Below are 61,809 nucleotides of genomic sequence, written 5' to 3'. Positions count from 1 at the left end.
CTACTACCATCGCCACCTCTGTCACCATCACCACCTCTACCTCGACAACCACCGCCACTACCACCACCATCAGTGCTAACAGAACCACTACATTCGCAACCTTCATCGCCGCCGGCACCGCCTTTCACCCCACCACCACCACCTTTTTCATCTCACTGCTGGTGGTGGCGGCAGAGGAAGTGGAGGTGATGGTGGTGAAAACAACGACAGAGGCGATGGCGGCGATTGTGGAGGCAATGACAATGATCATGGTAGCGGTGACGACGATTGTGGCGATAAGGACATAGGTTGTGGTAACGGTGAAGATGGTGGTGGCAGTGGCAGGATAGTGGCGGTGGTAATGATGATGACAACTCATTTTCATTTTCACTGAAAAATGAAAACTTCTTTTCTATTTTCCTGTTTTAATCATATGTTCTAAATATCAAGCAAACATGTTTTCAACTTTACTTTCTATTTTTTTAAATGAGAGTAGTAAACAGGTAAAGCAAATGGGCCCTAAAATTTCGTTTGTATTTCAGAAATTCCTTATTTCAAAAATGAAAGTTGTGGTATAGAGAAAAATATAATTCAAGTAGAAAATTTTCAGTTACCTGAAACTATTCTCAACTATGTGAAAAATAGCACATTCCTTAAAACTAATTTCAGGAATGTAAAAAATTACATTTATGAAATTAGTTGAGAAATGCAACTTTCTTCTGAGATAAAATTTATAGAATTCAAAATTGCATGCAATTTTGTTTTTTTGCTAAAACCAAGGTATCAACTGCTGATAGTAGTGACTAACTTTCTTGTTTCATATGCTTGCACTTAGTGGTAAACGTATCCCCGCTTCATTCTAATGGCCAAAAAATTTACATTTCTGAAATTAGTTTTCCAAATGTATTACTAGTTTCTGAAACCTTGTAAAGTTTACACGTCTTAAAAATATTTTAGGGATATTAAAAAAAGATGGGCTAGTGACATTATGACATTCTCTTCATTGATCCAATGTCTCAAGTTTCAATATTTTCCATAGCTAAATCTGAGCGACAAGTTTTTTAATATCCATCAGTGTCCATATGAGTTTCACTGCCTGCAGTATCGATCAAGTCCCATCTTTCATCTAAAAATTCAAAATATACCAAAACTATATGGACCAGTTAGGGAATTGAAAACAGACGATCCTCAAAGATTACAGGGTACAATAAAATGCCAAAGGGTACTGGTTGGCATGAAAGAAATGCAAATGTTGGCTGTTTGAAAATCATTTCAGATAAGCACTTGATGATTTGATGGGCAAAATTGATTTGAGAGCCTAAACAACATTAAAAGTTTACTCTGTAAAGGAAATTACTTACATTAAATATCATTTCGGTTTGATTTCAAGGACCAAAAGGCTTTATATAGTTGATAAGCTCCCATAAGCTCTTTCACCCTGTATTCAGCCCTAAATATATGGAATCAGTCCATTTTTCAAGTGGCTCAGTTTTATGATCACCGTAATATTAGTTTGAGTTTTTTAATTTTGGGAATGCCAAATTTATATATATATATATATATATATATATATATATATATATAATAAAGAAATGGAAAGCACCAGTGGTGCTAGAAAAAAGATACAAGAAAACAGGGGAAAATAAAAAGCACTAAAAAAGAGTAATGCGAGCTGCTAGAGGCATTATATATGCCATGCTCTTGACAGATCCACTAAACTAGAGAAGCCAAAGCAAGACTGCAGAGAGCCTTCCCTATCAGACCAACAATAACAGATAAAATGATCCCACCCTTCAATCCTCCAAATGAAAGCCACGCCTTCTTACTTCACAACAATAAGATTTGAGACAGAACCAATCTGAGAGGTATACTGAGCTGTCCAGAGCAATTGGCCCAGCCTTTCCTTAGATAATTCAGTTGATGCAGGGGTACAGTCCTGGCCTGAAAACAAAGCTACCAGGTTGTTCCCACCCCCAAGCACATTCTCGGATTTGCATACCAATCATATGAGGAGCAGCTAAATCCCTTTCTTTTGCATCTTCGCCATTTCCACGAACGGAATTTGATTAATTCTACCACCTTCTCTTCACTGATTGACCCTGAATTAAAAAGAATATCATTCCTATATATAGGATCTAATTTATGGATGTAAATTAAAAAGAATTAACATCTTCACACTAATTTACATTTGTCCTCTCAACAAAGCCCTAGCTGATTAAAAACTAATTAAGTTCATGTAAGACAACTATCATTATGTTTTTTTTAAGCAAAAGATATATATTATTGGATAGGTAAGTTTCATGACAAAAACTCTCTCACAAAAAGGACAAATAAAAAAACTCAACCAACAAAACCACCCAAAAAACCACACACCAAGTGAACGTGCCTCATTAAAACCTTCATAGGAAAAACCATTGGGATAAAAACCTAATGAAGGAAAAAGAGTACAAAATCCCCAAGAAGTGTCTTTGAAACCCTCTAAGCAAAAACCAATACAATAAATCATAAAAACTCAAATCTAACCAAATAAGTGTAAGTCATCACAACCAACAACCTGAAACCTTTGATTTTTCCTTCTCCTCTTAGTGACTTTCTTAGGCCGACCTCTTTTTCTCCCAACAAAAAAACCTGGACCCTTAGAGGCTCCTTCTCCACAGAAAGAAAACGGGAAAGAGACTCAAACCTTGAGAAAATCACAACAAGGAGTATCATTGAAACCCCAACAAAAAGAAAACCAAATGATACGCAAATCAATCAGGATTTTCAGCCAAACCACATGAGAACCTTAGTTACTCATATATGATCCTTAGCACCACGAACCTCATTATCAAATGGCTGATATCGAGTCTCCGTTAACAAAGAGAAGACCTTCAACTTTGCTGCATCCATCATCCCCTTCTACTTATGACATAGCAAGGTAACCTCAGTTTGAAAAATTGCGCAAAACCAAGAGTGTTATCTATCAGCCGGTGTGTTAACTGGTTAAGCATTCAGCAGATGCAACAAGCTTCTCCTTATACATCACGAATTCCATAGAAACATGGATAAAAAGAGAAAAAATTCAGTCAGACATTTCAACAAGCAGTCAGTGTGCAAAAAGAAAAAGAACAGAATTAAGGAAAGCAAAAAAGACTGAAATGGAAACGAAGGCAGAATAAATAAGGAAGATGGATTGAATCAGATATCGTCTCGCACGTTCCATCAAGAAACAAAGTGGAAGAACCACGACGACCAACATCTTGCCTATGTTGCTTTGCTCCACACCACCACGCTCAAAACTCGTCGTAACCATTCCATCAGCCCCCTCATCGACCTCACCGCCAGCCTCGTCACGCAATAGCACTTCCTCAAGCCCAAACACAGAACCATTGTTGCACCCCACCAACCCATCACAACCAGCGGACTCCATCTCAGCAGAACAAGAAACCGACAGACTACGGTAGGAGACCAAAGGCGAACAAGTCCAGAGACACCCCAAGAGAAGAACCACGTCCGAGAACGAAAATCGTACCGAGAATGAAGATCGCACGCCGCCACAAACAGCAAACACAACAGTGACGAGAGCGAAACAGAGACGAAGCAGCTAGACTTAGAGATGAGATATGGGCGAACACGGCGGCAAACGCCAAAACAGAATCGTTGATGTCAAAAATAATACAGAACAAGGGCAAAACAGAGTCGACGAAACGCAAGAGAGACTTGGCTTGTGGCTTTAGGGTCGAGCCCAACCTGGCCCGGTTCATAAAAAGGGACAAAAAGAAATGTCCTATTCTTAGAGTAGGGACAGGTTCGGGTTGACTCTAGAGTCACCCGGCTTGGATACAAAATATGACATTACTATTATTGTGCAGTTCACCATACTGCACTCTTCTTCTGCTACGTCACACCATCTTTCTTGGTGGTGTTCCTCTGCATCCCCGGAAGTTGACACCCATTGTTCCCTCCACACTTTAATTAGCTCTATCGCTTACTTTCTAATGCACATTTCAGTTTCCCCTCCATACTTTATTTGCTATCTGTCTGTTCAGTTGCTAAATGCAGATTACTCAAGTGCTAACTGTATTTCATTTTTCAGCTTATTATTATGCTCAGGTTGCTGGTTTATATTCTCGCAAAAAAGGGAACAAGTGCTACTGTCCCTCCAGAAAACAAGTTTTATAACTCATATGACACCACTTTACTTGAACTTCAACCTTTCTTTCCCAATGTTTCACTTCAGAAGAAAAATACAAGTGAAGATAAACAGTGGAACTCATCCATGTTCTTCCCTATCTCTCTTCCTACTTCATCTTCAGAAAAGCCTACAACTAATAACCCAAGGAGAACCTGGGAAACAATTGTAAAGTGAACTTCAGGTCTACTCTATGAGACCACAAATTCCTCAACAAAAAAACCAGCAGAAACCGTGTCAAACCTAATGGAAGACACACAGATTGATCGAGCTAATTGTTAATCATTTAAGTGCTACTATTGATGACCTTGATGTTCCAATTGCCATAGGAAAAGGTGTTAGATCTTGAACTCAACATCCCATAACAAATTATCGCAGATGGAGGTTCCTCAAAATGTCCATGGTGATCTTCAACACCTAAATTAGTGATGTGCTGTAATAGAGGAAATAATTGTTTAAAACGAACGCAAAGAATTGGATGTAGTAGACCTTCCTAATGGAAAAAATTTGATGGCATGCAAATGGATCTTTACCAATAGAGATAGGAGCGTAATATTGTTGCTCTAATACATGTAGTGGCAGTAATATTGTTGCTCTAATACAGCATGCTTCTTACCTCCATTGTCTAGCCACCTCATCTCAGAAACAGCTACAATCTCAGCAAGCTAGTCACTTCTGATTCAGAAATACAGTTGAGAAAATTACAAAATGGGGTAGCAATATATTAAAATAGTCATTCAATCTCATTTTCAGCATTTTGTAAGACTTTATTGGTTAAGTGCTGAGAACTTTGCCAAATTTCATTCCAAGCAATAGTTAAACAAGTTGTTCATTATAAGAGTGCAGCAACTCTATTATTAAGAGATGGTATTCTGTATTTTTACTGATATAAAAAGATGTAACCCAAGCAAATATAGATGCAAATGACCGAGATTTCAGAACATTAAAAAATAAGGACACCATGTAATGGAAGCTGACCAAACATAAAATTCAAGGATATGCATCGCTAAGATTTGGAACTTCTATGAATTAAACTAAGAAAAAACGATTACATGAACAATGTGATAGCATAGGAAGAACAAAATTCCTTGGACCAGATGAGCGAAAATAAAGCTAGTGGCTATCCTCAACTATAAAAATCAATTTTATCTCTGGAATCGATAACCTACCATGATCTGAAACAAATAAAAGAAAAACTAACATCTAAAAGCTTTGGGTACCTAGCATAAAAATCATGAGTGTGGATTTTTGTATCGGTTAATATTTCATTTTGACGCATCAGAACTAGAGCTGTAATCTTCCAATTATAAACAAAAAAAGTCACATCAAATACATTTGATATGACTACTTAAGTTTTAACAGTGGTGAAGTAAGACTAAAAGATAAAAGAAGGAAAGGAAGATGTAAAATTAATTCCGCTCTCTTGCTTCAGAAGAGTGACTAAAAATATATACTTCTCCATAATTAAACTTGCACATGCCAAATATAAGGTCCACACATTAATCTATTTGGTCTAACATGTTCACTTTGATTTTGACTTAGGATAGGATATAGTCACCAGAATTGACATATCTATTTCAATAAAATGCATTGATTTATGCTTCTATTTTCGCCTTTACAAAGCATGCACAAAAAAAAAGGAATAAAAAACTAAGAGATGATTCAAGTTTTAACTAAAATATATGCATAAATTTGAGCCTCCGAACTCTAAAGGTCATGTATGTCAAAGATAGTTGATTATGTACAGCCATCTTACTATAAAGTTAAATTAGCCTACAGTGCTACCTCACTGTTAGGTACTAAGCAGTTTGTGATATTCTGTTGTAAATAGTAACTGTTAGAGATAACTTATAGATATCTACTTGTCTATTTGGTTTGGCATTAGCATCAACGCAAAACGATAAAACACACATCTCACACATCAATGGAGAAGCAAGATTTGCCATGTTGACTCAAATGTGGATTGGCGTTGATTCAAACGCCAAACCAGAAAGACACTACAGCTTCTGCCATAAGCTTCCGCCATCAATGGAAGCATGGACTGTAATCAGAGAACAAATGGTGCACAATATAGAAATGAAAAAACTAAATCAGTGCTAAATATGATAAAGAAGAAAGACTATGACCAAAAACCAAATCAGAAAACAATATCTAAAACCAAAAGATAAAAGAAGAAGCAGAAATCTTTACCTCCAATTCAAACTAAATAAATGTAAGTTGAAGAAGCATAACGAGTGGGGTATGGGGGGAATCACAAGTGAGAAACTATCAATATCTTACAATGATTAAATACAAAAATATAACCAATTTTAATGGTACTTCTCATTTGTTTCATATCAAACCAGATCTACAAGTGTGTCAAATATTTTCTTCACAGGAAAAAGTAACATGAGCAATACGACTTTTCAGTTAAACAGAAATTGATAAAGAACAAAGAATGTCAATAGGGCAGAAATGACAAATGTGAATACCATGATGCAGGAGTGTGATAGATAGAAGCTGAATTACCAAAGCATGAGCCAAGCATGCCACTCTTAATTACACCTGGATTAAGAGTGACATTCAACTACTATTCCTTGAGTTGGAAGGGCCACAAAGGTAAGAGTTGGAAGGGCCATTTATAAAGAACTAATGTAAGAGTTGGAAGGGCCACAAAGGTGTTTATCAGCTTCCCATTTTACTTATGAAGTGCATATATATATATATATATATATATATATATCTATAGCAGAGCTTCTGAAATTCAAACCAATACCTTAGGTAAGAAATAGAGTCCAGGTATATTGTTATAGTAATCTGAAATTATTAGAATAGTTATCAATGACAATGGATTTAAGAGCATATTGTTGGCAGGCCTTTCTTTTCAGAACAAGTACTGCCAACCACGCAATAATAATCTGTCTGGGCACAAAGCATCGACCAATATATTATAAGTATAAACATTTGGGTCGATGTTTTTTGTTGTCATTTCATCTAGCAACCCAATTGCTTGTTTCAATTGACCAACAATGCAAAAGCCATATATTAAAGCACTGTACGTGACAACATCAGGAGATATTCCCTTGACAATCATTTCAGAATATAAATTGCAAGCATCACTTACAAGTTTATCTTTACACAGGCTATCGATGATTGTGCTGTACATTACCACATCAGGTTTAATCCCTCGCCCTTGAATCCGCCTAAGCAACTCCAAAGCAGCTCTTGTTTCCCCCATTTTACATAGCCCATTGATCAAGGTTCCATAACTGACTTGGTTCAACCGAAATCCCTGAGCTAGCACGTCATCATGAAATTGCAGTGCTTTGGGGACCTTGCCGTGAAGACAGAGACCTTTGATGAGAGTATTGAAGGTGATGGTAGTTGGCTGATAACCCCTCTTGAGAATGTTGGCCAATACAGAAAATGCACAAGTAATCTTACCTAGATGGCAGTGGCAATTGATGAGGATGTTGAGAGTAACAATGTCTGGTGTAATTCCCCGAGATTCCATCTGGTGAGAAAGGGATATAGCGCTGGGGTAATGCTTCTTGGTCTTAACAAGGGAAGTTAAAATCTTGTTAAATTCGATGATGGAAGGGGTAGGTTGCATTTGGAGTAAGCGATTGAAGAAGGAAACAACATCACCAACATTGTGAAAGGAAGAATGAAAGCGAGAGTGAGAGTGAGAAAGAAAGGGAAAGCTCCTGAACCTTAAAAATGGTGACATTGAAGGAGTGGACGCTGCTATGAGTTTCGTCGATGCCGCGACGGAGGTTACTTTGTAGGTTTTGTGGATACTTTTCGGTTAGAGAGAACCAAAAAAAGTAGAAAAAGAATTAGAGCCTAAGAGAGTACTCCATATAGGGTAAATGGTCACTTTCGTCCCTAAAGTTACAAGCGTCGGGAAATTTAGTCCTTATTCTTTTGAAATGTCACACGTGTGGATTTTCCACGTGGCATGTTATGTGTCAATGTGGATTTTCCACGTGGATTTAAATATTGGGGGAAACTTAAAAGCTTCAATTTAGTCCCTGGAAGTAAGAACCCTAGAATACTTCAATTTGTGCATTGGCTTCTCTTGCTTCCTTCCTCCCCTCATCTCCATTCACCAATCAAACACACCCTTCCCATTGCCATCAAAAAATTCAAGCCAAACTTCAGAAAAATTACAAATTAGAAAAGTGGGATTTTTCATTTTTGTGAAGGACTAAGCAAATTTGGTAGGACATCGACCAAATCCGTCCAAATCCTCAATACAATCCTCGAAGATTCTTCTCCCCTGATTCCTCTGTTTCTCTCATTATGACATCACCTCCCTCTTCTTCTTCTTCTTTTTTTTCTTCTTCTTCTTCCTGAACTGATGAAGGGTTTTGCAGATTTGTCTATATCCATTCAGATCTGTCCCTGACCTCTTGCAACCCATGGGGGTTGGGTTGCATTTGGGCGGTGTGGGGCAGTGGTGCTTATTCGCCAGAGGGGGTTGTGGCTTGGGCGATGGGATGGCGGATGGTGGTGGTTGTTCTCCAACAACTGACTATGGGTGGGGGGGGACGAGTGGTGGTTGTCCTCAATCCAAAACGACAGACAATTTTTCTAGAGGGCATAGAGTTTTTTAGTTGTAAATATTACCATTTATTTTTCAAATTTCCATTTAGATCTAACTTTTAGAGATGAAGACACTTGATCATGAAATTCATTACTAAGGGTATTGCTTAGTACTGAAAAGTGTGTATTTTTCAGTTTTGTGATGTATGGTTTTGTGAAATCATGGAATGTAAATAGGGGAAGTGCATTGGTTAAATCTGGGAGATCGCAGATAGTATCACCTGGCTTTTGTTTGAATGCATTGGACTGAATATAGTATAATAGGGACCAAAAGTGGGAACTGAATTAAGAGCAATGTTCTTCAATCTGGTTTTTGCCCTGTTGTTTCATTGTTTGCCTTTATCCGTTGTGAAGAACAGTCTTTCTGGATTTTGGATTCTTTCTGGTGAAAATGAAAAATGATTGGGGATGAAGATGATATATAATGAAATTAAAGATTGGAGTTTTTCTGATTTAGGATTTTGGCCTGGGACTAAATTGAAGTTTCTAAGTTTCTCAAAAAAAAATCAATATTCAAATCCACGTGGAAAGTCCACATTGACACCTAACGTGCCAAATCACCTTGGCCGTTACCGTTCACTGACGGGATCCAACTCAGGGACGAACGTGATCGACGTTTTTAAACATTAGGGACTACGAGTGACATTTCAAAAGAATATGGACTAAATTGCCAAACGCCTGTAACTTTAGGGACGAAAGTGACCCTTCACCCACTCCATATATGAGAAACGAGTTTTTTATGATTCTGGTTTGTTTAAAATCTTTCTTGATACATAGTGCTCAATGATTAATTTCTGGGATTAGATGTTTAAAAAGTCCAACTATCCTTTTCTATACATTGGCGGTTGCCTTCGCAACAATACTCCTTCCGTTCCTTTTTAATTGTCCACTTTGAATAAAAAAAATTGTTCTTATATATCTGTCCACTTAGAGTTTCAAGAGAGCATTAAATGATGTTTTTCCGAGAAATGTCCTTGCAGGAACAATAAATGAGGAAAGATAATATACATTTTAAAGGGTGAAATAGGAAATCAAATCTTTTATGAAAAGTAACAAAATTAATTGCACTCCTTAATATGTGTGTTTCTTCTCTTCTTGAACAGTTAAATAGGAACGGAGGGAGTATTAAGGAGTGGTATTTTGGCTTTATGGGAGCTGGTGCAGAGGATGATATTCTTCATATGAAGCTTTGTGCTATTTTCCATGGCTTGCACGAGGCTTGAGATCGGGGAAACATAAGGGTCATTTAATACTCATATTCCCTTTTTGTTGTGTCTTTGATCGAAACTCCACCTGCGGGCTTTCATGTGTGTGCAGTCCTCATTGCTAATATTAGGGACCTGCTTGACAGACAGTGGGAGGTTCGGGTTGCCCATCTGCAAGAAAGCAATGCGTGATTTTTTGGCCAAGGTCAGGGCTCGTCAAGATGTTGGCTTTACTTTTGTGGATACCCATTTTTGTCCGGGTTAATAGTTTGAATTTAAAAATTATCAATAACTTAATTAGGGATATAAGATTAGAGTGAACCCTTTAGTGTTAGTGATCAAGTGAGTTAATTTATCTTTGATTTCTTAACCATGTAACAACATTAAAAGAAAAAGGGGCTTTGCCAAGTTAAAAAAGAGTGTCTGGTTAATGGGCTTTGGCCCATTTTTCGACCAAAAATGCTAAAAAAGAAAGTGGGTTTACCAAGTTAAAAAAAAGGGGAGTATGTTTAATTAGTGGGCTTTGGCCCATTTTATGCAATCAGCCATGAGAAGGAAAGGATAAAACTGACCAAAAAAAGAAGAAAAATGATAAAAAAGAAAAAATGATAGAGATAATCAGCAAGTGGGTGTGTCCCGATCCTTCTGAGGTAAGTAGTCACCCCTATAAATAGAAACTTTTTTACTTTACCAGGACCAAGAATCGAGAACCAAAAAAAAAAAAACGTAAGAAGAGGGTCTGAAACTTTCTGAAAGAGAACAAAGCTTTTGAATTTGTCTGTTTGTTTCACTAAGGTATTTCTTTTTCTTTCTTCCTTAAGGCTTCACACAATCAAATACATGTGAATTTGTTTCTCTGTAAATTCATTTCCTTTTCACCTTTGTATTGTTCCTGTTACATCTTTACATCCTAAGGTAATAAAGAAACTCAGACTAAAATAGATACATGAGGGATTGAAAAAACTAAGTAATACTTAAACCAACAAAACAAAAAAAAGGTAAAATACAGTGATAAACAACAACAGTGCAGGAAAGGGGGAGGCCAATCCCTTCACGCCCTCACTGAGCCACCGCCGGAGGATGGTGGCTCGGAGTTGTGGCGGTGTGTTTTCGGATCACCTTCACTAACCCTCGCCGGAGCATCGCCGAAAGGTGGTGGCTTTTGCGTTGTGGTTGTGTTGCTGCTCTGATTCTCCTCTTTCCCCACTCAATCAGTTCCACTTCCACATAAATCATCACCAACACATGACGAATCTGAGTATTTTGACCCCTCTCTCAGATTTGAGTTGCTCTCGCCTTACCGCCGCCGAAAGGCGGCGACTTTGGTGTTGCGGTGGCCCTAATCGGCCTCGTCGAACCCTACCATGGCTGCGGCCACCATGGCCACGCGCGCACAAGAGAAGGCCGGCGGCGTAGGCTAGGGTTTCAAAAAAAAGAGAAAGGAAGAAGAAGAGAAACAGGAACCAGAACAGAGGAAGAAGCAAAAAAAGAGACAGTAGCAGAGAAAGAGAGAGATAACGTAAAAACTAAAAAAGGGATGAAAAAGGAACCGTTTGGAAAGGCATGGGATTTATTCCCTTTTATCTCTCAATCGGTTTTCTTACTTTCTTTTGTTTTTTTTTACCAAACAGAACCTATCTGATTGCATCATTGGCCAAAGGCCCGTTCTTTTCTTTCTCTAGTTTGTTTCTAACTTATTTTCTCCCTTTTTTTTATATCTTTTTTGTTGGATCTGCCATTTGTTTTGTTGGTTCCTTCATAGCACCATGAACCATATATGGGCCGTTTTTTCTAATTAATCATTTTGGTACCATAGTGTGATCTAATTGCTAGTAGTATGTGAATACTTAGAGTTAAAATTATTATTTGTCCTAACTAATTGTTTTTCTTAAGAAAATTAAAAAATGTATTTTTCTTCAATGTTATTATAAATCTGTCATAAAATGATAGGATGAAACCCCTTTTTGCAAATAAAACAAAAAATAAATAAATCTTTTCTCAAAAAGATCAATCTTTTAAAAACTAAAAAATATCACAACCAACTCATGTTTTTCTACCAAGAACTACGTAGCCTTGATTTTCTCTGTTGATAGAGAATACGTAGGCCCGGGGTCACTCTCGCCAGGCACTCCAAACACAAAATCTAAATTTTGTTCTTCTTTGTAAAATAATCTTTTCATTACACTAGCAACTTGTAAATAGTCTTTTTTTTAAAAATAAAATACAACACATTTTCTTAAGGGTAAATTAAATGGTTTAGAAAGCTAAGAAATTTTGCATAATTAACCATAAGTAACCGTTTCTTAACGGACGTTGTAGGGCGCTAACACCTCCTTATACGTAACCGACTCCCGAATCTAGATTTGGTTCTTTCATCTTTTGGGTTCTCTGATGTTCTCCCTAAAAACATTAGTGGCGACTCTTCTGATACTTGATTTAGTTTTAGCGCGCCGTCCCGCTGCGACCCCCGGTTGCGACAACTTTCACGACCCTTTGGCGGATCTTACTCTTCATCTCTTGGCGGATGATATAGGGACTAGTTTTTCTCGTGCTTAGTAGTTTCGGGTGTTTTATGTTTGTTTTTTTTTTCTTGTACCAAAAATACAAGTTGTCTCTTAATTGTTTTCATAAATTTTATGTTGTTTTTATTTTTCCTGATATTTCAAATTTATCTCTTTAACTTTCTCTATTCGCCTCATTTTCTTCTCCAAAACTTTCAATTATATTATTTATTGGGTTAAGGGTCATACCTGTGTTTGTAAAAGTGTTTGATTTTGGTCTCTTAGCCAAAAAATGACGACTAGTGGCGGTTTTTTTGACTGAGGGACCAAAATCAAACGTTTTTACAAACACATGGACTAATATGACCCTTAACCCTTATTTATTTGAAGGACCGAAAACAACTCTCTTTTACTCGGTACCCAGTAAAGTAACTCTCTCACTAATTATCTTAAAATATTTTTGAATGATCTCTTCTATTTGAATAAGTTTTATTTGATGAACTTCTTTTTCCATTCTTCTTAAAAAAATAAATTACACATTAAAAATCTATTGAAGTCCATTGTGATTACTAATTGATTGTTTACTCTTATATTTTAATTTTGAGACAAAAATATTCCAATTCAATTGTTGTTGTTAATTTGTTCATTTGCTCCTTAAAAACAGAATGAATGAAAAGGTTATTTCATTATTTGTATTAAGGTGACACTTGTGTTTCTTTCTTAACAGAATCAAGAGTTTAGTTCACTGACTAAAAGTTGGGAGCAAGAGTTCTCAAAAAGATTAATTATTTTGTGTGTCAAGATTACACTTGGAGATTTATTATCATTTCTTGAGCAATGGATCATCAAGTTGTAGACAGGAGGGCTTGTTGCTATTCTCACCGCAATATCTAAAAGATGGTCGTTTATTTCTCAAATTGGTGCTTCACTTAAGTGCTTGTTTCAAGGCTCATATCTGGTTATCACCCTTGAAATATCTGTGATAGATAATAAGCCTTGTAATTAGTTTTACTATTCTTAGCTTAAGAGTTAGTTAAGCATAGAGTTAGTTACCATTTTTTCTGTTATACTTGCTCTCCTTTTCTGTTAGCTTCACTTCAAGTTTTCTTAGTCTATATAAGTGAAAATTGTACTCAAGCTTCAGTTAATATATATTCACTCTTTTCATTCGCTTTGATACTCTGAGTTTCTGCTTTTCATATGGTATCACAGCTCCAAATTGGAACTCTATTGCGCACTCACCATTCAAATTTCCTCTTATCAAAGCTAATTTCGGTTTGTTCTTGTGGAAATTCTTCATTCACTTGATCAATTCTTGCTTCGATTCATCATTTTCTGTTCAACATTGGAGATAATTCTTCATGTTGTTACTTGATCTTCTATGGAGAATGCAATCATGCACCATTCTATCTTCAAATCAATAAAAATCCTGGAGCAATTCTAGTCTAGGTTCCTCTTACTTGTGCCAATTACCACTCTTGGTCAAGTGCGACGACCATGGCTTTGAAGACAAAAAACAAGCTTCAGTTCATTGATGGCACCTTACCACGGCCAGAACCTAGATGTTCCATTGGTTGCATTGTGGGACAGATGCAATACCTTAGTTCTTTCCGGGATCAATCAGACCTTACATCCATCAATTGCATGCTCATAGTGTATTGTGGAATGAAAATGATTGAAGAGGCGTGGAAGGATTTGAAGGATCGTTATTACCAAGGTGAAATTTTTTGAATTTATGAGCTTAAAGAAGAGACTTATATGCTCATGTAAGGTGAGAAACCTTTTACTGCCCACTTTACTCAGTCAAAAAGTTTATGGCAAGAAAGATAAGATTACAAACCTTTGCGGATTTATTCTTGTGAGGTAAAATGCACATGTGATGTGATTCCTACTATCAAGCTTTAGTTTATTCTCATAGAAGTAGGATTGAGAATCCAGGCAGAGTTGAGAATGCTGGAAACTTGTCTTTTACACCTGATCAACAGAAGGCATGCCTTATTGAGCTAGGGACAAGGATCACATATGGCACATCAGATCACAACAGAACCTCAAGTGAGACAGGTATGGCTTGCACTGTTTTTTTTAATTCAAAATATTAATCCTGGATTTTTGATATAGGGGCTACAGATCATATATGTCATTCTTTTAAATGCTTTCAGTAAGTGGAAACAATAAAACCAATTAGGATCAAATTGCCAATAGCAAATATGTCATCACACATATTGCTGGCACTATAATGACTTGTGGCATGCAAGTCCTGGACATCCATCTCATGACGAGATGCAAATCATGAAGACGATGTTTTCTTTTATTGATTGTATACACAAATCAATGATCCTTGCAATAGCCATTTGGGAAAACAGAAGAAGTCTTTTCCTTTAAGTGACACAGAGTCTGAAATTCTCTTTTCCTTTAAGTTTCTACACAAGAAGTCTGATATATGGGGACCAGTTTCGATTCCAACTATTTTAAGTCATAGGTCTTTTCTTACTGTTGTAGAAGACAAGTCCAGATTTACTTGCCTTTACTTCATGAAAAATAAAACAATAGTTGCCTCTAATATCAGGTCTTTTGTCTCTTTTATTCATACACAGTTTAACCGAAAGGTGAAATGTATAAGATCTGATAATGGTCTAGAGTTTCTTTTGAAGGATTTTTACAGTGATAAAGGAATCATCCACCAGACTTCTTGTGTAGAAACTCCCCAATAAAATGGAGTGGTGAAAAGGAAATATCAACACATATTAGCTATTACTAGAGCATTGCTATTTCAGTCCTTCATTCTAGAGTCATTTTGGTCGTTTGCAGCCAGTCATGACGTTGACCTGATCAACAGGCAACCTAGTTTTGTTTTTTCTCAAGGTTTTATATGGGACAGTTCCTATCATACAAGATCTGAAGGTATTTGAATGTTTGGCTTATGCCACTCCTTTGGTTGCTCACAGACAAAAGCTAGGCCCTAGAGCAAGACAGCGTGTTTTCTTGGGATATAAGCCAAGAAACAAAGGTTATGTTTTGTTTGATAAAATCTCAAAAGCTATCTGCACTTCCAGACATGTCTTCTCATATGAACATAAGTTTCCTTCCAAGCCTCCACAACCAGAATCCACTGACATTTCTGCTACACTCAATTCCTTTCCTTTACCTATCCTTTCTTTACATGGTGAAGGTCTTTTTCCCATTGAGCCACCTATTCAACCCACAACTAATAATGATGCCTCCTTAGATTCATCCATTCCCATACCACCTGCACACATCACACCTAGAATATCACAAAGAATAAGGAAACCACCTCCTTATCTTAGTGCTTAGCATCATTCTCTTTAAACATCTACACACCTATCACCTTATACGACTCCTATTCATTCCATTATTGATCAGGTAACCTATGACCACTTATCCAAATCTCACTAAAAAAATTCTCTTACCATTTCCAAAGACTTGTGCTGAAGCAATATCACCTCCACATTGTCAGCAGGATATAGATTCAGAGTTGAGAGCATTAGAAGCCAACAAAACCTGGATTTTAACAACACTACCCCCTGGAAAACAAGCTATAGGTTGCAAGTGGGTTATTAAGGTTAAAAATCATATTGATAGCTCCATTGAAAAGCACAAAGCCTGGTCGGGTAGCCAAAGGGTCTACTCAAACTGAAGGACTAGTTTACCTAGAAACCTTAAGTCCAGTGGAGAAGATTACTCCAACCAGAGTTTTGCTGGCTCTTGCATCTGCGAAAGGTTGGTTTCTGGAACAATTATATGTCAATACTACCTTCTTTCATGTTGATCTACCATAGGAAGTATACATGAGGCCTCCCCCAGGCTTGGCAAACTCCTCCAGTCAGAGGTCAGCAAGTTGGCCAAATCACTATATGGCTTGAAGCAATATTCCAGCAGACAATGGAATGCTAAGCTAACTAGTGTCCTACTTGATTCAGGTTACAAGCAATCTATTGCAGATTTTTCATTGTTTACTAAGAGTTTCTCTTGTTGATCCAATGGATTCGAATGCCAAATTTCAGAAAACTCAGGCTGATTGATGCTCTTGTTGATCCAACTGTGTATAGAAAGCTACTAGGTCGATTTATTTACACAACACATACAGTAAAAATCAGTTACTAAACACACAAAAATCAATGGTGAGGTGATGAAACTCAAGAGACATCATGGTCACTTTTTTTTTTTTACAATTGAGACAATCTTTATCAACCCACCTACATAAAATACAAAGAAGATAAGGTTGCATTTGAATTTAGATTTAGAAAGCTAAGCTTCTAGTACTTTGCAATGGATGTCGCCGAAGCCGGTAAATCTCTCGCAGGAAGTTCCACAACCGACGACCGTTTGCCGGAACTCAAGTCCTTCGATGACTCCAAAGCAGGTGTCAAAGGTCTTGTTGACTCCGGCATCACCAGACTCCCGCGAATTTTCATCATGCCGCCAGAGGACCTCACCGCCGCCGGCGAGCCACCGCAGATCCAGTTCAGGATCCCCGTGATCGACCTCGAAGGCGTCGCTCGACAACGCGCTGACGTTATTGCCGGAGTCCGGGATGCGGCGGAAACGGTAGGGTTTTTCCAGGTGGTGAATCATGGAATACCCGTGAAACTGTTGGAGGAGATGGTTGCGGCGGCGCGTGAGTTCCACGAGCTGCCACAAGAGTTGAAGGCTGAGTATTACACTAGGGAGCTGATGAAGAAGGTGAAGTATGTGAGCAACTTTGATTTGTATCAATCAAAACATGCTAACTGGAGGGATACACTGTTCTGTGTGATGGGTCCTGAACCTCTTGATCCTCAAGAATTGCCTCCTGTATGCAGGTAAATTTTGAAGATTGGAAAATTGCAAAGAAGCTACATTGAATAATTTAAATTTCTTTGTTAACAAATATGAATTCATTGTAAAGAAAATATTTTGCTACCTTATAATTTCATTGTAATTTGTAGGGATGTAACAGTGGAATACTCTAGGGAAGTTCAGGCATTGGGGAAGCTTTTATTTGAATTATTGTCAGAAGCACTAGCACTCAAGCCTGAGCATCTTGAAAGGATGGATTGTGCAAAAGGCCACACAATTCTTAGTCACTATTATCCAGCATGTCCTGAACCTGAACTGACTATGGGCACTACCAGACATTGTGATCCTGATTTCCTTACAATTCTGCTTCAAGATCACATTGGTGGGCTCCAAGTTTTGAGCTATGGGCAGTGGGTTGATGTTCCTCCTGTTCCTGGAGCTCTAGTAGTGAACATTGGAGATCTACTACAAGTATGTCCATTCTTTTCCCCCATTTTTACTAGTTAAAAAGTTTGGTACTAGAAATGCTCATCTTTCTAAAATGTTGTAGCTGTGTGTGACCTAATTCAAAGGGAAAAAGAAGAAGAGTAAAAAATAAAGATGGTTAAGAAAATGCATTACATTTGCACCCTAATGAAGTCCAATATGATTTGCATGTGTGACAAGTAGAAAGTTTTCCATTTCTTTCTTTAATTGAGCACACCATACCACATTGCTGGAGTTGATTCTTTGATTATTGTAAATCTCAAGAGGGAACACTATAGATGTTAGTTAAATTGCATTATATTATATTGTCTAATTAAAAGTTCTTTAAATATTCAAACTACATCTTTCAATCTTTTTAACCAAGTTCAGTAGTAAATATTCAGCATTAAGCATATGATTGTCCTCTAAGACCCTCAACTTAGTCAATCAAAATTTTGAGCATATTACATCATAATTTTTTTTTCTTTTTCCTAAGAATCAATATTATGCTATTGCCAGGATTAGGAAATAAGGCTCAAAGGGGTTACATGGCAATGATATATATTGGCCGCGTTTGGAATACCAGCTTAATTAAGCGCTTATGGGATAAGCGCTTAGGCCCAGTTTGGAAGAGCTTATTTGAGCTTATCTGACAGCATAAGCTCTTTTGCAAGTGTTTGGGAGAGCTTATGCAAACAGTTTATGGTCTGCCATAAGCTATTTTCAGCTTATTTTCATAAGCTACTCAGGATAGCTTATGAAAAACAGCTTATGCTTATACACAGCTTATTTTTAATTTATTTCAATAAATTTTTAAAAATAGCTTATGAATAAGCGCTTATGTCATAAGCGCTTATGTCATAAGCGCTTATGACCATAAGCGCTTAATTAAGCTGTTTATCCAAACGGGGCCTTATTGTATAAGAGCTTATGTCATAAGCGCTTAAATTTAATAAGCTGTTTGCGTTTGGATGCGCGCATTTGAGAACAGCTTATATCAAATAGAAGCGTTTGGATGTATTTTTACATAAGCACTTATCCGTAGTTGAGATTAAAAAATTAAAAATTAAAAATAGTAGAACTAAAATTATTATAAATGAATTTAATATTTTAAATTAAAAATAGTAGAACTAAAATTATTAAAATTTAAAGATCAAACCATGATAAAAAAAACACAAGTTAATAGTAACTAAAATCATTACAAACAAAATAAACTACCAATCACTACAGTACACCAAAATAAGTTTATAGTAACTACGTTCAAAAAGTTCATAGTAATAAATGCATAAATTTGAAAAGTGCAACAATCATAAAAATAAAACTAAATAAAACTGATAGCATCTCTAACTCGCTCCATTTGCCTAACACTTTGTTGAGTTGGTTCCTCCCATGTCACATCTTCGGGGGTAGTGTTATGAGCATCAACATTGTACTCTAAATCAACATTCTCATCAAACAAAAGAAACTCTCTATCACCCGTGCCAGTCCTTCTTATGAAATTGTGTAAAGCCATACAAGCAACAATGATGTGAGTTGTGGTTTTCAATGGAAAAGAAGGCATGTTGTTGAGTATTTTCCATCTAGCTTTGCAACACCCAAATGTTCGTTCAATTGTGCTTCGGAGGCTAGAGTGCAAAAAATTAAACACTTCATTTCTTCCTCTAGCTCTGGGCCCTAATCTAAAATGGGGGAGATGATATCTGGTGGTTTTGTAGGGTCCTAAGTAGCCCATAAAGTTGGGATAGCCAACATCAACAAGATAATATTTACCTGTGAATAAAGTGTACAATGATTTAAATATACATGTTGGTGATAAAATTTAAAGAAAAAAAATACAAGTAACTAACCATGAGGAGGATGTGGAAAATGCAATCTAGGCGTGCGCAAAGCATCCATAAAGATCCTAGTGTCATGTGCAGATCCTTCCCATCCTGCTAACACAAATGTGAAGCACATATTGAAATCGCAAACAGCCATTACATTAGTTGTTGTATAGCCCTTTCTAGAAGTGTCAGGAATCTGATGTTCAACCGGGACTATCAACTTCACATGAGTGCCATCTATAGCACCAATACAATCCTTAAAGTGAGGATGATATCTTCTATCACTTCTAATTTGATGAGGTGTATCCATAAAGGTAGGGTCAACAAGCTTAATAATATCACCAGAAAGTGCAAGTACAACCTCTAAAACCCTGTGGAATTGTCTAGAAATTGTCTCTCCAGAATGCTGGAATCTCTCCTCTGCATTACGAATGGAGCATGGTTGTCCTAAAATGTATAAGAAAATCCCAACCTGCTCATGAATCCCCATGCCTCTAGTTGGCTTCAGACCATAATGACACTCCAAAACATTACATAATTGTAAAAACACATTTTTTCTCATCCTAAATTGTTGATAGCAACGAGTATCATGTCCGTTGATAATCTCTTGAACCCATCCATATCCTTGTAATTCAGAATCCCTGCATGGACTTTTGTCCACATGACTTAAGAAATAGTTTGTAGCATGCATCATCATCATCGTCAATAATACCTTTTTCTTCCTTCTACGTTGTGATAAATGACTATTATCACATGAACTATCACTATCTGACCCAGAAGTAGTGTCATTTGTACTACTAGTAGTAGACATCCTGTGCAATTTTCAAATATGAAAAAAATAACATTACTATTATAAGCATAAGAAGAAATGATGAACAATATTTTCATAAACTGGTAGCTCAAGTTTACAAACACAAGTTCAAGTAACAACACATAATGAAATACAAACTTAACAAAATGGAAAGCATAACCAATAACATGTCAAAGCTACAAAACATATGATAAATCAGTGATGAGAAACATCAGCCATAGTGTGGCTACTGATCCAACTAAGCTGAAGAACTGAGTCATCCAATAGAACAAAAGTCTCCCTATTTGTTTTTGATTTCATCAAGCGGATACCAAGTATGTGAGTCTCACTACCGTACTCCAATCCCGGCAATTTTTTAAGCATGTCCAAGCAATCAGCAAGTGTAGGGACATTAGTTGTTTTATCAGCAGTAACAGAATTATCACTATTCAAGCTTTCAATTACACGATCAAACTGCTCGCAGATTCGGTGACCAATACCCCCTCTCCTATTATCATTACCTCCCCTCTTCCTTTTTGGCCCCTGACTAGATTGACTTGGTTCTCCAATCTCTTCACATTCTTCAGTTTCAACTCCTAAACCGTGAATGTCATGCTCATCTGTCATTTGTGTATCAAATGTACTATTTACTTCAACTCTTCCCCCATCATCTCTTAGGTCCTCAGATGGTGCCCATGCATTATGGCCAGTTGCCACAGTATCCTTAAAAAGGATCTCCATTTCAGACAAATTTCTTAGACCCTTATTTTTGAACTTTGCAACCTCAGGGCACTCCTGAAATAAAAAAAATCATTACATATGTTAAACTTCAAAGAAGATATAAGATAAAGATATAATTACATTATTAGATATGAATTCACCTTAATCTTGGCTGCCCACCACTCGTCACTTGCTGCAATTGTTTGCCTAGTGTTGTCCCATCCAAGACCTGTCTCTTTTTCAATAAGTTTTGTCCAAGCTCTCCATTCTCCTCTCAAAATATCCCATTTATTTTTCAATTGCTTGTATTCATAAGATAACTCAGTTTGTCTGTTAAAATCTGCTATCAAATTTGCCCAACCCGGTTTATTAAAATGAGTATGTGGCCTATTCCCAGCGCGTACTTGCGCAACACAAGCCTTCAAAAATATGTCCAAGTTTGTATCATTCCAATCAGCCTTTAATCGTTTGACACTACCATCTTTGTTTCCATTCTTTTGACATTGGGTTGAGTCCATTTTTAGAGCTACTCAAACACAGCAAGATACAAACAAGATTCAAATATCATTTGACATTTGACATTGCAGGGCAGCAACATTTGACACAAATCAAGGCCAACATATATACAAATTAACAGCACAATAATTGAATCACAACCTAATCTAGAACCCAAGGCATAAGCACACCATCACAACCATATGACACTCAAAAGTAAAATCTAGAACCCACCCTGATACAGAACCATACGAGAAGAAAAAAAACCCATGGCCACCAATGACAATAAAGCTCAAAGATGCAAAACAGAGGCACAAATCAGACATAGTATTATATCATCAAAACATGTCAATCTCCATTAGGGTTCCACTCAGAGATTTGAGCCAAACCAGATAAAGCAACAAGATGCTTACCTTTTATGAAACGAGAGGCTCGGCCAGAGAGATGGAGGGGCGCGCGACCGGAGGAGAGGAAGGAGGCGCGCCGCCGAAGGAGAGGAAGGAGGTGCGCAACTGTTGTGGATGAACGATGTCTGTGGAGAGGAGAAGAACGTATGCTAGGGTTTCTAAGTATAGAGGAAAAAAATAATAAAAGTGTGAAAAAACTGGGGTCACTAGGATTCGAAGTGGGGATCTCATTAAGGCCCAGTTTGGAAGAGCTTATTTGAGCTTATCTGACAGCATAAGCTCTTATGCCAATGTTTGGGAGAGCTTATGCAAACAGCTTATGGCCTGCCATAAGCTATTTTTAGCTTATTTTCATAAGCTAATCAGGACAGCTTATGAAAAACAGCTTATGCTTATATACAGCTTATTTTTAATTTATTTCAATAAATTTTTAAAAATAGCTTATGAATAAGCGCTTATGTCATAAGCGCTTATGACCATAAGCGCTTAATTAAGTTGTTTTTCCAAACGGGGCCTAAAAGGTTTTCATAAGCTCCGTATAAGCTCCGTATAAGCTGTTTCTATCAGCTTATGAAAATAAGCTAAAAAGAGCTTATAGAGGGCTCATAAGCTATTTTGACAAGCACTTCCAAACGCGCCAAAAAGAGCTTATTTTATAGCATAAGCTCAAATAAGTTGTGCAAAAGCTCTTCCAAATTGTCTGTCAACATAATTTGCAGTACTAAAGTTGATTCTGCCTTCTCTTGTTGGTTTATCATGTACATTTGTGTGGATTTAGTTATTGGTATGAAGAAATATTAGGCTGAAAGTTGATTTTATGCTGCAATGTTGCAGCTAATATCCAATGACAGATTCTTAAGCGTGGAGCACCGTGTTCTTGCAAACCATAGAGGGCCTAGAGTATCAGTGGCATGCTTTTTCACTCTCCATCTGTATCCAACAACAAGAATGTATGGCCCCATCAAGGAATTATGGTCAGAAGAGAACCCCCCAGTTTATAGGGAAACATTGCTGAAAGATTTCATTGCTTACTATGATAACAAAGGACTCGATGGGAAATCAGCTCTTGCTCATTTTCGGTTACAGCAGTGAATATTGAACTGTAAGATATTTTATTACCAGTTCTTAGTTTATCATAAATCGTAATTATCCTGCAAACTCTGTATACAGGGGTGTTCATGGTAATAACTAAACCATATCCATTTCATAACCAGTATTTAGGATTTGGTTTTAAGAACTAAACTACTTCTAGAAAGTGGTTATGATTAAAATCCAGTTTGGTTAAGGACGACAGACTGTATATGCTTTCATAGCCATTGCTAAGCCTAGGTGAAGGAGAAATGGTGCGTTAGGCCTTTGGCAGCCAACTAAAACTAACCAGTATCTTTAATATGGATCAAACACGACAGACATTGGGTGATTCATATAGCCGATCTCACTTAATGGGATCTAGCTTTGTTGTTGTTTTGTAATGGTCCTCCATCTGATTAGTGGGGGGAACTAGTTATAGACAAAAAAATTGCTGCATTTTAACATACAAAATATATTGTTTATAAGAAAAATCAGCTGAAACTTGTTGGTTCTCAACTTCAAATTCTTTTGCTGACATTTATTGATTTTTATGTACTTCCTCTGTTTCAAAATAAGTGTCCAGAAACAGAAGATGCACACATATAAATAAATGTAATTAATATCGTTAACTTTTTAAAACATATCATTTGTTTCCCTATTTTACCCTTTATATTGTACTTTTATCTCTCCCCATTTATTCTTCTCATAGGGGCAATCTATGTAAACATCAATTAATGCTTCATTAGAATTCTAAGTGGACAATTATAGTGAAACAAACTTTTTCTCTCTAAGTGGACAGTTATTATGAAACAGATGGAGTAACTTTGTCATCGAAAGATAATATAGTAACTACCAATTAGTGCTTCGTCTAGGTTTTAGCTCTTGGTTACTCTTTTTCCTTACTAGGTTTTCTCAAGGGAGTTTTTCCTAGTAAGATTTTAATGAGACTTGAGTGGTCTATGGGAGTGGTGTTGAAGTTTTTGGGGATTAATTGACTTGACGGTGTTTTGTTGCCGCTACGGTTTGACTGAAAGGGGTAGCGGGGTCCTTTTGGTGCAGATTTTCCATCCGGTTGTGTGGAAGTATACACATTTCAATGTTTTCTGGTGCTTGCTTTTGGTGATTCTACTTGCGGACAGATCTGATCTGGCTTGGTGGTGGAGTGGTAGAATTTGGCATTTGTCTTTCTTGGTTTATTTGTAACTTTTCTTAGTGGTTTTTTCCGATTTTAGAAATTTATCCTCTTTTTCCTTCACTAGGTTTTCCCGAATGAGTTTTTTCTAATAAGGGTTTAATGAGGTTTTTTTCTAAAATCCTTCCTCCAAGAAGTGATGGGATAATGTTACCATCTCACTCTTTCCTTCTTTATATCTCTATTGTATTGGGTTGAATTACCCTTATACTTCATTTCAATATATATTCGTGCTTATAAAAAAATAGGCTTGGTTCTAAAGTCTTTTCCCTTTTTGTGAAGAAAATGTGTCTCGAGATATGTTATTGGTTTTATACTTTTCTATTGGTAACCAAACTGAATAAGTCAATCCGAGAATATGCCATAATGCCATCAGCCCAACTTATTTCCCATTTGTTTTAGAGATTAATTTATATGCACCGACAGTGTAAAAGATTTTACACCATCATTCAATCACAACCTTCCATTTCCTATTTTTAGATATTCTTAAATTCAAAATTAATTGTGAGCTAACAAAATGGAAGAATGTGATTGAATGATGGTGTAAAACTTATTTACACCGTCGGTGCATAGAAATTAATCTCATCTCTTTTTTTTATACATAACTTTAGTTCCCATATAAAAGTCTATAGCAATAAAATTACAAACAGAAAAATTTTCCCTAGGAGTATGAGGTCTACTAAAATAACCATCATATCTAAATTATAACTACTTCCATAAAATTTGGGGAATTGTTATTCAGACCCCCCCTCCCCCCCAAAATCTATTCAGACCGAAGGAAATTTGTGAAATCCGAAATTACCTCTTTTGAACGCACCCTCAAATTGCGTCTCTGTCGCTCTTTAAGCCTCGTATCAGTGACGCTTCTGGAGCGTGCGTCATTGACGCATCTTGAGAGTGCGATTAGAACGCACCGGTCATTGACCATAACTCAACAACCGGTAAAAGCCATTAATTGCATCTGTTAATTCCTATGTTTTTCATTACAACCTATGCTAGTCGAGCACTATAAATAGGGTCTCTTCCTTCTTCATTTTCACACAATTCTCTCTCTTCTTCCTCTTATACTCTTTCTTTTTCATACCTCTTATGGTTTAGAGTTGTCAATGGTTGGGGTGATGCAGATATTATCCCCTGCATTAGCAAGTTTGTGTACTTTGAGAGTGATATTTCAAATTCAGAGTGCCAAACTTGCTAATGTAGGGGTGACCATCCTTGGTTATTCAAAGTACCCAAACTTTCTAAATAGAATGAGACCATGCTCATGTAGAGAATGCTATCTGGAGTCTGTTTGTGATGATGGAAACATCTAGGCTCAGTTGGCTGCACTGCTAAATTCCCCAACATGGCAGAAGAGGAGCCGGACCGGAAGAAAGAGAAGGAGCAGAAGACAAGGAAGACGACCGGAAGAAGAGGAAGATTGGAATCTTTCTGATTGTATCCCATAGGGGTCATTGTACTTGTATGTTAGGAAATTTTCAAGTACTAAGTTTAGGCCTTAGGTTTAGTGGTCATTGTACTTGTATGTTAGGAAATTTTCATGTATCATGTATCATCAAACACCATTAATAATAAATATGTTTTGTATCATGTCGCATTTCTTCATGTTTATGTTTCTGTTTCTGTTTCTGCTCCTGTTACTGTTTCTGTTTCTAAAAACTCGCACCTTAAGGGCGCGTCTACACCGCATGATCAATAAGCGACAGGGACGCATGTCTTATGTGCGTGACACTACAAGTCTTGTCATTCAAAAAGCTGAAATCACTACAAGTTTATGGAATCCTAAAATAAGTTGCACGTCCAACGTGCGTCTCAGACGCACTATGTATGTGCGCCTCAGACGCATGTTGAATGAGTGAGAGTTATGTCGCACGTTCAACGTGCGTCTTAGACGCACATCCAATGTGCGTCTTAGACGCACCTCCAACGTGCATCTAAGACGCACCTGAATGGTGCGGGAAATAAGAAACCTACAACAGTAACTTGGCAGAGCAAAACATAAACCAGAACAGAAGAAAATAGAAACATTGCAGAATTAAACACATCCTAATTAACATACCATAGGTCATATAGAACACACCATAACATAGGTACTTAAAATTCAAGCTACATGGCTAATTGGTCTTAAACACAAACTAAGTTACAACTACTTGTACTTATATTACATTCATCCTGAAATCAATCCTAGGTCTCTACTCCTAACTACTCTTGGAGGTAGAGATATCAGACACTTTTCCTTTCTTCTTCTTGTTAGGGCCACCTCCACCATGAATTGCATCTCCACTGCCACTGCCATCATCATCATCAGCCCTTTGCTCCAAACTCTGCAGTATGATAGCCCGCATACGCTGGTTTGAATTGAGGATCCACTCTGGCGTCTCACTGGGGCCTACTGTGATAGCACTCAACTCGTTTAATTGCTCGAGAACACCCTAAAGACCCAGCCATCACTTAAGAAACAAGAGCACATATATAATAATAAACAAGCAAGCAAGCAGTCACCACTACAATCAGAAGCGGAAGAGGAACATCAAAGGAGAAACGGGAAGCAACGAAGAGACCAAATCAACACCTACCATCTCTGTCAGCCTAATCCACCACCCACATTATCAATTGCCACCCAAGCCCAAACCAGTAGCAACCATAGATCAAAGTCACAACTTGTTTTTGACAGTACCCCATCTATGACATGGCATCTAATTGAAGATCAACATCCAAATTACATTACGGAGCATGCTTTGACAAGTTAAAACATTCAGGTAGGATCATAAAGAACATGGTTCAAGCATTTGAAAATATTTTCTGTTGCAAAAGGTTACCGGACTTAAGCACATATGGTGGTCCATTGAAGTCCTCCGGTGGAGCAAATATAAAAAAGTAAGGGAGGTTTTTTTTTCGGCTACAGGTATGAAAGCTTTCTTTTCCTCTAAAGCAAAGAACTATCATTCATAAAAAACAGAGGATAAAAAATGTTATTCAGAAGGCATTTATATTCCTATTAAATTTGAACGAAAAACCAGAGCTGTATAAGTGTTCTTAGCATACCATTGTTATGTTTCCATTCATTAAGAAGAGCAATGCAGTATGTCTCAAAGGAGCTTAAAATTGCCTCTTAATATTTTTTTTTAGTGCAAATAACATTCTTCAATGTATCAACTCAAACTTCAGTAGTCTCAGCAACAGCATAAAACGATATCAAATCGGCCAAGCTACACCATACAGTCACAACAACAATATCAAATCAGCCAATCTTCTCCTCTAACTCTAACGAAGACATCCTATAAGATTTCCTTTTTTGTTGTCTTGGTACCTAACAATCACAACTCAAGTTAAAGCCACAACCCATAATATCAAACTAAAACAGTACAAGTAAAGGCCAGGTAAATATCAAGAGACATTACCATACCACGAGTGAGACACAAAACAGAGCCTTAAAACAATTTTACCATTGAAGAAACAAAAAGCACAAATGTAATAACAAACAAGCAAGCAAGCAGCCACCACTATAATGAGACGCAGCAAAGGAACATCAAAGGAGAAACGGGAAGCAATGAAGTGACCAAACTAACACCTACCATCTCTGTCAGCCAAATCCACCACCCACACTATCAATAGCCACCCAAGCCTAAACTAGTAGCAGCCATAGATCAAAGTCACAACTTGCTTTTGACAGTATCTCATCTATGACATGACGTCTAATTGAAGATCAACATCCAAATTACATTACGGAGCATGCTTTGAAAAGTTAAAATATTCAGGTAGGATCATAAAGAACATGTTTCAGACATTTGAAAACCTTTTCTGTTGCAAAGGTTATCCCCCACCCCCAAAAAAGAAAAAGAAACTAAAAACACTCCAAATTTCTTATATCTAAATTAACTTTGCATGAAGACAGGGTCATGTCATTAAGAATGAAACTACTATCATGACCATCAAATGATTTTATCACTCATACAAATCAGGTAAAAGGTCTTGCTCTAGACCAATCAAAACTTTTTCTTGCATGAGAGAACATAACCATGAATATAAATACTGCTCTAAAAAATGAATCACACTATCTCTTGGGTCAAATTTTATTGTTATATCACCTTATTTCATTACCCTTGTAGATCAAAATAATTTATTGATCCTATCACAATGAATAGTTACCCAAGATGCTCCTAGATTAACTTTCCCTACCAACTTTCCAATTTCATATCCTATACATCACTTACTTTCTTCATCCAATATATGTGGTGGTATAGTTTATAAAAAAACAAGCAGCTTATTTAGTTGAACTCCTCTTACATGTTATAAGCAACAAGATACATCTTATCACAAAAAGAGACATGTAAGATTACAGTAGAAGTGTCAAATGTGGTCAATTGTGAAATATTCATCATTCATTGAAACTCTGTCAATTTCAAGGCCCAGCTTCAAGCTTAAAGTAAATGCTAGAAGTAAAATAAATGCACAAAAAATGTGCCCAGAAAGGAGAGAATAGCAGTTGTATGTATCAATATGAAACTATGCATTTGAAATCACATAAGAGGCACTATGACTAAGTTAAAGAGTAAAACCTTAGATGGTCTCTCTTGCAAATGAAGAAGAAAAAAACTATTATAATGTCCTGACATAAAAAAGTTCTATCAGAACACAAGATTCATATTTACTCAAAACCTCTACACCTACACAATTTAACAGGGGCTTCTATAATCAACTCAAAGAAGAAGAAAAACACTGAAATCGAATAGAGCATAATAGAATATTAAACGGTTCAGGTCAATAATCAAATCTAAGAGCTAACCGGAATGATGTTTGGCATGTGCCCTAGTTTTGGAACAAGCTCTTACCTATTCAATATACCAAATCTCTCATTTATAATGCGAATAAACTCATCCGCCCTAACTTTCTCTCCTTTATCTAGTAGGGTGCGATTAATAATATCGAATGTTATAGCATCGAGAAGGCAATCCCTGACTTCCATTTCTAAAAATAATCCCAATGCTTCGTCGAGCAAATCCTCTTTACAAAAGGCATGGATCATGGTATTGTATGAAGGAACAGTTAGAGGATACCCTTTGGTTTGAAGCATCTGAAATATTTCTATTGCATCCACGAATCTACCAGATTTGGTCATTCTGTCCATAAGCACATTATACGCATCAACATCAAGCAGAACACCTTAGTCTTTCATTGCATTAATTAGAGCGAGAGACTTGTCAATAATATTCGTTTTGCATAAAAGCATGCACTAAGGAAGTGTAGGAGATCAAATCTGGGGGTTGACAAGTAAAATACATCTCATCAATTATATTGTAAGCGTAGGAGATCCGGCCTGACTTGCATAAACCATCAACAAGAGTGTTGTAGATTATACGTTTTGGAATAATGTTATTAAAAGGAATTTGGTATAAGAGATGCAATGCATCATTGACCTTTTGAATCTTACAGTACCCATGGATAATGATACTATAGCTCCGTACATTTGGAGTGACTAATCTTTGAGGCAAAGTGTCAAATATATACCTAGCCTTGCTTACTCCATTCACCAAGCAATGTCCATCCATTAGATAATTGTAAACCACAATTGTTGGTTTCATTAACTTCAGGATGAAGGAAAACATATTCCTTCTGAATTCGACATTTCCCTCCTTCCTTAATGCATCAACCAATATGCCTATTAAATTTGAACAAAAAACCAGAGTTGTATAAGTGTTCTTAGCATACCATTGTTATTTTTCCATTCATTAAGAAGAGCAATGCAGTATGTCTTAAAGGAGCTTAAAATTGCCTCTTAATATTTTTTTTAGTTGCAAAGAACATTCTTCAATGTACCAACTCAAACTCCAGTAGTTTCAGCAACAGCATTAAACGATATCAAATCGGCCAAGCTACACCATACAGTCACAACAACAATATCAAATCGGCCAATCTTCTCCTCTAACTCTAACGAAGACATCTTGTAAGATTTCATTTTCTGTTGTCTTGGTACCTAACAATCACAACTCAAGTTAAAGCTACAACCCATAATATCAAACTAAAACAGTACAAGTAAAGGCCAGGTAAATATAAAGCGACATTACCATACCACGAGTGAGACACAAAACAGAGCCTTAAAACAATTTTACCATAGAAGAAACAAGAGAACAAATGTAATAACAAACAAGCAAAGCAAGTAGCCACCATTATAATCAGAAGCAGCAGAGGAACATCAAAGGAGAAACGGGAAGCAATGAAGTGACCAAACTAACACCTACAATCTCTGTCAGCCAAATCCACCACCCACACTATCAATAGCCACCCAAGCCTAAACTAGTAGCAGCCATAGATCGAAGTCACAACTTGCTTTTGACAGTACCTCATATATGACATGACATCTAATTGAAGATCAACATCCAAATTACATTACAGAGCATGCTTTGAAAAGTTAAAGTATTCATGTAGGATTATAAAGAACATTTCTCAATGACATTCATCTTAATACTATCACGATCACTCCCATAAGACTTTTCATTCCCAACTCCAGTAAGAATTCCAAGAACATCTGAATAGTGAAAGATTAGCACAACACAGTAGGCCTAACATTATGCAGTTAATACAACAGACAAATGGCAAAGAAAAATCTCAAACATACCCACTAAATAATTGACATCAATAGCGTGATTCAAAATGGAACGGACATGAACAAATAAGAAAGGACTAAAATTGATAGGGTTCTGGTTCATGGGATGAACTTCAGTGTTGTAGAGAAAATTAACTTTGTACTGGTACTTTGTAGTCTTATAGTCATCACTATTAACCACAGGAGACAAGAAAGACATGGAGTAAACACCACCTTCCTTAATCAAATGTTGGAACTTATAGACCAAAGTCTTCCGAATCGTAGCGTGAATCTTAGCTCCATGTAAACAGTAACACAAAGATCCTCTTAGATACATCAATGAGAAAGATGATACAAAATAATAATATTGAATCAAAAAAAAAATAACAACCTTCGAAACCATAAGAACTAGCTCAATAGCATGGGGGATCTTACAACCATTGAAACGCCTTGTAGACCATAAACGAACTACTTTAACCAATATCTTCCATGAAACTTTAGAACTATCAATGTTAGCAAGATCATTGAACACAGAAGCCATAACAAACACTAAATAACCTCAGATAACCTTTAAGATGCAAACGAAGATGACTGATGAGAAGAACCACTCAATACAACAATTTATAGCCAAGATGACAGACGGATTCAAAACAACATTACAAAAGAACTTTCAAATTCAAAATCAACCGAAATAAGGAGGGAAAACGAAAAAGATAGTTGGTGAAAACCAATGGTAAACTGGTAGCAAAGGAGTAAGTCATCACCAACTGAAAAAATGCATGCAGAAGTCCAAGCTATAGACAGAGTGCAGACAGAAAAAAATAAATAAGAAGAACCAAGAACGTATGACACTTACTAATAAAAAATGCATGTAAAGTGAATAACGTCAAAAACATAGAGGACCAAGAGAATTGTCGGGTGCAGAAAAGCAGAATAAAGATCGGTTGCAACATATGGTCTAGTAACAATAACACGTGACCTCAAGACCATTGCTCTTGAAACCAATATAGATTGAATAAAATATAGCGGAAATTTGAGAGTATGCCACATAAGCTCGTCTTCCGTGGATCTTCCGTGGACAGGCTCAAAAACAGACACGTCTACAATGGCTTCTCTCAGCGTTTCCCGTATTGTATCTTATAGAGATGTCAAGGAGAAAGTTGAGTCACTCATTCCACTTGAACTTTTAAAGTATTATGGCAGAGTGGGGCCCACTTAATTTTTAATACACCTGGATGACACATGAGAGGTACATGGTTCAATTTAGGGTTCACAAAATTCCCAAAATCAAATCTTCTGCCTCTTTCACACTCTCGCTCACTTCTCTCAAACGCTCTCGTTCGTCCTCCTTCTTTTGCGTTCGTTTCTATTCCTTTTGTGTGCCATTGTTTCCTTCCTCCATCTTCAGTTCTCTATGTGACTAAAAAAGGAACTTATTCTAGGCGTCTTGGATTGGAGGCTAAGATCCCCTCCTCCCCCCCCCCCATTTTGCTTCCTCAATTTCTTTGCTTGCAAGTTAGTTTCAACTGGAACTTTTGCGTTAGTTGAAGATGTTCATCCAGACACTCATTTGATATCAACTCTCGTCGAACGGTAGGGGGAGACTCACGCGTTCTACATGTCGTTTGGTGAATGCACCATCACTCTCCAAGATGTTGCATTACATCTTGGCCTGAAGATTGATGGAGAACTTGTCAACGAGGCAACGTCTTATAAATGGTATGCCGTCGTACAACACTTGTTGATAGTGGCTCCACCAGTCAATGTTATTAAATGGGGTTTATTGAGAATGAACTGGTTAAATCCTAACTTTAATAATGTAGAAGCATTGGCTCATTTGGCACGAGCATATATTATGTGCAAGATTGGAGGTTGCTTGTTAGGTGACCACACTGATTGTCATATTACGTTGAGATATCTTCCCCATCTAGAAGAACTTGAGGAGTCTGGAACATACAGTTGGGGTTCAATAGTACTTGCCAATTTATATTGGAAAATGTGCAAGGCAATCAACAGCACCCGCATATAGATCGGCGGTTGTGTACAAGTGATCGATCCAATTCTAGGCTTGGGCTAGAATTCCTGGAATTGGCCCACAAGTTGTCTTGCCTATCATTCCCGGACACCCTATTCAAGCTTGGTATGAACATAATTACTACTTAAAATTTGAAGACTTGTGTCATTTACATGAATCTTACGTGTACACTTTATTCTTTTATTTTCCGTTGGTGGAATGGACAGGCTGAATGGAAAAAGTAAATGATACCTTGGTACCAGCGCAAATTAGAAATATTTAGTACTGAAGAAGTGGGTTAATATCATTAGAGTAATATTTTTTTTATTGACAAATGTTAGTGATTAGTTATTACTAAGTTAGAAAATCTCTTCAAATTTTCCTATCAGGATTCGAACCCTGGACCTTCCCCTCCCTAACTCTTAACTCTTATGTCAACTAGCTCTTATCATTAGAGTAATACTAATATAAAAGACGTTTATCAACTTAACCTCCTTGTTCTGGTTTCATCTACCGTGCGTCAGTTTTAAACTGACGCAAACTGACGCACGGTACCTCAGTTTTTTCCTGGCCGTCAGATCGCAATTAAAATGATCCAATGGTTAGGGTGTGTTACCTGTTAATGGACATAGGAGGATTAAGGCAATTGTGAAAAATTGCAATCTGAGACCTCAAAATACAAAAGCTAAAGTCTGATTAGGTCCCTTCCCTTTCCCTTTCTCTATGGTGTCAGAGTTCGTTCCCTAACCTCAAACATTTGATGGAAGAATTAGTACCCAATCTTTGATCAATCCTCCATCCCTCTCAACCACCAAACCCACCACCACCTTCACCTTCTCCCTCACCTCCAAACCCAAAATACCCATTTTCCTCCACCCCAACAACCACCACCACCCAAAATGCCTCCACACCTTTCTTCCCCACATACCCATCTCCACCACCACATCCTTCTCCCTCTTCCTTCGCCTCCTTCCCCGCCAACATCTCCTCCCTCATCCTCCCTCAAACCTCCAAACCCAAATCCTCCCACAAGCTCCTCGGCGTCGCCATTGCCGTCGTCTCCTGCGCCATCGCCGTCGTCGCCGTCTCCGCCTTCGTCTACTGCCGACGCCGCCGCAAAAACTACAACGCCGACGAGAAGACTCTCAGATCCGACAGCAGCATCCGCCTCTTCCCCCGTGAAGCTCCCGGAACCGCCGGCAGCCGCAAGACGAGAAACGTCTCTTCCACGAGCTCAGATTTTCTCTACCTCGGCACCATTGTCAACTCCCGCGCTCAACATTTAGGGAGGAGGGATTGAACTGAAATAATGTGATATTATGACTGTAACACCCCGATTTCGGTGGCGTCACTTTAGTAACCAAAATAAACTTAATGCGGAAAAACGTGAATATTTTTTTTTTATAATAATAACTAAGACAAGACTGAATTAAATAAAACCCAAAAGCGAAAAGCAATAGAGCTAATATACAATATATAAAACAGCCTCCGCTGTAAGTACCCTCGTCACGAGTAAACCTCCAGTGACGGAAAGAAAAGTGTAACGCCCGAAGGCAAAATGTACAAACCAAATCTAAAGGTAAGTGTCCGCAACACTATCCCTCAAAACTGAGAATAAGCTGGCCCATCGGCCTGAAGCAAGACCTCCTAAGTCCAACCAACTCTCTGTGATTCTCGTAAAGAACCACACAAAAAGCTATAGGTGGGAAACTACCCTGTCCCCAAAGAAAACAAATGATGTTCAGAGCTAAGACTCTACTCCTACACTAATCCCATCTCGAGGAGCTCACACCAGCACTAAAACCTACATGCTAGCATGATCGTCGCCCGAATCTGAATCCAGAACGACCTAGTCTATGTACACCATCCGTCCTCCTCTCGCTACCGCGATGCGCTCTTGTTCCAGCTTCTCCACTCTAGTCTCCCCCGAAGGGTGAACCGTCATGAACCAGCCCGCCAAAGACATCTGACAAAGGGCGTTTGTCCGCCAAAGCACACACAGAAGACGCGAGGGTCAACTCCAAAGAATTATGTAATTAATAGCACCAATAGATATAAATAAGATAATAGCCACTTAGGCTTATAACTAGGGATAACATCCTAGGGTTGCATATTTCCACAAAGAATAGAACGACTGTAAATCACAGTTAACATACATCAAGTAGAACTAACAAGTATCAAACACACTCATTAACTATGTCAGTATGCATGTCGCATGAAATGATATGCAGGTTAACCCAGTCAACCAATATGCAATCCGGAACGGATGGACATCATCGGATCAGCCCTTCACCAGCCACGGTGGTGCCATTTCGGCCCGTGATGCCTCTTACTCCAACAACAACGGTAGCCAGATCTGCTACTAAGAGTCGCCTAGTAGCGCTCTTACGCGGAAATCCGGGTCTTATGACCATTTTGGAATCCACCGAGGTCCGGTATCACGCCGTGTATTAACCTCCAATCCACCGAGGTCCGGTATCACGCCGTGTATTAACCTCCAATTCACCGAGGTCCGGTATCACGCCGTGTATTAACCTCCTATGTATGCATGAGTGCAATGTGATTAGCCAAACAACGTCTCCGACCTCACTCGACACGTCGCCACGTGTTCTAGGTAAATTAATGTCTCTAAAAGCTTACCCTAAGGTAAAAGTCGATTCTGCGACAAAATACAATAATCATAAAATGAGTGCAGACACTCACGATAACTCTTCGAGTCATCAATGCTCACACGAAGTCTCACGCTTCAGTGGAGTCTCACACATTCACAAAGTCTCACGCTTCAGTGAAGTTTTATGCTTTCACAAGGTCTCACGCCTCAGTGAATTTACACACTTGCACGAAGTCTCACGCTTCAGTGAAGTTTCATGCTCTCACAAGGTCTCACGCCTCAGTGGAGTTCCATGCTTTCCACAAGGTCTCACGCCTCAGTGGAGTATCCCGCATTCACAAGGTCTCACGCCTCAGTGAAGCTTCTCGGCTCATCCCTTGGATGGCTAACAAATCGCTCAACGAGCGAAGAAGTACCAACATACTCAGAACTTACCAAACTCCTCAACACTTGGATCCGACGACACTCCTCGCTTTTCCAAAACCATGATTTGACTTCCAATGCCTTCCTTCGAGGTTGTTATCATTACTTAAAGATTTTGAGGTTATTTAAGGTCTTATGAATTTTCTTTATAAAATAGATTCCATTTTGTCTTATCGCAAGTCTTATACATTTGCATGATCTCCCAATCCCAAGTCGCTTCCAGAGGATGTCTCGATCCACTAAACAGATTAAGGCCCGAACCTCGTTCGTCCTATCAAACTTTCTCAAAACTCTCAAAATAAAATCGGCATGACCTGCCCGCTATTCTCACCATTCAGAATCTCAGATTTCCAGTGTAAAGCATATTTAAATCATCACAATCAACAACATGTCATATATCAAGAAATCTCAACATAAACACTTAGCACTTAGCATATAAAGCATGCACCACACATCCTAGATTACCCACATAGCACATAGCATGTAAGTCAATCTTCAAAAACATTCAGTAGATGAATCATCTACATTGTCAGCCGAAGCCTCAGAAAACATTTTTCAATCACACACAATCTCAGTGCATAAACAGTAAACAATGTCGAAATATCGACCCTAAGCATTAGCTAGAGATTCAGTGAGAAGCCCTCACCTGTAGGTTCTCCAGAGTTATCTCCTAAAGCTCCTTCACAATCAAAGCCTTGCTCCGCTGGAAATTCCTCAAAATCACCTTTAGAGCAAAACCACAGAAATACTATCAGAATCTATCGAAAACTAAGCTATTGATACTTACTAAGGTTACTCGAAGTAATCTATACTCTAAGGTACGATAATCTAGCGCGAAAGACAAGTTTTCGGAAAAGGAAATTTCTTCCTCCCCCTTAATAGCTCTCGGCCACTATAGGTAATTGTAGGGTTCGATTTTTCTTCGATCAAACTTGGTTCCTATGCTTTCATAAGCCGTAACTAAGGGTATTCTGAACTCGGAAAAATTATCGGATCAAAAACTGTCGCAGGGGTATTTTGGTCATGATTTTTAACTTAGGATTTTCAAAACTGAAATCCCAAAAATAAAATTTTGCAGGGACGTCACCAACGACGTTTATGACAACTAATCCTACTAGCACTAAGCTAAGGCGATAGTTTACAGCCTAAAGATTGGAACTTTACACCAAAAACTACATAAATGGGTATTTTAGGCTCAAATTGATTCCGGCGGAAATCCGGCGACATAACGGAAAATCTAATCCGGCAGAAGTGATCTTGGGCATACATAGAAGAGGTTTAGAATCAGAAATGAAAGATTCAGGATAGTTTTGCAAAAACCCATAAACTATCCACTCAGAAAACTCTACAGAAAAGCTATGGAAAAAGCGATCAGAGGTAAGGATTAGCGACTATACCTCGAAGCCTTGAAGTAGCAACTAACGGATCAACGATCAAGCAAACGATGAAGAAAAACTCTTCTTCCTTCTTCCTTGTTCTTGGCCGCGGTTTAGAGGAGAGAAAATGGAGGAAAATTGTGTTTTTTCTTCCTTTATTTGCTATATATAGAAGGTGGAAATTCGCGGGAAAATGAAAGTTTCGCGAATCTGATTTTTCCGGCATCATTCTCCATGAATTCTAAGATAGGTTTTGGCAAAGGAATTCCTAAGCTAAGAAGATGTCTCCTTGTATTTTTGGCAACTAATGCAAAGTCGGTGCAAAGTCGGTGTAAAACTATTTTACCCGATAAGTTGCTTTTTGCCTCGAATGTCGGAATGGAAAACTTCCTTCGGAAGAAAGATTGAAATCATCAAGAGAAATGGGTGTACGCGTGTGGAATATTCATTTGAAGCTCTGAATAGATAAAGTCCTCAAAGTCGGGAAATTCTAGGGTTTTGAAATACCAGGGATTCGGTTTCGGCAAACTTCCGAGGATTGGAATCGGACGTTTGTAGATCCTAGAGTTTCGCCTCGAAACGATTGTTATATATGGAAGAAGAGAAATTCTAACATTTCTCTGAAGATTTTTGGAATAAACTGCCATCGTGCCTAAAAGTGAAAATTAGCTATATACTAGGGTTTCTGACCTAGGTTTAAGCGTATAACGATCGTGCTATAACTTTTATCGACTTCGATACGATCCTTTGACTTTTCCTGAACTTCCTCCTTCATAAATTTATTTCATTTAATAAACTTTCGTTCAGGTTTCCCTTCACATTACATCAACCCTAATCGTAAATGGAAATCTCTTCCACTTATTCTAAGCTTAAAAACTTGGGTCTTACAATGACCGGTCAACCAACTTAGGCAACCTACGTTTCCAGGTAAAATCAAACTGAGGTACCGTGTGTCAGTTTTAAACTGACACACGGTAGATGCAGCCCCTTGTTGTTCTTCTTCTTGTATGCACAGTTTGTGTGGATGATAGGCTTCTCCATAATTTTTTTTTTTTTATAGGCGGCTTCTCCAGATGATACCCGAACAATATCTGCAAAATAGCCATTTGTGGAGATCTATAACACCAATGATATCCTTCCACATTGTTGAGTGGCATCAACCCGAACATAATTTAAGAAGTATTTTGAACAATTATTACATTAAAGTGGGATGTTAAATTGCTTGGAATTTTTTTTTAATTGATGAGGTGCCAGATTTTGCACCTGACCCAAAGCACAGATTGACTACAATAGAGGGCAAGTACAATTAAGCCAAAACAAAAAAGTCAATTTATTAAAATCTGGAAAAAACTTGATTTTTTTATTAAATAGATGGGATTTCGGATTTAATTCAAAATATTATGAGATCCAATCCAAATAAAATTACCCACATTTACATATTTAAAAAATTATTATACAACTTATCTTTGTTTACGAAAAATTTATTTGGATAAAATTATTTTTGTAGTAAATATTTGAATGAAAGTATATTTATGTGACAGAGAACCATACGCAGATATATTATATTATACAATTTTATTAAAAAGAGTTGAAGTAAAATAAAATTATAGAGCCAAACCTAATTGTCAATGTTTCTTGGTTTTCATGACAATTTCGTCTCTCACTTAACGTGATCTCAGAGCTTCGAGGGATTAGTCTCATGGTTACGGGATGTGGGATAACTTGGGAAAAAAAATATTAAGGAAACCGTAAAAAAAAATCTTATGGCAACAACCATCAATAGAATTAAGATAACTCCTAGGAGAAACCTGTTAGGGAATTACAAACAGATGATCATCTTCCATACTACAGGGAAACCAGTGTTAGTCTTTGTGGCACAATAAAATGCCAAATTTATGCAATCTGCGAAGCCCTAACAGATTGAAAACTAATTAATCAGGTTCATCTATGTCAACTATCATTGTGCTACAATCATCTAACCATTAAAATCTCCCAGATTTATTGTATGCCATCAAGAAAATGGAATATATAGAAGCACTTGAGAAGAATTGGATTTCATGATAAAGATATATGCTAACAAGAAAAAAACTCTGGTTGTTTCTGAGGTAGCACGCGTCCTGAGATGAGTAAACAGAGAGGCTACACTCTACTTCCCTTGGTTCTAACATCATTTCACATTGTGCTCCAAAACACAATCAAATTGGCATGGAAAATCTGATTATCATCTTAAGCAAAAAATGGCAAGGATCACTCTTTGTAGAACTACGGGCACGAAAAAAAATGCATAAATGTGCACACCAGAGTTTAATGTTGCCAATTGCCATACAATCCAACAATTGTTTCCCTGTGACCTGGTCAAACGTTCAGTGGCAAAGTAGCAAATTAAGATGGACCAGAACATTCAATCAGCACTCTATCTTTAGCACACACAACCATTTCTTTTAAAAACAGAAATACTCTTAACTATTTCTATTAGCTTGACAAACTTTTGTGATTTAACATAAGCTGAACTTATAAAAGGAAAATCCAAACATGTCTTTGGACTTCTACACACTTTTAAGGAATCTACCTAAAATGCATATCAGAGTTCAGTTCTTAACTATCCACAAGTTGAATGAAGGAATAATAAAGAATCTTAATCCAAATCTTATGTGCTGAATTGTTATGTTTGTTTGGGAAATGCTACTATTCCTTACGGTTTTAAGCCAAACTATAATTTCAAAGCCAAAGTCTAAGCACTATAAAACCAGTAATGCAGTACATTAGAGAGATCCTGCAGAAATTTGAAAAATCATTGATACTATGTTGCAGAGAAAAGTAAGGACTTGTTGGGATGAGAAAATAACCTCAAAGTCTGTCTATCAAAATTGTGTGCTCCACCTACAGGATTTGTAGCTCAAACCCTTTTTCACATTTCTAATTCTCCTTATGTCACCAGGAGTTTTTTTTTTTTTGAGAGCAAAAAGGATTTATCCAAATTCAAAGGAAAGAACAATCCCACAAAGGAAGGAAAGAAAAAAGAAAGGCGCAAAACCAACCCCAAATAACATAGAAAACCCAACAGCGAGAAAACAAGACAAGCTCAAGCCAAAAAACCTACCCCACCACCAAGCACCCACAAGAGCCCCAAAACCAAAAGCAAAACCCAAGAGCCGGGCACTAAACGCCTACAAGCCAACAGGCCAATTCTCTCTAAGCTCCTCTGCCAAACCACGAATAGCCTCCTTATCGCTTCCCAGAAACAGGACCCACAGACTTTCCCAATAACCAGGCCTTCGTAGCGCGAGTAAAGTAGCCGCCAGAAGAGGGAGCAGGAGCGGCGACGGGAGGAGGCATACCTGAACTTTCCAAGCTCTCTGATTTCTTAGGACGCCCTCGAGGCCTACAAGAGGTCCATCAGAACCACTCTTCACCGAATGATTTTTCCTAGGACGACCACGGGGTTGCGGCTTCGGCGGAGAGAATGTCACCAGGAGTTGTGTCTACTTCAGTTCTGATGACTTTCTCAGTGCATGCGATCTTGGAGAAATTAGATGGCGAGAATTATTGCCATGGAAACAACTGAAACCTGTGACCAAAAGCAACATGCTTCACTATTTTATGGTAAAATACTACTTTATTAGTATTTATTAGAGCTAGCCTCCAGTATAACTTCCTGTTTACTCCCTCTCTACTATATTTGTTACACTATTGTACACAACCAAACAATCAGAATTCATTTCCTGTCAAACTCTCAACCTAATACCTCTTGAAGTCTAGTCGACATCAAGGCCCAATGAGGCATACATGATTTGGGAGCATTGACAAACAAGAACAAATGAAAAATCTAAATCAGTGCTAAAGACCATGATAAAGAGGAATAACCATGACCAAAAACCGGAAATCAGAAAACAATATCCAAAACCAAAAAATAAAAGAAGCATAAATCTTTACTTTCAATTCAAGCTAAATAAATGTAAGTTGAAGAAGCATAATGAGCGGGGGTGGGGGGAAACATTTGTGAACAACTATCAATACCTTATAATGATTAAATACAAAATTTAACCAATTTTAATGGTTCTTTTCATATGTTTCAGATAAAACCATATTTACTAAGTGTGTATTTGGTCATATAATTGCTTCATGAGAAGAAATAACATGAGCAATCTGACTTTGCAGTTAAACAGAAAATGGCAAGGGTCATTTGTGTAGAATTGCAACTTTTGTTTTCATTATAGGTATGCAATGATGACAAATGTGAATAATATGATTCAGGAGTATGATAGAGAGCAGCTGAATTAATTACCAAAGCATGAGCCAAGCATGAAGCGAATATAAGATATCTATCTTTATAGCAGAGCTTCTGAAATTCACAACAATACATTATACAAGAAACAGGGCACATATATGTTATAATAGTAATCATTGGATTAGTTACCAATGGCTAAAGATTTAAGAGCATATCTCTGGAAGACCCTTCTTTTTAAAACAAATGCTGCCAATCCATGCAATAATAAGCCATCTAGGCCCTCCAAGTCAAGAACTTAAATTTACTTGCTAATTATCATAAGTATAGTGGACGGAAGCTTCAGCCAGTGATTCTGATATATTGTTATGCAGCTTAGTAAGAAAATAGCAAGTTTAAAACAGGTAAAATAAAGAAAAGGGACAAAATGCATAATGCTACAAATTCTGATTCAGATACCTTTAAAAAGTACAAATATATGGAATCTAATCCATTTCCAAATGGCTTATTTTCACTATCGCCAAACTGTCAGTTTGGTCTTAATGAAAACCTGGTACGGGACGTATTTTATGGATATAATAAATTAATTAGAACCTCCCCCCAAATTAATTTTACCATTGAATTGTGTGATTTGAATGAACAATCTTTATGCACCATATGAGAGCTTTTATAGCCGCATCAGGATTTACATCAGATGATGGCAGCACTTTTTTCATCAGTCAATAGTCGACACTATTACTAAAACAATAAACTTGATGTTTACTTTTTTTGTTCCCATTCTATAAAATATATACAAGAAATATACTGCAAAAGAAATATCAAGTTCTAACTTCTAGTATCTAATTTGGGGAATAAAATCAACTATAATCATGTCTGGTTCCAAATAATCATGCCTGTTTGAGCTTTGTTTTCAATCAGAAGCATTAACAATGAGCACTGACTGAAAAAAACCTCATAAAGTCGATGAAGTACATTGACAGTACATTGAGGAAAAACAATGATGGTTATTTGTGCGTCTATATAGGCAGCCTCCTTACATTGCATTTGGGATTGGTTGGTTCTATTGAATATGTGGCCTCCTAGTCACACTAAAGCAACTCAAACCACTGCAACAAAGCTTCTCTTACCAAAAGGATAGTTATGTCAATACTCATAATGAACAAATCAATCATTGTTATTGTTACAATATCAAAATGTACCTAACAAGTAAGAACACATGGTTTTTAGCTATGGAGAAAGTGAGCCCATTGTGTAGTCCATCATCCTTTTCCATGTGTATCTAAATTTTTTCCAGTAGACCTCTAGCAATCATTTCACGAAGAAGTTTCTCAGCCTTGTCATTCTCACCTTTTTCAAAGAGTGAATAAATAATTGTTTCAAAAGTTATAGCATTTGGAATACATCCCTCATTTTCCATTTTTGACAGTAAGGCCAACGCTTCATCAAACAAGCCTTCTTTACAAAGCCCATTGATCATAACAGTATAAGTAAGGACATCTATATGATAGCCTTTAGTCACAAGAACCTGAAAAATCTCTTGCGCATTCCTAAGTCTTCCAGCTTTGCATAGTCCATCCATAAGCATATTGTATGTGCAGAAATCTGGCTGAACACCCTGGTCTTTAATTTTCTTGATCAATGCAATTGCTTTGTCAACATGATGGCTCTTGCATAAAGCATCCAATAAAGAATTATAGGTGATTATATTGGCTGGTTGACCCTTCACATGCATCTCATCAAGAAGCTCCCAAGCATGAGAGACTCTCTCTGTTTTGCATAAACCATCAATAAGAGAATTGTAGGTAACTGTATCAGGAACAACCTTTTTGTAATCCATTTCTGCAAGGAGATTCAAGGCTTCATCAACCATTTTAATCTTACATAGTCCGTTGATTAAGATATTGTAGCTCTGAACATTAGGAGTCACTCCCCTCTGAGCCATAGCATTGAATACATCTTGGGCTTTATTCACTTCATTAACTAGGCAATACCCATCCATCAAGGAACTATAAGTAACAACATCAGGTTTCACACCTTGTTTAATCATCACAGCTAACATGTTCTTAGCTTCTCTCACCTTCCCTTCCTTACCTAAAGCATCGACCAATATATTATAAGTATAAACATCTGGGTCTATGTTTTTCAATACCATTTCATCTAGCAACCCAATTGCTTGTTTCAATTGACCAACAATGCAAAAGCCATATATTAAAGCATTGTACGTGACAACATCAGGAGATATTCCCTTGACAATCATTTCAGAATATAAATTGCAAGCATCACTTACAAGTTTATCTTTACACAGGCTATCAATGATGGTGTTGTACATTACCACATCAGGTTTAATCCCTCGCCCTTGAATCCGCCTAAGCAACTCCAAAGCAGCTCTGGTTTCCCCTATTTTACATAGCCCATTGATCAAGGTTCCGTAACTGACTTGATCCAACCGAAATCCCTGTGCCACCAAATCGTCATGAAATCGAAGCGCTCTTCGAACCTTGCCACTAAGACAGAGACCTTTCATAAGTGTATTCAAGGTGATTGTATTTGGGTGATAACCCCTCTTGAGAATGTTGGCGAGTACAGAAAAAGCAGAAGTGATTTGACCTAAGTGGCAGTAGCAATTGATCAAGATGCTCATAGTAACAAGGCTTGGCTTGATTCCAGTGAACTCCATTTGGCGAGAAAGGGATATAGCGGTGGAGTAATGCTTCTTGATCTTAACAAGGGAAGTTAAAATCTTGTTAAATTCGATGATGGAAGGGGTAGGTTGCATTTGGAGTAAGCGATTGAAGAAGGAAACAGCATCACCAACATTGTGAAATGAATGGGGCTGAGAGTGAGAGTGAAAGTAACGAAGAAAAGAGAGATTAGGAAAAGAGTGAAAGCTCCTTAACCTAAGAAAGGACATTGTTGTACCACTGGAAGGAAGGAAGGAAGGATGTAGCGGCGGAAAAGTGAGTTGCTCGCAAACTTACGAGACAAATGAAGTCGGATACTGATTATGGGTAAACATTTTTAGGTGTTTGCTATGGTACCCTAACCCAAATCAAGGTATGGTACCCAAAATGAGATAATTCAATAATAAAGAAGTGTGTACAATTTATAATTTTGATGTTGTTTTATCGTAATGATGCAATGTTTCATTCTTGAAGACATGGGATTTGTAGGTTGTGTTTTTTTAGGCTTTGTTCATCCGTCAATCATAGTCATTTTGCGCGCATTTCAATCATCATCGTTCATCTCTACAACTAAACCATTTTTCATTAAAATACAAATTTCATGAGATGAAATTAATTGAATAGTAAAATGAAATGCGAAAATGTAAAATTTAACTAAAAAAAGTATAATGATAATCTATTATATTACTCAACACGGGTACCATACCCAAAATATTTTATGGGTACCACAGAACTTACCATATTTTTTATGCATTGAGTTTAACAAACATTTTTTTTATTTTGCCTCTTTAGTTCAGTGCCTCTATTGCTTTAGGAAAGTCTTTGGTTCCATGAGTGACAAATGAAGAGAAAATGAAATGTGGGCTTAATGTAATGGTTATGTTTCACACGCTTATCTCGCTAACCGGTAAACTGAAATTTGTAAAATGATATCAAAGGATACAATCATTTTTATATTTAACATTTACTTTTTTACCCATTGATACATACTAGTATTAATCTCACACCATGAACGGATAGAATAAAAGTAATTTGTTGGGATACATTAAGTATTTTCATATTTCTTCTCTTATATGTAGATCATAAGCTATTTACATAAACCTTCACAAACACTTTGTATAAGCGCTTATGGTATAAGATATGGTCAAATAAACTCTTTCATGCGAAATATTAAGGGTCTATGTATCATAACTATTTGCATTATGATGTATCTTCATTTTCGATGTCTTTAATAAGTTGTTAAGTTGGGTGAATACTAGGGTGGTCTTTTTTTTTTATGTGGGACCATCGATAGTCTGCACCTCTTTAGTAATTTCCTCTCTACGCTTCCATGGTCTCACGGGTGGTCTCTTTTTTCAGTTCTTCTTCTTCCTCCTCCTCCTCATGAATACCACAACCATGGCTGAGACCATCACCATCACCATGGGTCTCCACTTTCTTTCTTGAAAACTCCAAAAAGCTTCCATTTTTCCTTCCTTAGCACCTCAGAAGCATCTTCTTCTTCCTTTTCCTTTCTTCCCTTTCACTTCTTCTTCCTCATGAACACCACCACCATGGCTAAGACCGTCATTACCACCATGAATCACCACTTATCTCATGGGAAACTTCGAAAAGAAGTCCACATTCACCTTCATATGTGCCTTAGAAGCATCTCTATCTTCCTCTTCTGCTCTTCACTTTCAATTCTTCTTCCTCATGAATATCGATTCATTCTCTCGTCATATCAACGCGATTGCTCTACCACTGGAGTAGAAATTAAGCAGCTAACCTCTTCCTCTTGAGGCCAGGACTGCGATGGTGGTTTTCATTTCCCCTAAAATTCAACGAATGGGCCACAAACTTCATCTACAGGTCGAAGTTGCTCACCGTAAAATTTCCAGATTTGATTGGAATTACTTTTTTGGTGGTTTTAGGGTCGTCGTTCTCCTTCTAGGACATGAATAATGTCATCCATAAGTAGCTTCACCAGAGAATTAGAAGGAGATGGTAGAGCTCATGGCGTCCTCTCTCCCTTCCATGGTGGTGGCTTTCGACCTTGCTCCTTGGTGGTGGTGGTGGTTCGTCCAACTATAAGGGAAAAATGATGCATTTTGTGAGGCTTGGAAAGTATTTCTCGTAAAGCAGAGAAAGGGAACATGCGTGTGGTGAGACGATTTGACAAAGAGAAGTGATGAGAGAATTGAAGATATGTATTATTACAATTTTACCCTTTTATCACAATTCAATTCTAACCACTCATCTAAAGAAATTCATAGATTTCAAGATCTAATAGTGTTCAATGGTGGACCACCGATGGTGGAAAAAAGAAACCATCCTAATCTTTGTCGTTAAGTTGTAAAAAAACAGTGGAGTAACTTGTTCATCCATTAATTGGGAATTAGATTTCACACCCCTCATTTAGAATTGCCACCCCATTTAAAAGTGGGGAAAAACCAAAATTGTCCCTCCGTGTTTTACTCTAGAGGTTGAACATTCGGACTCATCCCAATGTTCAACTTTCGGACTCTGTTAATTTATGACATTCTCCAAGTTTCAGACTGTTAAAAGTTTGAGACTTTTCTAAAGGTAAGAAAAAATAGCTTAGTTTGTGTAGCTACAATTAAAATATTATTTTTTGTATGCTTTTGGTTAAATGCAACTTGTGTGCACAGCTTTGACTGTAAAATTCTAACCAACTTTACTCGGTAGCAATGATTAATTTTAGTGCATTGTTGCAGAACTCTTGAATATATTCAGTTACAGATATCATTGCATTTATGAGGCCTTAGCTGCATAATCTCCTTTTTTTCTCCATCTCTTTTATCACATTTGTTCTATGTATTTATACATTATAGAAGTGCAGAATTGAAAGAAAACAACAAGCAGAGTAGGCTCAGACTGCGGATGTCTCTGAGGAAGCTGAAGATAAGCTGTTCTCTGTCATAAGTTAGGTTGCAAATAGTGACAATATAACAATCCATTCACAAGTCATGACCAACTTCTAGATTAAATGCCTAAACACCAGTTTGCCTGACAAGCCTGATGATACTTTCAATACACAACTTTAAAATCATTCCAGTGATGCTCTTCAGATGCTCAAAGTCCGAAACTATAACAAATCACAAAACCCATTACAACTTCCATCCCTTTGGGAAACTCTTATGCCATGAACCAGTCAAACGTTCAAAGGCCCATTTTTAGAGGACAATTAAAAGAGTTGGAAGTTGGAACAACCCAGCAGGTGTTTATAAGCTTCCCATTTCACTTATGAAGGGAATATAAGACATCTATCTTGATAACACAGCTGCTGAAAATTCAAAAAAATAAATGTGTAAGAAACAGAACCATACAGTTAAAAGTACAAATACTATTTAGTGATTAGCTATAAAAAAGGCTGACACATTAAGTCAGATAGAAAATTCCTTCCAGCCTTTCTATAAGAGTTGCAAATACTTTCCAGCAATTCCATTACAAACAAATTATTTTTGCCATGGGAAGATGAAGTTTACTGTGATAAGTAGTTCCTAGTTCCAGGACTAGATGAACTTAAATATGATATAAAATTGGTAAATTTATATGGCATTTATATGTTTGGTTGAAACTTCACATGAAAAAAAAAAAAAAATACCAGCTGCAAGCAGATGCTGCAATTGGCAGCCACAAGTTTGAGTAAATTTATCAAACATACAAGACATATTGTTGAATGTCAAGTGTAGCATCATAACAATAATACTGGTTGTTGAATTTATGCTTGCCTTCTAAGGAACTCAAAAGCTTCTCTTATGAAATGTATAAATCTCTGCAAAAAAGAATGGATGAGCTTACTTGCATCATGTCACCCAGTTTAAAGACCAAAGCACCAGGAATGCATCTGACATCAACCCACTGGTTTTCATAGAAAACTTGAGGCCACCAACTTGGTCTTGTAGAAGAAAAGTGAGATCCATTCTAGCTCACGGCAAGGTAAGTAATAATGAAGTTACTAGCCCAATGATAATTTCCATACACAATTTTTAAATCATGCCAGTTGCTATGCTTTTCAAAAGCTGAAACTCCGAAAATATAACAAATCACAAACCCATGACAACTTCCATTCCTTTGGGAAACTCTTTTGCCATGAACCTGTCAAACCTTCAAGGGCTATTTATAGAGAAGTAAGAGAACAATTGAAAGAGTTAGAACAGTGCAGCAGAAGTTTATAAGCTTCCCATTTCATGAAGGCAATATAAGACATCTATCGTCATAGCACAGCTGCAGAAAATTTAAAACAACAAAATTAAGTTGTCAATCCCAGCGGGATCCAGCAGGATCTCAGGTTCCCATCCCACCCATGCCCTGGGACGAATTTTCCCATCCTGCCAAGTTCATTATCCTGGCCGGATAACGAAGGTCATAAATTTCCAAAAATGCCCTCAAAATGTAAATGTTGGGGCTTTTTACTTAGGAGGATTTTCAGGTTTCCACAATAGAAAAAACCCTAGAACTTTGATTTTGTTCAGCCTTTCCCTCTCTTCGACCCTCCATTCCTTCGACCCAGAACTGGCCGGCGACCACCACAACAAGATCTCTGACCATTTTCTGGCGAGCGTCACCTTTGTTCTACCCACTTCGACCCTCTTCTCCTCTGTTCTACCCTGTATTTATCATTGATTTAGTATGTAAATATATGGTAAAAATTTCACAAAAGAAAAACAAAAAATCACTATCCCTGCCATCCCACTTTCCGGTATCCCGCAATCCCAATTTTAGGATGGCCACGACGAGTCCCAGCTGGGAACTGGGATTGACAACATAGTTACAGAGTCCATTTATTGTGTTGGTTCATTTGATTAGTTATCAATGACTTAGGATTTAAGACTTAAGAGCATATCATAGGCATTCCTTTATTTTCAGTATCAAAGCCTGTCAATCCACGCAATAATAAGTTGTCTGGGCTCTCCGAGTCAAGAACTAAACTTTACTTGCTAACTAGCACAAGTATAGTGGAAGTTTCAGCCTGTGATTTTGAGTTTATGTTTGGTCATTTAGAATAATATATAAAAAGCAAGTCTAAAAAGAAAACAGAAATGCAGTCACAAATTATGATTCATATACAGTTAAGAGTACAAAAACTTTGAATCAAATGCTTAAGATTAATCAAAAGTCCAATATGGGATGTAATTACTATGTATAAAATGAATTAGACCCTCACCCTCAAACAACATTTACCATTGAATCATGTGATCTGAAGAAACATAATCTTTATGCATTAAATCACCACGAATAATAACCATAAAAGAGCTGATATAGCAGTATAGGGTCTACATCTGATGAGGACAGCACTTTGCTCATCAGCATACAGTCTATATCCCAGTGCTATCAAGCTATTAGAGTAGATGAAGCACAAAGACAATATATTGAGAGAAAAAAATAAGATTGTTATATCCCAGTGCTATCAAGCTCCAACAATGCCCAGGTTAAGAGAATGATATGGGACCTAATGTGCATGTATTGTAGGCAGCCTCCATACCTTGCATTTTTAATTGGTTAATTCTTCTAGAACTTGAACATGTGGCCTCCTAGTCACAACGAAGCAACTCTAACCAGCAACTCTAACCATTGCACAAAAGTGCCCCTTCCAAAAAGTATAGTTATGTGAAGACTCAAAAAAAAAAAATCAATAAATCAGTCATTGTTATTGTTACAATATCAAAATGAACCTAACACCCCATGACTTAAAATCAAAACTAAGGTGCTAGTGAGCCCATTGTGTAGTTCATAATCTTCTCGCGTGTATCTATAAAATGAAAGACAATAAAATAGATTTGATGATTGTCATCAAAATTAAAAATGTGTAACTAGAAAGTATCTTACCCAGTTTTACTCTTACAATAAGTCTCTAGCAATCATTTCACGAAGAAGTTTCTCTGCCTTGTCATTCTCACCTTTCTTAAAGAGTGACTGAATAATTATTTCAAAAGTTATAGCATCAGGAATACAGCCCTCATCTTCCATTTTTGACAATAAGGCCAACGCTTTATCAAACAAGCCTTCTTTACAAAGCCCATTGATCATAATAGTATATGTTTGGACAGTTAGATGATAGCCTTTTCTCAAAAGATCCTGAAAAATCTCTTGTGCATCCTTCAATCTTCCACCTTCGCACAGTCCACCCAGAAGTATATTGTACGTCCACACATCAGGCTGAATACCCAGGTCTTTAATTTTCTTGATTAGTGCAATTGCTTGGTCAACATGATGGCTTTTGCATAAAGCGTCCAATAAAGAACTGTAGGTGATTATATTGGCTGGTTGACCTCTAACATGCATCTGATCAAGAAGCTTCCAAGCATGAGAGACTCTCCCCGATTTGCATAAACCATCAATAAGAGAATTGTAAGTCACTATATCAGGAATAATCTTTTTGGAATCCATTTCTGCAAGGAGATTTAGCGCTCCATCCACCATTTTAATCTTACATAATCCGTTGATCATAATACTGTAGCTCTGAACATTAGGAGTCACTCCCCTCTGAGCCATAGCATTGAATACATCTTGGGCTTTATTCACTTCATTAACTAGGCAATACCCATCCATCAAGGAACTATAAGTAACAACATCAGGTTTCACACCTTGTTTAATCATCACAGCTAACATGTTCTTAGCTTCTCTCACCTTCCCTTCCTTACCTAAAGCATCGACCAATATATTATAAGTATAAACATCTGGGTCTATGTTTTTCAATACCATTTCATCTAGCAACCCAATTGCTTGTTTCAATTGACCAACAATGCAAAAGCCATATATTAAAGCATTGTACGTGACAACATCAGGAGATATTCCCTTGACAATCATTTCAGAATATAAATTGCAAGCATCACTTACAAGTTTATCTTTACACAGGCTATCAATGATGATGCTGTACATTACCACATCAGGTTTAATCCCTCGCCCTTGAATCCGCCTAAGCAACTCCAAAGCAGCACTTGTTTCCCCTATTTTACATAGGCCATTGATCAAGGTCCCGTAAGTGACTTGGTTCAACTGAAATCCCTTTGCCAGCACCTCATCATGAAATTGCAGAGCTCTGTGAACATTGCCGCGAAGACAGAGACCTTTGATAAGAGTAGTGAAGGTGATGGTATCAGGCTGAAAACCTCTCTTGAGAATGTTGGCCAATACAGAAAATGCGGAGGTGATTCGACCTAGATTGCAGTAACAATTGATCAAGATGCTGAGAGTAACAATGTTTGGCGCAATTCCCTTAAGTTCCATTTGGTGAGAAAGTGAAATGGCGGTGGGGTAATGCTTCTTGGTCTTAACAAGAGAAGTTAAAATCTTGTTGAATTCGATGATGGAAGGGGTAGGTTGCATTTGGAGCATGCGGTTGAAGTGTGAGACGGCATCATCAGCATTCTGAAAGGAAGAATGAAAGCGAGAGTGAGAGTGAGAGTGAGAAAGAAACGGAAAGCTCCTGAACTTTAACAATGGCGACATTGGAGGAATGGAGCGCCGCATTTCTCAGTTTTGCGGACAGCTTCGTTTCTTACTTTGTAGGTTTTGACTGTACATTGATTAGTTTTGGGGTTACAAACAGACATGGACGAGTACTATATTCTAACATAAATTAAGGAATAACCAACAGCTATATATTTTTTAAATTTAATTTAGATGATGATATAGTCAATTAGTCATGGAATAAACGTCTAGCTTAATTCAATTGACTAGTTTTCAAAAAAAATGAAATAATTTCCTTTGACCTGAGACTATCCTAATAATTAACAAGTTATTTATTAAAATTTTTATTTCGGACTGTAATATCCTAGGACGTTACTTGAATGAATATTGGGTATGATTAAATGCTTGTAGAATTAATGATTAATCAAGATGGAATTCATCAACTCTTGGTAATGAGTTTGAGCTCTAGTAAAGACCTTGGCCAATGTATTAACATGAATAAAGAAGAGTTTCTCTAATCATTGTGGCAACTTATTATAGTTTGACAATAATATGTTACTTCATACTATCTGGATGTTAAGAAGTGTTGCTAGACGCCAACCTTCATTAGTAAATTAATTAGATTAATTTACTATCAGTTTAGTATTAAACCTATAATGTTACACACAAACGAGTGTCTCAATCTTTGTTAAATAATTATATTATTTGAGAATTAAATCAAGAGAATTTAATTTGATCAAATAAATAATTATATGGAATATTATTTTAATAGAAGAGGTGTGTTGTTTGATGAACTGATACAAGTGTGATGATTCAGGTTTAGGATGTAATTCTATCATAAATACTCTATAAGAACACCTCAGCTTTAAAGGGTTAATCATCAAATTGATCTCTGTCTTTGTAAGGATGTTTGAGATTGGTCCCTCCCGGAAAAAATTGTGTTTATGGTCTCCATGATTGCATCATGTTTGTGTTTAGTCCTTGCCGGAAGGTGGAGCTCCGACGAGCTTGATGAGTGGCATATCGGAGCTGATGTGGACCGCTGACTGGATTAATGAGCAATTACGTAGAATTAAATTTTTTTATTCAAAAAAACATAAGAATTTTAATACATTTTAAACTAACAAATTCTCTTAATCATAAATCACATCCCAAATTAAATTAAACCCCCAAAATCAAAATCGATTCCCAACCTCTTTCATGATGCTGAATACATCTATGAAAATCCAAGTCCATCTCAACCTCTACCAATTTGTAAAAGTATTAGTACAAAACTAACCGTAAACCCAGCCAAAACCCAAACAAATCTCAAACCCGCGAGCCACCCAAACCCTACACACCCTAACCAGAAACACAACCCACCCAAAGCAGTCATTCTTCATGATGCTGAACACCCAAACAAAATGTGTTCCAAACAAAAACCCAGCGAGCGACAGAAATTGCGAAGAAGAAGAACCAGAAGAGTTGAAAAAAACAAGAAGCAGAAAAGGAAGAAGAAGATGCTCGGAGTTGTAACGCCCCGATTTCTCGAGGGTCACTTTAGTAACCTTTCCCAAAAATGTGGGTGAATTTTGCGGAATTAAAAAAACTTGACAACTGAAGGAGTAAATGGACTGAATAATTCCATTCTATTAATAAAATCTTGATTACAAATATTTCCATCAATTTGAAAAACATAAGGGTAAACTAATGCTCAACCGCTCCTGAGCCAACACAAAAAGAAGGTCTCTAGGTTAGGTTCGAACCATACAAGAAAACTCGGATCACCCTCAAGTACCAACCCAAAACCATAATACCACTAAGACACGTACATAGTTCTACGCCTGACATCCGCCTGTTCCTTGAATAAAAAAAGAACAAAAACTAATATGATCATCCTACAAGTTTCAACCAACAACGGTAAGCTTTCTACCCAGAAGGTTCTAGCCTTATACAAGACTCTACTTCTCCTCTGAGTGAGTCTCCTCGTCGGTCGAACAATCAATCTCTAATAAGTTCTACAACAGGGTTCTGACATAAAAAAACATGTAATCAATCCCACGAACGACTCACAATGCACTCCACCGAACTCTAATACAAAGTCATGGTACTTCATCAGATCATCATGGATCCTCCAAATCAGAAGCACCATTGCGACTTCCCCAAAGCTTGGTACTTGATAATGTCGTCGCCCATCGCCTGGCAGTCGCTCGGCCGCCCAAACACAAGCAATACATACAATGGCGTGCGAGGGTAAACTTCCAAAATATAGGTATATAAATAATAGTAGGTCACACAATATACACATAATCACATACTTATAAGTTTCACGCTCACTCACGCAAATCTATCGATCACGTGACTTACGTAAAATATGAGGGTTGTCCATGACAAACCCCTCCAATATCCATAACAAATCAACTAATTCACAAAAGGACATATCCCAAATCATATGACATCAAATCATCAAAGTAGTTAAGTGCATGATATGACATGCAATGTCATGCTCAAAATATGATCCGGATAAAATGTCACCATCACGATGACCCGAAGCATCTCGCTCCGCTGAAGCAGCACGCTCCACTAAAGCATCTCGCTCCTCTTAAGCATCTCACTTCTTGAAGCATCTCGCTTCTTTGAAGTCCGATCTGATATCGTCCTTCGGAAAGCCTCACGCTCCCCACAAAATGTATGCATGAATGCAGTATGGTTAGCCAAACAACGAGTCGTCCTCACCGGATACACCTGTCAAGCTAGAGTACATTGTCTCTACAACATCTTAAGGTAAACGTCTATCCCTCGACCCAAAGACCTCAACAAGAAAGATGTGCTAGCCGCACTTAGTAACTTTTCAAGTCACCCTGGCTCACCTTCTCGATGGCCAAACAAACTGCTCAACGAGCAAAAGATTGCTGCTCGCACTCAGTGACCTTTGAAGTTACACTGGCACACCCTCACGATGGCCAAAGAAACTACTCAAAGAGCGAAGAGAGTACTACTCGCACTCAGTGACCTCTCGTCACAACGGCTCATCTCTTTATGACCGAACCAACACTTAACAATCAGGAGTTCCATCCGCACTCTGTGACCTCCCGACACAGCAAATCATCCTCCCGATGTCCACACTTAGGTTCACAACCTTGTTAAACCCGCACCGTCGGTAATTCTCGTTTTCAAACTCTTTTCCACAACCTAAGTTTCCTTTGAAATTATTCTCTTATTAAGTAAAAGGTTCTTTCATGAGTTAATACATTATGTCATTAATTTACAAAAATACCAGCTCTCTTTATTCTCTTATTTTCAAAACCTATCAAAATAAAGATTCCCAATAACCCCAAGTGACATCCCCGGGAAAAGCCTTGATTCTCAACGCGGCAATGGTTCAGACCTATTGTCACAGCTTGCCCAACAATACTCTCAAAAACTGTCATCACCATGACATAACCCAGTGTTACCCACACTCCGCAATTGCATAACAAATGCATCAGTTCTAGTCAGTATAATCCAGGAGAAGCATATGCATAGGTATCAAGAATTTGACATAACATAACATACAATCCAGTTTGACAGGAACCACAACAAATCGGTTGAAGCCTCAGCAAATAGCAATGGCATAAGCCTCAGTCAATCACAATCATCAATAATAAATATATGTCGAATTCCCAACACCTAAAGCCTTAACTAGCAAGTAAGTTACCTTCAAAACAAGCATATAGCACATAAAATCAAACAATATAATAGCTGAAGCGACGTGCCCTCACCTTGGTCACTTTCTTTCCTAAGTTGCGACTTTGATCCAATCACGTCATCACCCCTTGTACCGACTCGCTTTCCTTTCATTCTTTGTTCCGATAAAACAAGCTCTCAGTCTTTGTATGGTCAAAATGAAGAAACCAAGCTCACGGCCAAAAATAATTGTTTTTGGATAAGGACATGTATTTTCCCTCCTCAGCCCTTTAACTGATGGCAAATTGATATCCTAACTCATTACATGGCTTGCCTTTTATAGGCTTTCAAATCTAATAAAATAGTGAAATTTAATGATGAAGAAATCCCAAGGACTGGATGTCTACGAGATAAAGACAAAAGCATGAGCTGTTGGGATAGTTACATACGTGTAGGATTGTCAAGAGAATGGCAATTGATTCAGCACTTGAATTGCATTGTCATGCTTAAATAGGAAAATGATTCAGCATGGGAATTGAAGTGTCATGCTTAATGACACTCTGTGACCGTGCCACGCAAGGCAAAAATTGAAGTTATATAATATACTAGTGATGAAGGTGAATATATATATGTAATGAGATGATTTTGGTGGTGTAGGATTTAACTCTTAGAGCTATAGAAAAATATTAGAGAGATGAATCATCATCCTAAAAATTATTAGGGACTCTTTGATATAATATAAGATCACTTTGAACAAGTTTAAGTGATCAAGAAACAAAATATTAACTAGCTAGATATTATATAAAGTTACACACATATACATATATTAGCCAAACTCGTAACCCCCTTTTTTTTCTTTCTTTGTTCAACTTTTAGGGCCTGTTTGGTTTGAGAAAACATTTCCTATTTTCATTTCCGGTTTTCATTTTCTGAAAATAGTTTTCATTTTCAAGTTTTTAACATTTAGAAAACGTGTTTGGTTTAATTTCATATTTTCCATTTTCTGAAAATGAAAAAAATGAAAATGTGTTTGATTCAACTATTTTCAATGAAATAATTTTGAGTAAAATACACTCACTAAGGTCTGTCATAGTTTATAATTTTGAGTATCCTAATTATTTTTATAAAATCTTTGTATATATAATAATTTGAAAATTATTTTCCACCAATTTATGGTACATTCATATTTTGATCAATGAAGTTATAAAATAAATATTGAAAAAAGACATGCATAACAAAAATTGATGATTAAACATAAGCATCGATTTTAAAATTCATATAGATAATATTAAATGTATATTGATATTTTCTTTTATTTTCAAATTAGTTGAATGATAGATTTAGCTTCATCTATACCATCACTATAATTTATATGAATTTCAATTTTTTTATTGATTGTTCAGAAATGATTTTTAACATTTTTTATTAGTATATATTTAACATTTTTCATCTCTGATATTTACGAGATGATATCAATAATACTATTAAAAGAGCAAAGGTTCAAAGGACCAAATGCTGATGTGTCGCAACCACAAGCATTCTGCTCTCTCATGCAATCTTAGACTTAGTGGTATTCCACATGGCCTTCTACAAGCTCTTATCTCCTTTTTACTGTACACGTGGCATTTCCTTCTTTTTTCTGTTTTTTTATCATGCTCCACTCACCATTCTCTCTTCCACTATCTTCCTTCATTATTAAGAACTCATTCTCTCTCCCACTATTTTGTTTGTTTCTTAAAATACATAAAATTACTCCCCCATTCTCGATAAAGCCTTTCATGGCATTTTTTTTATCAATCAAATTTTATCTGTACCTTTTTTTCTTGGTATAAATCTGTACCTTAATTATAATCAATGAATCAATCAATACTTATATTAAAACATAATCACTCAAAGAAGTGATTAGCTGATGTGTCAGCTCCTCAAATATTTGGAAATATTTTATTCCCACCCTGAATAAACAGCAATATTTTATTCCCTTCTCTATTATTTTATTAGTTTTTATTCATTCTTTCACCACATTTCTCTCTCTCACTATCTCATTTTTATTTTTCTCTCTCCCACCCAAAGCCTCATTAAATCCATCCATCCTCTAATGTTCTTCCATCTTCTCCTATGCGCACGTTCCACGAGTTTTTTTACAACAATCGTAGCCAATCAAATGATTTCATACCCACTATCACTTCTAAAGCATGTGTGAAAATACCAATCTTCCTATTTCTTTCTCCAAGACCAATTAATAATCTGCAATACCTAGAATTTCAATTACTAATGCCTACCTACTTTTCTTTCAAATTTCAAATTTGAAATACAAAATTAAGACCCTCTTTTTTTTTAAACTTCATTTAATGATTTACTAAACCAATTGAATTTGAATTGCAAATTCCTTCATTTAAATCTTTTCTTTAACAAAGCCTATGCCTCATCCAATCAAATCTCTTATCACATTTCAATACCCTCATTTCAAATTCTGATCTCTTACCCTCTCTCCTCTTTATTCCCTGCAATTAAACATAACACGCTTACTCCTCTTATCTGGTTGTTCATATTCCATCATTTGAAATTTCCCTAGGCCTTGCAATCTTCCAGAGACTTGAGCCGTTTTGTTGCCCAATCGCACGGCTTCATTTACTCAGCAGCCTCCATCACGTTAAAATTAAAATTGTGCATCCCCACTAACCTCCACCTAACCATTGATGGCTGAAGCCTATTACTCAGCAGCTTCTTCTATGTTTCTTTCTCAACATCTCTCCCAGACTCTCTTCTCCATCTTTGTCCCGAATGAAATTGAATCTTGAGAGAACAAATCTGATAAATCGATTCACTTGCAGGGATAGAAATAGCAAATCGATCTCAGCGCCGCTCCGTTGATTCCATCTTTGTTCCTGTTCCCGTAGTCCGAGACTCCGAGAACCCAAGGCCCTAACCCAGAGTTTCTCGAGACCATGTGTTGATGGCTGTCATAGGATTTCTTTATCTTCTGAGTTAGGTTGATTCCTTTTTTTTATCTCTATATTTTTACTGATATTTTTCTGAATGTTTGATGAAAACTTTTTTAGTCTTGGGAGTCTTGCCAGTTTGTAATGGATTGCTATCTGAATTCCTATTCTAATCTATGGTCTCTTCTATGGATTTTGTAGCCTGCGTTTTTCATTGTTCGAGGGCTTTAATGATGAACCTGAGAAGATCGTGTTTGTGAGAAGAAGACAGCGTAACCACTATCGATTTGGACGACCCAGATGAAGGGAAGATAATTCAACTCTAATCTCAGTTCTCAGAAGAAAAGGTATTCTTCATTATTATTATCATTAGCTTCAAATTCCCCAATTTTCTGTTGTCATAAATATGAATTCTGTTTCAATTTTGTGTAGAAAAGTTGTGGAACATATTTGTTTCCTCAAAGCAAAGGACGATATCTCTGAAGAGGAAGATAGTGACATGCTTTGAAAGTTTTAGTTGTTGTTTGTAAATTCATGATCATATTCCCTTGAAGCATTCATCATTCTCACTACAAAGAATGCATAGGAAGATCAATACACATGTTGAGCTTTTTTCAAGTATTTTCCATGAATTCTCTTTGGATTTGTTTATCTCATTAGGTTGATTATCGTTGGTGGTCTATCAAATCCTTCTTTGCTATTTGTTTGGTGGTCGCAGTAGATGAGTAATTTAATTTCCAACCTGCATATATATGATATTTTTCAATATATAAGGTTTAACTTTTTTTTTTGTTGCTGTAGGATGCTCAAAGCTTGAATTTGGTGAAAGACTCCAAATCTACTACTAGCAAGTGTTTTAATTGGAAGCAATATCCTTGGCATCCTCAAACCTCATGTTTGTATTGGTTAGTTGGTTAATCCCCTCAATTAAATCTCCGCATGGGCTTAATGCAAAACCCATTCTTTTAATGTCTTCTCTATAATCATTTGGTTGAGGTTTCTTAAATTTATTATCTACAAGAACATGAAAAAGTATGTGTTTTTATCTGTTTGTATGTTTTAAATGAGTGTGGGCTGAGATTATTTTTACGTATTCTGTCTCAGGCACTATTGGATGTATCACCTTAAGTGCAAGTGGTTGCATTGAAGAAATGTAGAGAATGGGTATTCGCAAAGACGGGTAAATTTCATATGGCTGATCAGTTATACGATCTATGAGGGAAAATTTGATTTGGAGTTGATTGGTAATTCATTCTTCAATCTGTTACTTTTTCTTCTTATGGCTTAATTAATATATCTGCAATACTTTGAATAGGAGGTATGTTCTTTTTTTACTAATTAGATTTTGTGTTTTTCCTCTTGCTTTTAACCAGATTAAAATAGCAGGGATGTTCATCTCCAAATCCGAACTTACCTGTCCTGTTAAAGGTTTTTTTTAGATAAGAATAAGGAGGTTAAAGTTAATTATAAAATGAAATCAGTTGGTGACAAGAATGGATCCTCAGCTTAAAAAAAGAATGGAATTTCTGCTAAGAAAAACGAGCAGGTCCTATAATTACTTATGTTTTCAAATTACTTAATTTTTGCAAGACATTATATACCTATTAATTTTTTTCCCTTATGTTTGCAGACTCAGGATAAGGAAGTTGAAGTTGATGGAAATATCAAAGTTGTTGTCCCTGACAATGGCAACTCTCAGGACCCCTTCAGGCTGAGGATCATGATTCTCCTCCTCTGAAGCCATTGCAACTGAATTAGCAAGCAAGAAGCCATTGAAGATTGTCAAGGGGGGAAATGTGAAAGATAGTTTGGTTATTGATATTGGTTTTAGTTTTTGATGTATTTTGTTGGTGCTTTGAGCCATGGTTTCCCTTTTAAGATCCTTGATTTAGGTTTTCTATTATTCTTTGTTTTTTATTTCAAGTTGCTCTATGAGTTGGGTACCTGGATGTAATGAATGTTTCAATTGATATTATGTTCAGCATTTTGTTTGATGCAATGGTTCCAATACCCATTTTTTATTTGATTTATGTATCAATCTGAGTATTAATTCCATTAGATATCTTTGTTTTAAGAGTTATATATCAAAATCTGTTCTTAAATAAAGTTTTTACAAAAAGTTGAGTTATATATCAAAATCTGTTCTTAAATAAAGTTTTTACAAAAAGTTGTTTATTTGTTATTTTTCCTACGTTGTATTAATTCAAATTTAAAATAGTTGTGTTGAGTCATGAATTAAATTTTAAATCATTGGGCTTCTTATCTAATGCTATTTCCAATTAATATTTGATAGTGGGATTTTATCAGCCGTGGGTTCTCGCTATGATAGTGGGTTTTTATTTTTAAATTAATAAACTTTCATATTTCCAACTATTCAATTATGATATAAATTCCATTTCCCAATAGTTCAATACCCAAATCTCTTAGTATGTTTTGGGATGGCAGATTAGTTTATCATTATTTTAATATTTATAGTTGCAGGTTTAAACTTAATTGTTAAATTGTTGTAGTAGATTGAATACGTCTATCTATCTTCGTCTTCAGTAAATGCTTTTTTTAAATCGAATTTCATGTTATTATACAATATATAATGGGATTTATGTGTTTGATTTTTAATTGTAAGTTGGAGTAATTAATTCCTTTTCATTTACAATGCCCAAGTCCAAGAAAAAATAGAGGAGTTTTTCTTGAGAATAGCTTGGATCAACTAGACATCATTTTGCTGATTTATTATCAATTTTTTATATCATTCATTGCGATACTGTGTAGAACCTCAAATTCTTTTCATAATGGAGTTGTTCTTATTTGATGGTTTATTATCAATTTTTATATCATTTAGTGCATGATTTAATCTATACAGGTGTATGTTCTTCTATTTATGGCAACCGTTTAAATATTTTGGTCAATTGGTGTAAATTTATGTCTTTTTAAAAGCCGTCGTCATATTATTGTGCTGATTTATACTTATTTATTTGTTTATAAAGTATGAATTAATTGATATATGCTCCCCGTGCAACGCACGGGTGAAAAATCTAGTATAGTTTTATTTTATAAGAATATATGTACTCAATCCAAATTATAATCTTTTTTTTTTATTGAACCAAATTATAAATATTATATAATCCGTGCCACCAATTGAAGTAGAACCTGCGACCTGTGCGAGAAAAAAGAATGTGTTTCCAAGTATTTGCAAAAATGCCACCGTGTACAAGCTGTTTTCATTTTCCAGAATTTCAACAAGAAACGGTGGAAACGGTGAAAATGAGATTTTCACGTTTTCATATTTGAGCTCATTTTGGAAAATATTTTATGTGAAAACATTTTCAAAAACTCAAGCAAACATATTTTCTTTATTATTTTCCGTTTTTAATATCCCCCTCCTGGAATGGAGTATCTTCTTATGGCAGACTCTATGGGGTTTGTGACAGTTATGCAGTAGGGGTTGTGGGTTTTTGTTTTTTTCCTCTCTTTGTTGTTAAGCACCAAAAAACCAAACAAGCCCTTATCTTTTCTTTTCTTTTTCTTTTTAATTGGTTTTCTTCTTTATTTTAGGAAGAAATTAATAATAATATTAGTAATCCAATTATTTATATAAACACACAAGATACAAACAACACATCAACTTAAGCTTAATAGCGCTTTTCGCCCTTAAGCCGATAAGTAACTATTTAATTAAATCCTTAATATACCTGG

The 61,809-nt window shown here is 36.8% G+C and overlaps 6 protein-coding genes across 6 annotated transcripts; 2 read left to right on the top strand and 4 right to left on the bottom strand.

The window, feature by feature from the left end:
• Nucleotides 1-4,436: 4,436 nt before the first annotated feature.
• LOC130736625 (putative pentatricopeptide repeat-containing protein At1g12700, mitochondrial) lies at nt 4,437-7,742 on the bottom strand. Its single transcript, XM_057588434.1, has 3 exons — nt 7,034-7,742; nt 6,906-6,946; nt 4,437-4,583 (listed from the first exon to the last, which is right to left on the bottom strand). The coding sequence occupies exons 1-3, from the start codon at nt 7,740-7,742 to the stop codon at nt 4,437-4,439; spliced, it is 897 nt and encodes a 298-aa protein (XP_057444417.1).
• Nucleotides 7,743-10,654: 2,912 nt separating this feature from the next.
• On the top strand, nt 10,655-23,153 carry LOC130738324 (1-aminocyclopropane-1-carboxylate oxidase homolog 1-like). Its single transcript, XM_057590293.1, has 4 exons — nt 10,655-10,737; nt 13,171-17,263; nt 17,390-17,711; nt 22,775-23,153. The coding sequence occupies exons 2-4, from the start codon at nt 16,731-16,733 to the stop codon at nt 23,030-23,032; spliced, it is 1,113 nt and encodes a 370-aa protein (XP_057446276.1). The 5' UTR covers nt 10,655-10,737; nt 13,171-16,730; the 3' UTR covers nt 23,033-23,153.
• Nucleotides 23,154-30,024: 6,871 nt separating this feature from the next.
• On the bottom strand, nt 30,025-31,327 carry LOC130736624 (uncharacterized). The gene is made up of 5 exons (XM_057588433.1): nt 31,178-31,327; nt 30,820-31,024; nt 30,643-30,729; nt 30,269-30,297; nt 30,025-30,177 (listed from the first exon to the last, which is right to left on the bottom strand). The coding sequence occupies exons 1-5, from the start codon at nt 31,325-31,327 to the stop codon at nt 30,025-30,027; spliced, it is 624 nt and encodes a 207-aa protein (XP_057444416.1).
• A 1,077-nt stretch (nt 31,328-32,404) lies between these two features.
• LOC130736623 (protein MAIN-LIKE 2-like) lies at nt 32,405-32,815 on the top strand. The gene has a single exon (XM_057588432.1). The coding sequence runs from the start codon at nt 32,405-32,407 to the stop codon at nt 32,813-32,815; it is 411 nt and encodes a 136-aa protein (XP_057444415.1).
• Nucleotides 32,816-42,211: 9,396 nt separating this feature from the next.
• LOC130738323 (pentatricopeptide repeat-containing protein At1g12300, mitochondrial-like) lies at nt 42,212-44,346 on the bottom strand. The gene has a single exon (XM_057590292.1). The coding sequence runs from the start codon at nt 44,344-44,346 to the stop codon at nt 42,715-42,717; it is 1,632 nt and encodes a 543-aa protein (XP_057446275.1). The 3' UTR covers nt 42,212-42,714.
• A 2,465-nt stretch (nt 44,347-46,811) lies between these two features.
• Nucleotides 46,812-51,654, bottom strand: LOC130738322 (pentatricopeptide repeat-containing protein At1g12300, mitochondrial-like). The gene is made up of 3 exons (XM_057590291.1): nt 49,949-51,654; nt 47,921-48,729; nt 46,812-47,402 (listed from the first exon to the last, which is right to left on the bottom strand). The coding sequence occupies exon 1, from the start codon at nt 51,590-51,592 to the stop codon at nt 49,961-49,963; it is 1,632 nt and encodes a 543-aa protein (XP_057446274.1). The 5' UTR covers nt 51,593-51,654; the 3' UTR covers nt 46,812-47,402; nt 47,921-48,729; nt 49,949-49,960.
• Nucleotides 51,655-61,809: the final 10,155 nt, after the last annotated feature.

Source organism: Lotus japonicus, chromosome 2, assembly GCF_012489685.1.
Source record: "Lotus japonicus ecotype B-129 chromosome 2, LjGifu_v1.2".
NCBI lineage: Eukaryota > Viridiplantae > Streptophyta > Magnoliopsida > Fabales > Fabaceae > Lotus > Lotus japonicus.
The sequence above is the reverse complement of the archived record's forward strand: the minus strand, read 5'-3'. Positions and strand labels throughout refer to the sequence as shown.

What these genes read in the sequence shown, in the direction of transcription:
- LOC130738322 (XM_057590291.1), bottom strand. Translation starts at nt 51,592, where the DNA reads ATGCGGCGCTCCATTCCTCCAATGTCGCCATTGTTAAAGTTCAGGAGC.
- LOC130736624 (XM_057588433.1), bottom strand. Translation starts at nt 31,327, where the DNA reads ATGGCTTCTGTGTTCAATGATCTTGCTAACATTGATAGTTCTAAAGTT. An exon ending in TGATGTCAATTATTTAGTGG is followed by an intron (nt 30,730 to 30,819) that starts GTATGTTTGAGA and finishes TTCACTATTCAG; the next exon opens with ATGTTCTTGGAATTCTTACT. An exon ending in TGTGTCTCACTCGTGGTATG is followed by an intron (nt 30,178 to 30,268) that starts GTAATGTCGCTT and finishes TGTGATTGTTAG; the next exon opens with GTACCAAGACAACAGAAAAT.
- LOC130738323 (XM_057590292.1), bottom strand. Translation starts at nt 44,346, where the DNA reads ATGTCCTTTCTTAGGTTAAGGAGCTTTCACTCTTTTCCTAATCTCTCT.
- LOC130738324 (XM_057590293.1), top strand. Translation starts at nt 16,731, where the DNA reads ATGGATGTCGCCGAAGCCGGTAAATCTCTCGCAGGAAGTTCCACAACC. An exon ending in GAATTGCCTCCTGTATGCAG is followed by an intron (nt 17,264 to 17,389) that starts GTAAATTTTGAA and finishes TGTAATTTGTAG; the next exon opens with GGATGTAACAGTGGAATACT. An exon ending in ACATTGGAGATCTACTACAA is followed by an intron (nt 17,712 to 22,774) that starts GTATGTCCATTC and finishes GCAATGTTGCAG; the next exon opens with CTAATATCCAATGACAGATT.
- LOC130736623 (XM_057588432.1), top strand. Translation starts at nt 32,405, where the DNA reads ATGTCGTTTGGTGAATGCACCATCACTCTCCAAGATGTTGCATTACAT.
- LOC130736625 (XM_057588434.1), bottom strand. Translation starts at nt 7,742, where the DNA reads ATGCAACCTACCCCTTCCATCATCGAATTTAACAAGATTTTAACTTCC. An exon ending in AGACAGATTATTATTGCGTG is followed by an intron (nt 6,947 to 7,033) that starts GTTGGCAGTACT and finishes TAATAATTTCAG; the next exon opens with ATTACTATAACAATATACCT. An exon ending in GACTCTATTTCTTACCTAAG is followed by an intron (nt 4,584 to 6,905) that starts GTATTGGTTTGA and finishes CCTCTATTACAG; the next exon opens with CACATCACTAATTTAGGTGT.